The sequence below is a fragment of the Geotrypetes seraphini genome, chromosome 11, assembly GCF_902459505.1.
Source record: "Geotrypetes seraphini chromosome 11, aGeoSer1.1, whole genome shotgun sequence".
NCBI classification, from domain to species: domain Eukaryota; kingdom Metazoa; phylum Chordata; class Amphibia; order Gymnophiona; family Dermophiidae; genus Geotrypetes; species Geotrypetes seraphini.
Genome location: NC_047094.1, coordinates 101,062,160 through 101,134,248, shown reverse-complemented (window position 1 = coordinate 101,134,248; position 72,089 = coordinate 101,062,160). Strand labels below are relative to the sequence as shown.

General features: G+C 41.3%; 1 long non-coding RNA gene across 1 annotated transcript; it reads right to left on the bottom strand.

The window, feature by feature from the left end:
• Positions 1-26,116: 26,116 nt before the first annotated feature.
• LOC117345528 lies at positions 26,117-53,888 on the bottom strand. Its single transcript, XR_004536453.1, has 3 exons — positions 52,392-53,888; positions 28,602-28,744; positions 26,117-27,485 (listed from the first exon to the last, which is right to left on the bottom strand). It is a non-coding gene; the product is annotated as an uncharacterized LOC117345528 (long non-coding RNA).
• Between the last annotated feature and the right edge of the window lie 18,201 nt (positions 53,889-72,089).

The following is a 72,089-nucleotide window of genomic DNA, read 5'->3' as shown; positions in this document are numbered from 1 at the left end:
TCTCCAAAACTGAACACAATACTCCAAGTGGGGTCTCACCAATGACCTGTACAGGGGCATCAACACCTTCTTCCTTCTACTGACTACGCCTCTCTTTATACAGCCCAGAATCCTTCTGGCAGCAGCCACTGCCTTGTCACACTGTTTTTTCGCCTTTAGATCTTCGGACACTATCACCCCAAGGTCCCTCTCCCCGTCCGTGCATATCAGCTTCTCTCCTCCCAGCATATACGGTTCCTTCCTATTATTAATCTCCAAATGCATTACTCTGCATTTCTTTGCATTGAATTTTAGTTGCCAGGCATTAGACCATTCCTCTAACTTTTGCAGATCCTTTTTCATATTTTCCACTCCCTCTTCGGTGTCTACTCTGTTACAAATCTTGGTATCATCTGCAAAAAGGCACACTTTTCCTTCTAACCCTTCAGCAATGTCACTTACATACATATTGAACAGGATTGGCCCCAGCACCGAACCCTGAGGGACTCCACTAGTCACCTTTCCTTCCTTCGAGCGACTTCCATTAACCACCACCCTCTGGCGTCTGTCCGACAGCCAACTTGAAACTTAAACTTGAGAAAGAGAAAAGGTCTGTTATGTATTTAGGGGCTAAGCCATAGAGTACCTTGAAACAAAAACAACCAAACTTGAATTTCACACGTACCTCCATCGGTAGCCAGTGCAAAAGTCGATAGGAAGGTGTCACATGATCAAACTTCTTCAGTCCACAAAGTAGTCTAACCGCTGTATTTTGAACTAGTTGCAATCGCCGCATGTATTTCTGGGGGAGTGCCAAGTAGGCGATGTTACAATAATCGAGTTGACTCAGAATAAGGGATTGCACTAGAATTTGAAATGATGAGGCATCGAAGTAAGCTCTGATGGACCGAAGTTTCCAGAGGGTGTGAAAGATTTTTCTGATCAAGGAGTCTACCTGGTCTTTCATGGTCAGGTTTTGGTCAAGTGTTACACCCAATATCTTCATAGTGGGTTGAATTGGATAACTAAGGTTGTTGATGCACATTGGTACTATAGTGTCGAGTGGGTATGGTGCTGCTATGAAAAATTTTGTTTTCTCTGAGTTTAGTTTTAGTCTGAATTCGGTCATCCATTGCTCCATCCAATTTAATATTTCTGTTGCTTTGGGGGCAATTTCTGAGACAGAGTTGGTGAATGGGATGATTATCGTGAAGTCGTCAGCGTAGCTAAATAGTTTTATCCCCAACTGGGATAGTTGTGCACCCAATGAGGACATGTAAACATTGAAGAACAAAGGAGATAGCCTGACTCAGGAGTCTGAAAAGGTTGAATTAAACTGTAGTTGAACTTATCAGGAAAAATTCACCGAAAAATCATTGTACCATGTGACCAAGTTGGGCTCAGTGACCTAACCCAGTGCACACAAACTTTGGCTGAGCGGTTTGCGAAGTTTTTTTGGTAGCTTGGTAATGCTTTAATAATAAAAGAGTTCCAAACTTTGGGTGCAATTTTCTTGGGTACAATTATTTCACCAGCATAAACAAGTGTCAAATAAATCCTCAGGTTTGTATCACCTTGTGCTTAAGTCCAGCATTCACAAACCAAACCAAACCATTGCTGTCCAAGCCAAAAAAATATGCCTGAATATAAAAGCCTTATTCCAACAAAATTAAAGCTTTTCTTCTGCCAGGCAAAACTCCCTTGGAGTTAAGCCCCAAGGGTGGGATCCTCTCCAAATAATTTTCCCTCTATGGATCAGCTTGGAAAGATCCCCTCCCCAGATCCCAACAAAATGGCTGCCTGTGGCTTGTCTTTAAAGTTCAAAATAAAAACTTCAATTTCTCAATAATCTTGGGCCAACTTCCTTTCATGCAACCACTATTTATCAATGGCCTTCAGCTTACACTTCTCCCTCCGCATTCACGGTTTTGATTATTCACGGTTTCTAGCTTGCTGGCTCCTCCCCAAAATTACATCAGCTTGCGTAGAGAAATCACTGATTCCAAGGATTTATAGAAAAAAATCGCTGATTCCCAGCACTTTCTTCACCGTGTTTTGCCTCTCCTTCAGGATCAGGCCAAGTTTCCCACCATGTTATTCGTGTTTTCACCATATTCACGATGGTTTTTAATAGAAAACAGCGAATAACATAAGAAAAAGTTATTCACGGTTTTTCTGTATTTGCAGTTCTGTTAATCCCCTATCACAGCAAATACGGAGGGAGAAGTGTACTTCCATGCCTTCTAGGCTAGGCAAATCAGTTCCCTCTGTTTCCATGTCAGAGGAACTTTCACTATTAGCCATTTCAAAATCTGGCTCAAAAGAAGCATTAGCATTATCCCCTTCCTCACAAACTTCTAGAGAGGAGAAGAGCGTGGGAGCACTGCTCCGTCTCTCCCCGATCCAACAGGAGACCTCTGCCTTTGAAAAATCAGCGATTCCTGAGGCACACAGCCATTTCTCAGCCCCATACCGATACCTGCGGGCCACTGGGAATACGGGGGCATCCAGAGAGGCGAAGAGCATGGGAGCACTGCTCCGTCTCTCCCCGATCCAACAGGGAAAACTTTTCCAATTGTTAAGTATTATCGTGAATTCATTCAACTGTAAAGTATAATTACTAGCTCTCAAAATAAACAAACAAAAATATATATATATTACTAGCTCTCAAAAAAAAATATAAAAAAATATATAATAGGCAAAAGCAAACAAAAAATTGTGTTAAATACTTGTTGAATCTTATAATTTGTTAAATGGTTGCTGTTTCTTAATATTTGATAACTGTTGTTGATTCTTAAATAATCTGTTAAATACCTATTGTATCTAACAGTCTATGCCAATTTGAGCACTGAATCAATAGCTGGATTATCTTCACTCCCCTTCCACTAGATCAATTTCAGAATTTTTCCAATTTAGAAACACTCTACTAGTTTATTCTAATATCGTTTGTGCCTATACCTAGTACGTCATTATCTAGCCGCTCCTCTATCTTTAACCTACTCTCACACGCCCCAAATAGGCCCGTATAGCCCACAGGTCCCTCAACTCTCATCATGAAGCCGTCTTCTTGGCTCCTTCTTCTCTTACTCTGCTCTTCTCTCAAACTCTCCCCCTGCTTGACACCCCTTCCCCCAACCTCCTCGACCCTGCAAATGCCCGCAGTACCTGCCCTGGCCTCAGAATTCCCACGCTGATACGCTCCAAACATCACACATCCTATAAAAACCCTCGTAAAGTCAACCACGCCTCTCTAAAACCTGTCCCCGCTTCCACTCTCTCCGACCCTGCCTCTGATTCTCTCACCCCAGTCCCGACACTTTATTGCAATGCCAGATCCGCTTGTAAAAGATTCAGATCTTGAAAGACCTACTCGAGGCTTGTCTTATGAATATTCCTAGCGGCTGCTTTGGGAGTTAAATTAGCAGGTTTAGGAAAACTTTTAATGTTTTAACTTTACCTTCCTTTTTTTGGCAAGGCTTCCTCACTAGGAACAGGGGCAGCCCTGTGACAACCAATGAATCAGTATAAATTTCAGCTAATCAGTACAAAGTATTTCTCTTCCACTGTTGATTTGCTTGCTGTATAGCAACTACAAACAAGACAATTGACCCTAGTTCCTCCACAAAAGGAAATCCAACCAAAACAAGAGACTTTGTGGAGAGTTGATGTTCAAGATGAAGGCTTTATTAAAACAACTTGGTAATCCACCCGAAAATGTCTAGGACCTAATACACTAGGAACACTGGACCCAACACAGTCCATGTTTCGACACTACTGTCTTCCTCAGGGGTCTCTCTATAGGTCTTATGAGAAAACTCGTGGATAAGATACAAATAAGCTCTGCACTGATGAGATGTGATCAGAGCTTTCTCATAGGACCTACAGGGACCCCTGAGGAAGACAGTAGTGTCGAAACGCGTTATGTCCAATAGTCCCAGTGTATTAGGTCCTAGATATTTTCATGTGGCTTACCGAGTTGTTTTAATAAAGCCTTCATCTTGAACATCAACTTTCTGTATAGTAACTACGACATAGCACCTGCTTCATGTGCATGGGGCCGGTTTGAAAAAGAAAAAAAACCCACAGATTTGAAGTGGCAGGGCAGGAGTGACTGGGGATTTTTCCTGCCCCCTATGAATTTCTGGTGGCCCATGGATAGAAAGGGAAGTGAGGGGGAAACCCTGGAATAGCTTCAAATTTTACATTTTGTTGGATATGGATTTTTTTTTCTGGCAGGGAGTTCATCACAGATTTTTATTTTTTATTTTGGCACTGTTTATTCAGATAAATAAAAGTTCAAATGATATAAAACAAAATGAATAATAATAAAAAAAAAACCAAAAAACATGCACCTATTCTAAAAAGCAAAACAAATTTCCTCCCAGACCTTCTCCTCAAACCTTTTCTACCAGGACCCCTTCATTTTGCCTACAATCATAGGGGTCTCCTTGTAGTAGGAGTGATCCGCCATCTTCCTTTTCCCACTGCCACTTTATTTCAAAATAGCGCCCGCTGACCTGGCCCAGAAATTGAAAAATTCAGCCATATATTGTAGTTTTCTAAAGGATTTGGAAGTCCAAATACTACCATCTCAGTTTTATTTGGCTGTTAGGAGTGAGAAAACAGTACATACTGAGTTTGGCTGAAGCTCTTCTAATGTAAATTGTATGCAGCTTTTGAATGTGACAGAAACATGCGCTTTTGCCTACTTTCTCCCGTGTATTTAGTAATTTGCTGCATGAGATGTGACATCGCTAAGGCAGAAGTGAATCTGCAAGAGTTATACTTATCTTTCCTTATGTTAAGTGCAATAAATGTCTCACACATTTGCAGACCCAGCAAACCTGAATATGGTTTACATTTTCAGCACTCTCTAAATAAAGGTTGCAAAGTGTATTTTATATGTTAAAAACAAGTAATCAGATCAAACAGCTCTGGCAGCACCTACAGTGCTGGGGACTGATTGGATTAGATTTCCATTTAGTACTTTGGCTTTCCTATATGTGCTGCAGGATAGGTGGAGGGGCATTTTCGAACGTCCAAGTCGGAATTGGGGTGTTGTGCTCATATTAAACAATTACCATAAATAGATTGTAACCTACCCTCTCTAACTGCATTCCATATGTATTTTTCATACAGTTCTTCACAGTCAGTTTAATTTCCACCCTATAAATTCACATAGAATTTTTCTTTTTTCAACCATCTTTATTTTCTCTTCTTTATTAATTTCCAGGTACTTTAGTTAGATTGTGAGCCTTCGGGACAGTAAGGGAATTTTTTAAGTACCTTCTTACTTCTCATTTATAATCTTAATGTATATTTTCTTCAAACCGCTTAGAACCTAACGGATGTAGCGGTATATAAGAAATAAATTACATTACATTACTTTACATATTAATAATAATAATAATTTTATTCTTATATACCGCCATACCGAAAAAGTTCTAGGCGGTTCACAACAAGGTGAGTTAATACATGGGATATAGATAAAATACAAATTAGAATAATGGACTTAAAAACAGATGAAGACAGAAAGCATTTACAATATAATGCAGAAAATACCGGCATGGCAGGGAAAGAAGTAATACATAGAACAGATAAAATACATCAAGTTGAATATAAGGAACTTGATTGAAAAAATGAAGCAGAATGCATTAAGATACCAGAGTTGAGTCTTTAACAACTTTCTTTTTTTCTTTTGTTTAATCTTTATTCATTTTTAAACTTGTAATAAGTGTGATAACATATCCATACAAATAACCATAAATATATCACTTAATAATCAACAATGATACATATAATATTCTCTTATCTCCCCCCCTCCCCACCCTTATCTATCATATAATCAATACTTATACGACATGTAACAATAAAACTACTCTCCCTCCCACTCCATAATTGAACTTGTAAATTTAAGGGAAACAAGATTTTTCTAATCATTACAACTTTCTAAAATCAAGATATTGTCCAAACCAAAGTCCATCTCAGAGCCATTTTTGAATAGGAAACTTGTCAGGTTTTCTCTGTTTGAGAAAACGTGAGAATGTCCAAGGGACCGGCTATTTTACAAACAGAAATGTTCAAATAATGAATGCCAAAATCCCAGGGATAAAGATGCATTTTAGCAGAAATGGCCACACAGACGTCCTTGCAGTTAGGAGATGCAGCCGTGTGGTCAGTACAGTCGACTGTAAACCAGGACACCCAGGTTCATATCCCCCGTACATCTCTTTTAAAGTCTATGCTAGTGGTTCCCAATCCTATCCTGGAGGACCACCAGGCCAGTTGGGTTTTCAGGATAGCCTTAATGAATATGCAAGGGAGAGATTTGCAAAATAATGGAAGTGACAGGCATGCAAATCTGCTCCATGCACATTCATTAAGGCTATCCTGAAAACCCGACTGGCCTGGTGGTCCTCCAGGACAGGATTTGGAACCACTGGTCTAAGCCCTCCAGGAACAAGGAAATACCTACTGTGCACCACCTCAATAGCCTTCAGGCTTGCAGATGTCATAAATATTGTGACAGGGAAGCCCCTGTCCCAGCCAAAAGAACTACGAAACCCAGCATACACCCTGCCTTGGGCCCGAGAAAACCTGGCATGGAGCCGGCACAGCCAGGAAGGGAAGAGAAAAACCCGGTCATATCCCAGTCTAAGAACCCGAGGGGGAGGGTCCTTGAACCGAGTTCTTCCCCCTATTACTCCTTTCCTCCTTCTCTGAAACCTAAACCCAACTCAGGAGGGGGTGGGGTTAACACTCGAGGTATGCAGGTCAGAAAGCCTCAAATACCAACAAGGGGAAATCAGTGGGGGAGCTCAGCCACACACACAATCAGCCATCCACCAGCAGGGAGTGCAGCTTCCAAGGAGTTCCTGTTGCTCAGCCCCATTTGCTATCCAGGAGACAACCCAGTAGGTGGGGGATTGAAGGCCCTGGTCGTGACCTTGCCTGGCTGTACAAACCCGGAAGGGTGCACCAAGAGAGGGGCGGTGGAAGGGACCGGTTGGCAAGGAGCTAACACCCAGGCAAGATGGGGGTTGGGAGAAGCAGCCCGAGGACACAGGGTAGAGAACCAGCCAGGGTTATGGATCCATGGACTGGGAAATGAACAGCCTTCCTGGGGAGAGTGAGCCCGGGGAAGACATGGACTTAGGGGAGTATGAGATATGAGAGGTCTTGCCCCTTTCCTCAATAATCCAGTCTAGGCTAATTGAAGCCCTGGACACTAGCAGTGTTTGAAGCAGGGTCAGGGCACTTCTGCCCAATTGAAAAGTAATTGTTAAAACTGTTTAGTTGCCTTACCTCTGGAGGACTAGGAGGGGGTAAGAAGCTCCTGAGAGTTAGCCCAGGTTGGGCTTGGCTACGGTCATTAACCCTGGACACATTTTTGTGTGGGAGAATTTGAAAGCCAAACCTTTGCTTTGTTTTTGTTGGGAGGTTTGGGATGTTAACCTGCTTTATTTTATGGCCCGGGAAGCTCCAGGCAGGGCACAAGGACTGAAGCCCTGTTATGCTTAGTGAAGGAAAATGTGAAGAACGTGCTATATGTTCCAACATGTTTTTTTTGTTCATCGGGTTTTTGTTCATCCAGCCATATAAAAGGCGCATTAATAAATCTACTTGTGGTCTGAGCCTGGCTTCCCACCTACTCAGGGACAGGCCAGGTCACAATATTTAGGTATATTTATTTGTTATAAGGATGTACCATCTTTTTGAAGGAGTTCACTTAAGGCATACATAGCATGTTACATTACAAGGTCAAATATATATTACATTACATTAGGGATTTCTATTCCGCCATTACCTTGCAGTTCAAGGCGGATTCTAAAAGAATTATCCAAGATGTATTACAACAAGAACTTACAAAAAAAAAAAAAAAATTGGTCATTTTCAAAAAGAGTAAGAAATGGGTAAGGTTATTTGTTTGGGGTAGTTGGCTTTAGTGAGAGGTGGAGTTTGAGACTTGCGGTATTATTTCTTTTTTCAGAGTTTTCTTGAAGAGTATGGTCTTTATTTCTTTTCTAAAAGTCTTGTAGTCGAGGGATGCCGTCAGTAGATTGGCGATTTGGTTGTCTAATTTGGCTGCTTGAGTGGCCAGGAGGCCATCATATAGTTTTTTCCGTTTGACTTCCTTAATTGGGGGGTATGAGAATGGGGTGTGAGTTTTCCTATGTCTGGTTGCGGTGTTGTGGATGAGGCGGTTATTCAAGTAGTTTGGACTGTCTCCGTATAAAGTCTTAAATAGTAGGAAGTAGAATTTAAATTGTATTCTTGCTGGGATCGGAAGCCAGTGCGATTGGAGATATGCTTCTGTAATGTGATCATGTTTCTTTAATGAGTAGATGAGTCTTAGTGCTGTGTTTTGGATAGTTTATAGTTGTTTTGTTATGGTTGTAGGGCATGGGAGGTAGAGGATATTACAGTAGTCAAGTAGGCCTAGTATTAAGGACTGAACTATGAGCTGGAATTGAGTTTTCTCGAAGAATTTCCGAACTTGTCTTAAGTTTCTCATGACTAAGAATGACTTATGTAGAAAAATGTTTAAAATAAGAGGCTGCACGGCAACAGCCCCAAAGTCCTTTAAATCTCTATGGGCTTCGGGGCCGTTAGTGCAGCACAGCCACTAGCGCAGCTTTGTAAAAGAGGCCATTAATTTATTTAAAAAAGTAATAATAACAATGATTAATGTAACAACTGATCTTAAATATATGTAGAGGGTCCTCCGTCTTAACAACTCTGCCCAGGAACCCCTGTTTAGGCAAGTTGTTGTTTCTCATTTACCCAAACGGATAACAAGTTGTAAAACATCCCAGGACCCATAAGTTTATAAGTGCAAAATGACTGCAAAATCATATAGCGAGTTTTCCGTAGACTCAAACAGCATCTAATCAATATATATTCAAAGAGTTTAATTCAAAAATACAAAAATTCAGACAGCAAAACGCAATAAAGTAGAAAATCCAGTATACTTAGCGTGAATGATCGAGCGTGCTTTTACAATATTCGCTCAACAGAGCTCCATTTTGGAGGGGACAACTCCTTCATCAGGAGCAGGTGCGCTGACCGAACCAACTATCTGAACATCATCAAGGTCAACATGATACGCAATAAAACATTTTAATAGAAAGCATAGGGCAGTGGGCTTCATGAACTTTTAAGTTGGGGGTCGCTGTGGATCCAAGCAAGCTGAAGGAGAGCCGCCAAAAGTCTTCCTATGCAGGGGCCATGACGCTGCTGACCAGCACATATCGATGATACGTAGTCCACCTTCAAATGTTTCATGGGGTGTTTTTCCAAATGCATTGTTGTTCCAGGGTTCTTTTTCCCACAATCCACTTCCCCTTTTCTTTCACAGGTTTGGGTACAGAGGCAGAATAACAACAAAAAAAAGACAATGGGGAGGGGGCCGCCCCAGAGTTCTCGAAGGACCACCTTTGGCTCCTGGCCTTGCATTGAAGAACACTGGCAAAGGCTATAAGCAGAGGAGGAGAATATAGACAGACGAGATAGAGTAGAAAATGGAAGAGGTTGGAAAAGAAGAACCTAATTTGAAGAAAGTGCTTGAAAATTTCTCATCTAGGGTAGGAGTGGATACACATGTCCTGCTATGGTATGTGCAGTGGTGTAGCAAGGGTGAGTGGCGCCCCGCCCCTTCCCCACCTTCACATGCTCCTTTCCCGCCCCCTACTGCAGCACACGGGGCGATGCCACTCTTGACCTAATCTTCAACGGACTAGGGGGGCCAGCAAAGGAGGTGGCGGTATTACCCCCACTAGGTAACAGCGATCACAACATGATCCAGTGCAAGCTTGAAATTGGATCAACAAAGGGGAAAAGAACCACAACGACGGCACTCAACTTCAAAAAAGGAAATTATGATGCCATGAGAAAAATGGTGGGAAAGAAGCTCAAAGGCAACATAGGGAAAACGGAATCCGTAGAAAAAGCCTGGACCTTACTCAAGGAGACTGTGCACGAAGCACAAAGCATATGCATCCCCAAGTTCAGAAAAGGGTGCAAAAAAAATAGAACAAAAAACCCAGTGTGGATAACAAGTGCAGTGAAGAAGGCGATAAGCGACAAGAAAGCATCGTTCAGAAAATGGAAAAAGGACCAAACAGAGGAGAACCAAAAAGGGCACAAAGAACGCCAGAAAGAATGTCACCGAGTGGTTAGAAAAGCAAAAAGAGAATACGAAGAGAGACTAGCAAAGGAAGCAACAAACTTCAAGTCGTTCTTCAGATACGTCAAGGGGAAGAAACCGGCGAGAGAAGAAGTGGGACCATTGGACGATGGAGACCGAAAGGGAGTTGTAAAAGAAGAGAAAGAGATAGCTGACAGGTTAAATGAGTTCTTCACGTCAGTCTTCACGATGGAGAATATAACCAACATTCCGGAACCCAAGGAGATCGTAATAGGAGACCAAGACGATAAGCTGGTCAACTTAGAGGTAAGCCAAGAGGATGTACTCAAGCAGATTGACAGACTAAAGAGCGACAAATCGCCGGGTCCGGATGGCATTCACCCAAGGGTACTCAAGGAACTAAAAGACGTAATAGCGGAGCCACTTCGACAAATATGCAACCTATCATTAAAAACCGGAGAGATCCCGGAGGATTGGAAAATAGCAAATGTCACGCCCATCTTCAAGAAGGGCGCAAGGGGGGACCCGGGAAACTACAGGCCGGTGAGCCTGACTTCAGTTCCGGGAAAGATGATGGAGGCACTGATTAAAGACGGCATCTGTGAGCACATCGAAAAAAATGGGCAGCTAAAACCAAGTCAACATGGCTTCTGTAAGGGTAGGTCATGCCTCACAAACTTATTGTACTTCTTTGAGGGAGTGAACAGCCAGGTGGATAAAGGGGAATCTATAGACATCATTTACCTTGACTTCCAAAAAGCCTTCGACAAGGTGCCACACGAGAGACTGCTTAAAAAGATATGGAACCACGGGGTACAAGGGGAGGTCCACCGATGGATCAAAAACTGGCTGGCAAACAGGAAACAGAGGGTTGGCGTAAAGGGTCACTACTCAGACTGGAAAGGGGTCACGAGCGGAGTTCCGCAGGGGTCGGTGCTGGGACCGCTCTTGTTCAATATCTACATAAATGACCTAGAGGCGGGAACAAAGTGTGAAGTCATTAAATTTGCAGATGACACCAAACTATACAGCAGGGCTCAAACCAAGGAAGACTGCGAGGAGCTCCAAAAAGATCTAACGCAGCTGGAAAAGTGGGCCGAAAAATGGCAGATGAGCTTCAACGTGGGAAAATGCAAGGTCATGCACGTGGGGAAAAAGAACCAGATGTTCACATACAAAATGGGGGGAACACCACTAGGGGTTAGTAACCTGGAGAGAGACCTGGGAGTGATGGTAGATGCAACACTGAAGGCATCGGCGCAATGCGCCACAGCCTCTAGGAAAGCAAACAGAATGCTGGGTATCATTAAGAGGGGTATTAAGACCAGGACGAAGGAAGTTATCATGCCGCTGTATCGTGCAATGGTACGGCCGCATCTGGAGTACTGTGTCCAGTACTGGTCGCCGTACCTCAAGAAGGACATGGCGGTACTTGAGGGAGTACAAAGAAGAGCAACCAAACTGATAAAGGGAATGGAAAATCTCCCATATACCGACAGATTGAAGCAGTTGGGACTTTTCTCCCTGGAGAAGCGAAGACTTAGAGGAGACATGATAGAAACCTTCAAGATCCTGAAGGGCATAGAAAAAGTAGACAGAGACAGATTTTTCAAATTAAGGGGCACCACAAGTACAAGGGGGCATTGGGGGAAATTGAAAGGGGACAGGTTTAGAACAAACGCTAGGAAGTACTTTTTCACTCAGAGGGTGGTAGATACATGGAACGGGCTTCCAGAGGCTGTTGTGGACAAGAAAACACTAAATGGATTCATAGAAGGTTTGGATAGATTCCTAGAAGAAAAAGGGATTGGGGGGTACAGATAGGTATAGACCATTGCTCAGGCAATGGACCTGATGGGCCGCCGCGGGAGCGGACCGCTGAGCAGGATGGACCTATGGTCTGCCTCAGCGGAGGCAACTTCTTATGTTCTTATGTTCTCTTCCCCCATACATTCGGTAACATTCCTGGTGCGAGCAGCAACCCCCAAGCTGCAGTCGCACCAGCAGCGGCTCTTCCTCTGATGTCACTTCCTAGGTGCGGGTCCAGGAAGTGACATCAGAGGAAGAGCTGACGCTGCTGTGGCAGCAGGTTGGGGGTTGATGCTCACGCCAGGAACATTACAGAGGTATGGGAGAAGGGAAGCGGTGCACATACGCGGCAGTGGAGGGGTGGCAGAGAGGAGGATGGGTGCCTGTGCCCTCACCAAGATGGTGCCTGGGGCAGACCACCCCCGCTCCCCCCTTACACCACTGATGGTACCCCCATGCCCTCCTCTACGCCTGCATCAACCCATCCCCTGTGCCCTCCTCTCCACCCCCATCCCTCACACCATACTCATGCCCTCCCTTCCCACCTCTGTACCTCTTTAAACCTTCACCAGCAGGAGCAGCTTCTCCAAAGTTCTGCTCTCACTGGCTTTGGCTTTCCCTCTGATGTCACTTCCTGGCCCCACAACCCAGAAGTGATTTCAGAGGGAGCTAGGCCTGTGCGTGCAGCAGTCTAGAGTAGTTGCTTATGCTGGTAAAGATTTTAAAGAGACACGGGGGAGCAAGGAAAGAAGGGAGGGCGCAAGCATGGCATGGGGGCAGAGAGGTGCCGGCACCCTCACCAAGACGGCGCCCAGGGCGGTCCTCTCTCCCCTCTTACTACATCACTGCTTTTAGGCATTTTCAACGCAGTGCTAAGCACACAGCATTGGGGCACCTAACTCTTGATGCCAATTTTTAAAATTTCCCCTGCACTATCCTGAAGTTTGGGGTTAGCGGTGGAGAAGAAGGGCTCAGATAACTAAGGGAAAAGCTAAGGGAATGATCGGCCACAAATATTTTGCATACTATACCAAAATTTACACTCACAAAAGTCGTAGTCGGTAATAAATATAGAAAAAGAGGTTTTACCATCTTCAGTGCAAAGGCCAGAGTGGAAAATTAGTCAGGATCCATGAGAGCATGACATTTCTCTGTTCCTAGGGGAACCCGATAGCCAACTTAGAAGCTTACGAACTCTGTGGTTTCCTCAGCGGTAATGTAATGACAAGAGATGTCTTACCAGGCCAGGCAGTCAGCCAGGCCAGTTTAACTCATGACACTGATTCACTACAACAATATTAAAGTGCCTGTGACTCAACAAATTATTGCACTGTGTTTGTACATTTTGGCCCGAATTCACAACCAAGTCACCATATGTTAGACACCGGCAGGTTAGATCGCGTCTACTGGTGCCTAAAGTACGTGGTTTAATTTGGTTTAAGTGGCACGATAAGTGGTCACAAAGAACAAAGAGAGAAGATAACAAGCCTCAAAGTTTTTGAATGTGTAATATTTATGTATTGAGTACATTACACAGTCTATTTGCCATTGGGTTCATCTTAAGGATCCTTTTACAAAGGCATGCTAAGGGGCTCATAATCGAAAGAGCAAAAAGTCCAAAAACCGGCCTAAGTCGGCACTTGGACGAACATTTCTCAAAAACGTCCAAGCGCCGATAATAAAACCGGGTTTTGGACGTATTTCTAAACGACCTAGGCCTTCATAGTGCCGCTCAACGTCCAAAGCTAAACGAGGCATTTCGGGAGGTGTGTCAAGGGCGGGAGTTGGGCGGAACGGCCACCAGGATGATCTTGGGGCTCAAGGGTATCTCGTACGAAGAGAGACTGAACAAATTGCAGCTCTACACTCTCGAGGAACGTAGGGAGAGGGGAGACATGATCGAAACATTTAAGTACCTCACGGGATGTGTCGAAGTGGAAAATTATATTTTCTTTCTCAAGGGACCCTCGGCCACAAGAGGGCACCCGCTCAAACTCAGGAGCAGAAAATTTCATGGCGACACCAGAAAGTATTTCTTCACAGAGAGAGTGGTTGATCATTGGAACAAGCTTCCAGTGCAGGTGATCGAGGCAGACAGCGTGCCAGACTTTAAGAATAAATGGGATACCCATGTGGGATCCCTACGAGGGTCAAGATAAGGAAATTGGGTCATTAGGGCATAGACAGGGGGTGGGTAAGCAGAGTGGGCAGACTTGATGGGTTGTAGCCCTTTTCTGCCGTCATCTTCTATGTTTCTATGACGTGGGCCGGCTTAGACTTAGTCATTCAGCATGAAAGTTTAACAACAGAGCCTAGATGGAACTTGGACGTTGTGACTTACACCATGTAAAGCATGGTCTAAGTCACAAAAACCCACCTACACTCACCAGATAAGCACTGCAAACACATAACACAGACCCCCAAACACTACCCCAGTGATCACCAACCCCCCTACCTCCATAAAAATTGTATTCACAACTTTAAATTTCAGCCTCCAGACCATCATCACCTGGCTACCTGGCATAGGAAAGCATAGTCATCCAGCCCAGAGGCAGCTTAAGTCGTCTTGGGGGTGGGTTAGGGACCCATGGAGAGGAGGACCCATGCCCATAAGCCCCTGTAATCACTGCATTGATACTTAAACATGTGCACTGCCCTATACACCCCCAAAACCCTTTTTTACCGGCATATAAGTGGCTCCTGCAGCCAGAAGTGCTATTGGGGTGGTAGATAAGTGGGTCTAAGGGATTCTGGAGATGGTTTGGGGGGTTCACCATCACCTATAAGGGAGCTGTAGTGAGGAGAAGCCATGGCACCCTTTTTGTGAAGTTCACAGCAGTGCCCTGTAAGGTACCCCACTATTTAGGTGGCATGTCTGGATATGCAGTCCATCACTTTGCAGACTCCTCCCTCGTCCAACAGGGCTTGGTCTAGGCGTTTTGGACTTGGACGGAAAGTTGGATGGAAATGTGGTATAAAGATGGACAATTTAGCGGCTTGGCGATCAGATCGGCAGGACATATAATTAGACGGTTTTCAAAAGTAAAAAAAAGTTGGACGTATCTTTCGAAAATGTGTCTTAGGCTCTTTTTAACTTTGGACGGCTTGCGAGATGGACGTAAACGGACTTAGACGTCCCTTTTGATTATGCCCCTCTAAGCGTTTTAGCGCGTGCTAACCATGCACTAAACACTAATGCGTGCATGTTGGTCTATGGACAGGTTAGCGGTTAGCACGCGCATATATTTAGCGTGCACTAAAACATTTAACGCACCTTTGTAAAACAGGGGGTTATTCTCTTATAGCTTAAAAGTATTAATTGGTCCTATTTATATTTGTGGTCTTAATTATTTATCGTTTTACATATCAATGGTATATAATTATATTCATATCTCTAGTTTATTATAGATGTTTATCACACAATTCAATCTCATTTTATATTAGTTTTATCTATGTGTTAGCGTTCATGTACTAACTTTATTCTTTCTATATTCATATATTTGCATGTAGTATTCAACTCATCTTGTTCATTTTATATTTTGCTTTTAAAAGTATTAATTTATTTCAAATTTGTTTTTAATGTCATGTCATTTATTATACTTTTTAGTATCTTGTAGTCCCCTGAGGAAGGTGACGCAGTCACCGAAACTTGGATCCTAGTCAGGACCATATTCGCATTGTATTTGGACTTTGGACTAATTTTCAATAAAGCATATGTAACTGGAGGTTGGTTTTGACATCTTCTGTGCCTCTTCTTTTGTTGTTCTGTTCTACAATAATTGGTCACGCCATTAAAACCCAATTAAACCCTCATACAAAAAAATAAAAAATAAAAAAAAGCCGCCACTACGCGGCCTCCAGGACCAGTACCTAGGTCCCTGGTGGTAACTGTCAGATATGGAGCCCCATGAGTAGAAGGGGTTGATAAAGCTCCCGTATTAAAGAAAAAAAAAATCACCTCTCATCTATATCATAATCTAGGGGAATAAAAGGTGAATTAAACCATAACTGGAATAAATTCACACGGGGAAAGAAGCATTACTCAGACAGAAACCTCACTAACCTCGCTGTCATTTTTGCTGGTACCTTAAAACTGATGCCAGGCCGAGCAAAAGACGTGCGATTGCATTGCATTTTAAAATTTATCCTGGTTTGATGGCAACTTTTACGATCTCATTTAGAAACATGGAAGGAACCAGTGGAACTGGTCAGTAAAACAGAAGTTAGTAAATGTCCAAAATCCCATTGAAATCTGAATGCCACAATATCTTCAGCCACGATTATTTTATTCTAAGCTTTGTAACCTCATTACTATTCATTAAATGTCTGTGGGATCAGGTTTCGCTATGTAGCTTCATTTAATATCTTACTGAAACACTGTGTGCCCTTCATTAAATGAAGTTGTTTTTTTTTCTGTAGGAGAGATTAACGGGGGAAAAAATTCTTTCTGGATAATGCCTTATGTTCTGACAAAGTCAGGGCCATTCCCAGGGAAAGTTACAAGAATACTCAACCTTTATCCAGTATAAGATAAGCTATCATGTAAGATAATCTACTTTCTCTGAATGCATTAGATGTGGGCACTGAATGGTTTTTCTTTTACATTTATTTTCTCTCAGACTTTTTTTTTCATAATCTCTTTTGAGGTTTATTTTTATTTATGTTGCATTTCTTTGGAGTGAAACGACAAAATGAATGGGAAAAACACAAAAGCAAAATACACACATGAAAGTCATTTTATAAAGTCATTTTGTGCATATGCGGTCTCTTATAAAATACCAGCTGATGTACATGTATGTACAATGTACTTTGCTGGAAGATATCCAAGTAGGAGGAGAGTGGGTATATATGCGTGGATTATTAAATCTAGTAATCCACACATGCATTGCAAAACTTGCACTTCTGTTCTGCAGGCAGTTGCACATGTCCATATCTGCAATGCAGGCATGAATTATATCACTTCCACTAGTATTTTATAACGATTTATGGAGGGGCATTTTCAAAAGGATATAAAAGTCAGAATACGGACATCCACGTTAGAATATCCCAAATGAATGCCCAAGCTGAAGAGCCCTTTCAACATTTACCTTTCCTCAAAGGGAAATCATCTCATCCCCTTTATCATTTTCTTCGCCCTTCTTTATGCCTTTTCTAATTCCGCTATATCCATTTTAAGATGTGGTAGCCAGAATTGCACACAGTATTCAAGGTAGAAATGCACCATGCAGCGATACAAGGGCATTAAAACATTCTTATCTTTGTTTACCATTCCTTTCCTGATAATTCCTAACATTCTATTTGCTTTCTTAGCCACTGACACACTGATCTGAAGGTTTCAACATATCCTCAACAATGGCACGTAGGTCCTTTAGGAGACAGCCACGACGGCACACAAAGAGTGACCGTGCTCTAGCTGCAATGAACAGTCCATTCCCATTCTATATCCATTCCCCAACCACAATCCACTCCACGATAGGCTATGCTGTTAGGCCCAGTTATGCAAATGGTGCCGTAATCAGCCAGCGCCTACAAAAATGGCACCAGTCAATCAAAATATGGCGTTGTATGCAGAATCATGGCTATCATGAAAGATAGGTGCCGGAAATGTAGGCCAGAGTTTTAAAGGCCTACAATTCTGGCACCTACGCTTGACTAAGAATCACGCCTAATGGCACCTAAAGACATTTCTGGCATTTCCGTCTACGAAAGATACGTTCACTCGCTAAGTTTCTAAATCAAGCATCTCTCAACGTCCTTAATCACTCACTCCCTAGTCATCTCCTGTCTGGACTACGGCAACCCTCTTTACAATGGAATGACAAAAAAAGAAGTCAGATAGTTAATTCAGAATACAGCCATCAAAATAATCTATAATGCAAAAAAACTCGATCATGTAACACCTTTACTGATTAAATCTCATTGGTTCCCAATCTCGCATCATGTCACTTATAAAATAAAATTGTTGACATTTAAAACTAGACAAACCGGGCAGCCAGAATTTATTAATAGACTCCTTATACCCCACTCCACCCAACGTACACTCCGTTCAACTTACCAGAATTTACTTGTAATCCCATCATTAAGGGTTATTAATACTATGAGAAATTGCATTTATTCTGTCACCACCAATGTTCCCTCTAAGGATTGATGAGGTGTGTGCAAAAAAAAATATGCATGAGCGACAAGTTACGCACTCCACAAATTTATGAGCAGGTGCGGAGGACGAGTGCCCGTGAGATTGTGGGAGGGTTAAATACTCAAAACTTAGAAGAATAACAATTTACTTAAAGTTTTTGCTTTGCCAGCTTTCTGGTATCTTTACATTAGACGTGGCAGCGGCTCCTCTCACGATCCCCACCTGCGTCGGAAGTGCGTCGGGGATCGTACTATGCAGTCCTCAGTTTCCCACTGCAGTATTTTAGTGAGCGACACGAGAAAAATTATGAGTGACGCCAATGAAAATAGTGAGCGATCGCTCATGCGCTCAGCTTAGAGGGAACATTGGTCACCACACCCACATTATGGAACTCAGCACCAGCTTATATTTCAGGTCTAAGTCACAAGAAAGTATCCAAAGTGACCAGATAACCACTGGAGGGACAAAGTACAGATCCCTACACACTCCCCCAGTGATCACTGACCCCCCCCCCCCCCCAACTGCTATAAAAATTGCAATAACAACTTTACATATCTGCCTCCAGAACATCAGCACTTGGAAGCCTGGCATAGGAAAGCCTAGTAGAGGTGGCATAAGTGGTCTGGGGGTGGACTAATGAACCATGGAGAGGAGGACCCAGGCCTATAAGCCACTCTAACTATTGCATGCATGATGAAATATGTGCACCCCCCAAAAACCCTTATGTACTGCCATATAAGTGCCACCTGCAGCCATAAGGGCTATTGGGATGGTAGACAGGTGGGTCTAGTCGGTTCTGGAGGGTGTTTGTGGGGTTCACCATGACCTATAAGGTTGTTGTGGTGAGATGTGTATGTGGCACCCTTTTTGTAAAGTTCACAACAGTGCCCTGTAAGGTACCCCACTACTCTGGTGCAATGTTTGGGTGTCCAATCCATCACTTTGCTGACCCTGCCCACGTCCAAAAGGTCTTTTTCTAGGCGTTTATGACTTGGATGAATTTTTGGATGAAAATGGGGTATAAAGATGGACGATGTAGCGGTCTGGATGATCAGATGGCTGGACGTACTGTTTGACAATTTTCTTTAAAAAAAAAAAAATGTTGGACATATTTTTTGAAAATGGACCTTTTCCCATGACCAACTTTGGGCGACTTGCGACTTAGGCCCAAAACGGACTTTGACATATCTTTTGATTATGCCCCTCCATGCTTTTTGAAGATGCTTTTGCAGTGCAACCGTCCTTTTAAGAATGTTCTTTTTTAACCAAATATAATTTTCTTCTGACCAGCCTTTCTGCTCAGGAAAAAACTCCAGTGCCCACCCTACATTTAGTTTTTTCCATTTTTGTTCTTTCCTTTCAAAAATATTGCAGTTCTTCCCCTTCCTTTTTGTGCCAGTATATTCGTCTGTTTTAAAGTTTAGTTTTGTGTTGCTGTTGTTGCTGGTTTTGTTTTTCAAAACTTTGATGTTATTTTAATATTTGATGTCATTTTATTATTCTGTCTGATGGGCGTGAGTGGACTGCTGGGCATGATGGCCCTCTGGTCTGACCCAGCAGAGGCACTGCTTATGTTCTTATGTTCTTAATTGTCTTTACCCTACTCAACTGTACATAAGAACATAAGCAATGCCTCTGCTGGGTCAGACCTGAGGTCTATCGTGCCCAGCAGTCCGCTCACGCGGCGGCCCAACAGGTCCAGGACCTGCATAGTAATCCTCTATCTATACCCTTCTATCCCCTTTTCCAACAGGAAATTGTCCAATCCTTTCTTAAACCCCAGTACCGTACTCTGCCCTATTACATCCTCTGGAAGCGCATTCCAGGTGTCCACCACCCACTGAGTAAAGAAAAACTTCCTAGCATTTGTTTTGAATCTATCCCCTTCCAATTTTTCCGAATGCCCTCTTGTTCTAATATGTTTTGAAAATTTGAAGAATCTATCTCTCTCTACTTTCTCTATGCCCTTCATGATCTTGTAGGTCTCTATCATGTCTCCGTTTCTCCAGGGAGAAGAGCTCCAGCTTCTCCAATCTTTCAGTGTATGAAAGGTTTTCCATGCCCTTAATCATTCGTGTCGCTCTCCTCTGGACCCTCTCAAGTATTGCCATATCCTTCTTAAGGTACGGTGACCAATACTGAACACAGTACTCCAGGTGCGGGCGCACCATTGCCCGATACAACGGCAGGATGACTTCTTTTGTTCTGGTCGTAATACCATTTTTAATAATACCCAACATTCTGTTTGCCTTCTTCGCGGCTGCTGCGCATTGCGCCGTTGACTTCATTGTTGTATCCACCAGTACACCCAAATCTCTTTCAAGGTTACTTCCCTCTAATACTAATCCCCCCATTTGGTAGCTGAACATCGGGTTCTTTCTCCCTATATGCATGACCTTGCATTTCCCTACATTGAATTTCATCTGCCATTTATTCGCCCAATCCTCCAGTTTGCTTAGGTCCCTTTGTAGGTCCTCACACTTTTCCGTAGTTCTAACCCTTCTACAGAGTTTAGTGTCATCCGCAAATTTTATAACTTCACATTTCGTCCCCGTTTCCAGGTCATTAATAAATACATTGAACAGCAGCGGTCCAAGTACAGACCCCTGCGGAACTCCGCTCGTGACTTTCCTCCAGCCCGAGTAGTGACCCTTCACTCCAACCCTCTGTCTCCTGCCTGCCAACCAGTGTTTGACCCATCTGTGTACGTCCCCTTCCACCCCGTGGTTCCACAGCTTCCTAAGTAACCGCTCATGGGGTACCTTGTCAAAGGCCTTTTGGAAGTCAAGGTAAATGATGTCTACAGGTTCCTCTTTGTCCAACTGGCTGTTTACCCCCTCAAAGAAGTGCAGTAAGTTTGTTTGGCACGATCTTCCCTTGCAGAAGCCATGTTGGCTCGCTTTCATCAGCCCATTTTTTTCAATGTGCTCACAGATGCTGTCCTTTATCAGTGCTTCTACCATCTTGCCTGGAACCGATGTCAAACTTACCGGCCTATAGTTTCCCGGGTCTCCTCTTGACCCCTTTTTAAAGATAGGTGTAACATTTGCTATCTTCCAGTCCTCCGGAATCTCTCCAGTTTTCAAGGATAGGTTGGAGTATTCCCGCTATCTCATTTCTTAGTTCTTTTAGTACCCTAGGGTGGATTCCGTCCGGGCCTGGTGATTTGTCGCTTTTCAATCTATCTATCTGTTGGAGGACATCCTCATGGCTCACCTCTATTGCTGACAGTTTTTCTTCTTGATCACCATGGAAGATCACGTCGGATTCCGGTACACTGGATGTGTCCTCGCTTGTGTAGACTGACGAGAAGAATTTGTTTAACCTGTCAGCTACCTCTTTTTGCTCCTTTATCACTCCCTTTTTATCTCCATCATCCAACAGTCCTACTTCCTCCCTCGCCGGTTTCTTCCCCTTAACATATCTGAAGAATGATTTGAAGTTTTTTGCCTCCCTGGCCAGTCTCTCTTCGTATTCTCTTTTCGCTCTCCTAACCACTTGATGACATTCTCTTTGGCATTTCCTGTGTTCATTCCAGTTTTCCCCAGTTTGGTCCTTTTTCCATTTCCGGAATGATTTTTTCTTGTCTCCTATCGCTTTCTTCACCTCATTGTTTATCCATGCGGGGTCTTTTGTTCGGTTATTTTTTGCACCCTTTTTTAAATCTGGGGATGTACATATGTTGTGCTTCTTGCACTGTGCCCTTGAATAGAGACCAGGCTTGCTCTACAGTTTCTGTTTTCCTTAAGCTGTTTCTAAGTTTTTTTTCTTACCATTGCTCTCATAGCATTATAGTTCCCTTTCTTGAAGTTGAACATTGTCACTGTGGTTCTTTTCCCTTTTGTTGTACTTACTCCTAATTTGTACTGGATCATGTTGTGATCACTGTTTCCTAGTGGCCCTACTACTTCCACTTCTTTTGCAGGTCCCCCTATTCCGTTGAGGATTAGGTCAAGAGTGGCATATCCTCTTGTTGGTTCCTTGACAAGCTGATCCATAAAGCAGTCCCTCACAGCCTCTAAGAATTTTGTTTCCCTCGCACAGTTTGAATTTCCAATACTCCAGTTTATCCCGGGGTAGTTAAAATCTCCCATTACTGTCACATTACTGTTGTTGCCTTCCCGCCTCAATTCTGCTGCCAGATCTTTGTCGTTTGCTTCCGTTTGTCCAGGTGGACGATAGTATAGACCCAATCTTATGTCAAGGCTACCTTTTCCTGGTAATTTGATCCATAATGACTCCAGTCCTTCCGCCTTTGGTTCTATATCCACTCCGGACGAGGGAATGGTATCTTTTATGTATAGTGCTATTCCTCCACCCTTCTTGTTGGTCCTGTCTCTTCTATAGAGTTTGTACCCTGGCAGCACTACGTCCCATTGGTTATCCTCGTTCCACCATGTTTCCGTGATTCCAATGATGTCTAAGTTTTCTTTTATGGCTATGGCTTCTAATTCTCCCATTTTGGACTTTAGGCTCCTTGCATTAGCGTACAAGCAATTTAAGTCCTGGTCTTTTCTTTTCTCTGCTGGTTTTACATGTGTTTTGCTCCCCATACCATCCCCTATTTGGGCTGCCAGTCCCTCATTTCTGTTCCCTTCTTCCTCATTTTTTGGTGTATCTTTTCTGTTCCTTTATTCCTTATTTTTTGGTGTATCTTTTTCGTCTGCAACCTGATTTCCTGATCTCTCATGTTCCTCTAATTTTATCTGTTTGTCCTTTTTGTTGGTCAACAGCTTCTGTTGTTCGTCTCTTGCCTGTTCCCAGCATTTTTCCCGCTCAGTATCTTCTTTGGATACTCTTGTCCGAACCGTCGACATCAGGTCAACTATCGGCTTTCCCCTTCTTCTCAGTTTAAAGCCTGCTCAATTCCTCTCTTGATGTTGTATTATGAATGTTAGCCACTTTGCAACTTTGAAAAGGCGGGATAATAAAATTTAAATAAACTTGAAACTTGAAACCCTGCCTACAATGTCCTTAGGCGCTGTTAGACGCCATGCGTAATTACAATAGTGGTGCTGTTTTTGTAGGTGCCCAGAAGTGATTTAATTGACTTTTAACGATGTAGTCAATTACCATGCCAATTAACACCAATTAAATTAGGCAGCAATAGAGCACCTATCGCCACCTACGTATGGCACCATTTGTAGAATAGGGCCCTTAGCACACGAATTAGAACATACTATCTGTCATGCCAGTGCAGTAACATATACTACAGCCATGCACTAAGTTACCATGCTTATGTACTCTTCACTTAGCGAATTTTAATAAAGGTTCCCCCCACCAATAACACTTTATTTGATCTATATAATAATGAGCTGTTTTGCACACATTTGCATGCTTGGAATCTCATGACTATTGTTGCATGCTAGACTCCTATGTTAGCCAGTAGGCGGTGCTAGCAGCAGCTTTCTTAGGACTGGGTGTTTTCCCCTGGAAATGGGGCAACCCTCCAGATAGGTACAGTCTAGGTGCCCATCTAGTGCAACTGATGGTGCTGTGCAGTGTAAAACATGTCCTCCAGGAAAACACAGCATTCAATAGCAGTTTTGCAACTTTTATTCTGACCTTTAACTGGGCTCAGTTCAAGATAGCCAATTTTCCATAAAATCAAAAAAAAAGAAAACCCCACTTTCTTTCTGTTTGTCCATAAAGTATAAATCCCTTTTATTGCACCTGGGCTTTCAGGCTCAAATAGGAAAGTTCTCTTCACCAGAGCAATGTACTAGGGCTCCTTTAATCCATAAGATCACCAAAACTCTCCACAAATGAAAGGGGAAAAAATACAACAAAAAAGGAAAAACTCCACTGCTTTAGGCACTGATTAGACTTGTGGCCTACCTGCACTGCAGGTGGAGCTGAGACCCACAGAGCTCCAAGTTGGAGAAACCTTGGAACCTGTTAATTCTTTGTGCCTGGATAGCAAAACCCTCTGAATAATAAATCCCACCCTGGCAATCAAAAATGTAGGTTCCTTTCCCCTTTTCTGTTTTTTAATAAGCAGGTTCTCCAAGTTGTGGTAGATTCCAGCACAACAAGCAGGTGGTAGGAAAGCCAATTCTTGGCAAATGAAAGCAAAGCTGCACTCTAAAACAATCTAAAACATTGAAACACAATTACAATGCTCTTCACTGACTTCACAGTAAAACCCAGTCCAGCTGTACCTGGAGTTTACTTCCTTGCTGGCAAAAATCACTGCTTGGCAAAAATCATCAGCAAACACCAAAAAGAAAAAAAACAAACAATGCCCAGGCTGGCAAACACAGTCCATTCTTTCTCTCCTAAGGTTCTCAGCTGTACTGAGTAAAAGTTTCAAACACAGTCTCTCAGAGTGAAAAGAAAAATATAACCCTCTCTTTCTCTAGTTAGAGGATTTTTCCTTTCCAGTAGAGAAATTAAATCCACCAAAAACAAACCATTAAGGTTCATTTCTCCACACCATTATGAACCCACCTCCATGCATTCTTGAGGCTTCAATAGTTCCACTGGCAATTCAGGTGTGTCCATCTCCTCAAATTCTTCTGGATCCTCAGTGGTTTGAAGCAGAAACTGCTCTCCCTCTTTAGTCAACTCCACCTCCTTGCCTTGTCATGGCTTAGGTGAACTGCTCCACTCTTCAAGTTCTTGCCTACCTTCCTGGTTCAGGACTCTCTCCTTATGACTCTCAGTACCATGCCCACTCCTCCTGGGAAGGGGGTATGGGGCTTACCTCTCTAGACTGCAGAGTGTGGCTTTTCCTATACTCCCTGCACTGAGGCTGTCTTAGAGGGACAAGCTGCTTTTTGAAAACTGGAAACATGCCAGACTTTGTAACAGGTTTATTCTGGTAAGGGTTTTCCTGACTGTTACCACTGGACAAGTCCCTGGCCTGTTCATTCTCACTCTCTGAGAAGTAGGCAGCTATCTCAGGGTTTCTAGTGTTAATCTGGTCAGCTCTTCTGATCATGGAACATAAGTTTTTTTCTTACTCTCCCTGGAACAAAACCAGGGCTGGCATTGGGCTTGTCACACTATGTATACCATAGTACCTAATATTAACAAGTGTAACCATAATATAACCCATGTTAAAGGAGCAAATAGCACAAAAATAGAGGGAGCCAAACTGCACCATCATTACATACACACATACACAAAAAACCCAAACAAACCTAATGGAGATGATAGGGATCAAGTCCAAATGTAGCTTTATTAACACAAATGGCTTCTTATTGACTCGATACGGGCAAATAACTCATCACAATACACTTTATTTATTTAAAAATCTTATATTCTGATTAAATCTCCTAAAGAGATTCCAAAAGTGTACATACAAATTAAAACACATAATAAAATCAGATATCGAACACACACTCATTCCAATACACTGCCAAAATATAAATTGTCATTGTAGTGACTAACCCGCAAGTGACTCATAATACTGTGCTTTAATCATTATCCTCGGATTGCCTGATATTTAGCAGTTTTTAACCACCTGAGAATGGCTACGAGCCAGCTAAATACCGCTAAGGCAGCTAACAGCTGATATTCAGTGGGAAATAGCTGGTTATCTCCTACTGAATATCCCAGTCAGCCTAAAAAGGAGCTCTATCTTTGGTTGCTACACCTTAGCAGGCTAGCCGATGAATATCAGGTTGTTTATTTATTTAAAAGATTTCTCAACCGCCTATTCCTAATCTAATCTAATCTAATGCTTGGCTATATATACCAAGTCTTCATTCTAAGAAAGCTTGACTCGGTTTACAATAGTTAACTTAAACAAATAAGCACCATAAATTGGAAATTCCTGAAAGCTCTTTACCTCCTCTTACAAGAGTGTATTATCTTCCCACCAAATCCCCATTCAAAGAAGAAGAAAAAATTGAGGAATCCCGGGATAGACCATTGGACATTTCCGCAATTCTGGAACAATCAGATAGAGAATTGGCTGTTTCAGCCACTCTCTTGTTGTCTGTGGCCTTGGCTCCAGACAAGGATTGGATATTAAAACTTTTCTTTAAAAATAGATCCAAGGACTTCCTGGGACATCATATTCAGATCTTTCCTGATGTCTCTAGAGAGACTCAAAAGAGAAGAAAAGAATTTCTACTTCTGAAACCTGGAGTGACTCAAATAGGGGGTATTTTCTTTTTGAGATATCCATGTAAATGTGTAGTTAGATACTTATCCTTGAAGTACATTTTCACAGAGCCATCTCATCTGATAAGTTTTCTCTCAATGAAACGTCTTGAGAAGGGAATGACTGCGCCTAAGGAAGATTAGCTCTCTGTACTGCAGTAGACATGGCTTTCCTGATAACTTTATTTGACTTATTTTGTTCTACTCTTTAAATCTTGGATCCAATTATTGAGGACTAGTGTGCGATCAAATTAGATTATCTTCACTTTATGTATTTTTATTTTTAAATTTAATTGTTTATTACTGTACATTTCATATTTCAATTTTGGACTCAGTTTATTATGTTTTGACCGCACTTTGCTGTACAAGATGTATATGCTTGGTAATATTATAAAATTCTATAAATAAATAATAAAATAAAAAAATAAGCACCATAAGAAGAAAGATTTCAAAGAAAATTAATTTCCAAAGTGCTTAGTGAATAAAGTGGTTTTCAAGAGTTTATGGAAGAATGGAAGAGAACCTGAGCTTTTTAAAAGGAGCGGAAGATTATTCCAAAGTTGGGGAAACTTAAAAATCAAAGATTGACCAAAAATCTTAACTCCTTTAATCCCTTTTCTGGAAGGAAGAGATAATTTAAATTGTTGGTCTCCTCTTGCAAAAGAGAATCTATAAAGAAACTAGAGGAGTGAAGATACCATAAAGAATTTTAAAAATAACACAAGCACATTTAAACTGAACTCTAAAGTAAAGAGGGAGCCAATGAAGACTTTGAGGCAAAGGTGTCAAGTGATCAAACTTACGATTCCCAAAAATCAATTTAGCAGCAGTATTCTGGACCAGTTGTAATCTATAAAAGCAAGTTTTTGTAATACTGAGGTAGGTAACATTACAATAATTGAGGTGCGATAATATGATTGACTGAACTAAACGGATTTACAAATAATAACATGTATAAAATAAGACAAACAGAAATTGTACAAACATCAAAGATTACAGATCATTCAATGAGGACAATTAATTCACAGCACTCTATAATATATTAACCAAAAGATCGGAATAAATCAGAATCATCATTCATTGGAATGTTTCTATAAAAATTGTAGTCTTGATCATTTTCTTAAACTTCTGAATATCAGAAAGAGCTCTTTGCGGTCCAGTTAATTTGTTCCAGAGAGTTACTCCTATGATGGAAATAGCAGAAGAACTCATATTCTCATAGTGCACTTTTGAGAAGTCCATCGACAATCGTATCGCACCCTCAGACCGCAGAGTTCTAAGCGGTTGATAGATTGCCGTAGCCTGTGATAAATACAAAGGAATTCCATGGTAAATTACTTTGAACACCAGTACTAATGTCTTGAAAATAATACGTAAGCGTACAGGTAGCCAGTGGAGTTTCCTCAACCAAGGTGTTATGTGTTCAAACTTTCTAACACCACAAATCAACCTTGCAGCAGCATTTTGAATCATTTGTAATGCTTTACACTGTACTGTTGTAATCCCTAAATAAAGGGCATTGCAATAATCCAGTTTTGATAAGACTATTGTCTGTACCACTCTACGGAAATCATATGTCGACATCATCATTTTTAAAAGTCTTAACAATCGCAGCTGGAAAAAAGCAGATTTAACTACAGACAAAACTTGATCCTTCATACTAAGCCCTTTAAATCTTTATGGGCTTCGGGCCCGTTACTGTGTGGCTTTGTAGAAGAGGGGGTAAGTGTAGAATCCAGCCAGTCTCCTAAAATTTTCAACTTTCGTTGTATCAATAAGATCTGATCATAAACCTTAATCTCTCTAGGCCATTGCGGTTCATCCTTTCTCCCAATCAACATAACTTCCGATTTTGCAAGATTCAAAACCAATTTATGCTTCACCATCCACTCATTCACGCTTTTCATACATCCAGTCAATCTTTCATTCAGCTCACCTAAGCTGTCTAAGGGCTCCTTTTACTAAGGTGCGCTAGCGTTTTTAGCGTACGCACAAAATTACAGCATGCTACACCACACGGTACACTTCTAGAATAACACCAACTCAATGCTGGCGTTAAGGTCTAGCTCGCATGTGATATTCCACGCGTTAAGACCCTAACGCGCCTTAGTAAAAGGAGCCCTAAGTCTTCAACAACTATATTTAACCTGGAAATTCAATGCTGGAGGTCAGATATGGCCCCAGCATTGAACATCTGAGCTCACCATCAACCGTGGGAGTTAGCCAGGCTACTTCCCATATCCTGAATATTAATCCTTTACTGTTCTTCTAAGTTGTTTAACAACCTAGCATCTGCCCTGAATTTCAAAAGAGCTCATCTTCATTGTCGATATTAGCTGTGAACTTCAAAAAGACATCCATATTGTGGTTTAACTCTTGTACTTGGACACAATCTCCTCCTTTCAAACTGATTCTCACCTTGGCATCCACTGCTGAAATTACTGGCACTATAATTCATGCTGATACGTGTATTTGGCTGGCACCAATTTTTACATTCAATTTTTAAGGCCTCCCCAAATAAATTGTTTCAGCTTCCAAGGTGTTGGTGTTCATTTTCTGCTCTGAAAGACATACAGCATTATCTTTTAAGGAAAACGATTCTTTAAGCCTAGAAAAAGGCATTGGAAGTCATAGAGTGATTTAAGTTTTAGGCACAAGTACGATGAAAAGGAAAGGTGACAAAAACCCTGAACATCAATTTGCTTGAATGATTGTTTTTCTGTAATTTTTTTTTTCTTTTCTAGAAGCTATAGGATATTGAATCTTAAGCAAAGCTTTCATTTTCATTAAGTTGTGCAAATAGCCCCTCCCCCCCAATACACACACAAATACACACATTTATGAAGCTGCATTAGCATTTTTCATCACCAGCCATGGCGGCAAAAGAAATTCTATGAGCATTGGAGCTTTTACCACAGCGGCTGGCAATAAAAACAAAAAAAGGCGAACGCAGCTTCATAAAAGGGGGGAAGTGACTTAAAACAGAGGGTCGTGTTTGACAGCATTTCTGGAGAATTTTGCTTCATGCACAAAAATAGACCTTTCTAGAATCGCATGTCTGAGGAGACCAATATACTGCTTTGTATTTTTGATAATCTTATCTGTTATATATTGAGCATTGTTAGTTGACAGATATTGATGGTTCTCTTTTATTGGTAATTTGTAAATTGGACTTTTGTAATGCCCTTTTTAGGGGATAGCAAATCAAGTTTCAAGTTTAATAAAATTTTGACTAAAACGCAATATCATAAATTCAATGCGATGTACAAAATTTAAAAGAGGGAGCAACAAACAGAGTAAGACTGTAACATAGGCAAATATTCTATGTGGATTACATATTATTCAGGTACTCAAGCATTTTTCCCTATTCTGTTACAAAACTGTCTTTGGGCTATCTCCGAGCTACCTCACCCCTCATTTCATCCTGAACTGCAACAAAAAGAACTCCCGCAGAATCAATCTTTTCGCCTTCCCCTCCCTAAAACTTTGTCACCTCAAAAGGTTCTTCGACAAAACCTTCGCCTTCCAGGCAGCCAAACAGAACACTTGGCTAGCCCAAATTCTGCTCAAGGCCCCCACCTACCTTGATTTCCGAAAAACACTCAAAACTCATTTATTCCACGCTCAATATCCCTAATCCCATCTCTTCCATTTCTCTCTCCCCTCCCTCAAACGACTTAACTCTCCCAGTCCCCTCCCCCCTCTTTTTGATCTCCCCCATCTCACTAACTCCAATGACCTACTCATTCCCCCCCCTCGCATGCCCATCTTCATCTCCTCATTGCTTGTAATTATGATCAACTGTAACCATGATCAATTGTAATTTCTTGTTAATTTTGTTCCAATACCTTCTTTACTTGTAAAGATAGTTTATTGTAATTTCTTATTAAGTTTTGTTTAATTGATGTGAACCGCCTAGAACTCCCTGGGTATGGCGGTATACAAAAATAAAGTTATTATTATTATTATCTGTCCCGGTGGTCTCATACTCTATCTAATGTACCTGGGGCACTGGGGGATTAAAGGGGCAAATTCTATAAGAAGCGCCCAAAAGTTAGGCGCCTATAAAGGCACTGTTCAGTGCGATTCAAGTACAATTGGGTGCTGTTTAGTGAATCACGATGAGCACCTATTTTGGAGGCGCCCATTAAATAGGCCAGCTCTAGGCACAACTAAAAGTTAGGCGCCCATGCGAGCGCTTAAGCACGCTTAACAGCCGTGATTCTGTAACAAGGCGCCTAACATATGGCCATGCCCAACATGCCTAGCGCTTATTCTTTTGAAGGCCGCCTAAATTTTTAGAGGCGCCTTGTTACAGAATCGCGCTTTCTTGATAGGTGCCTAGGTTTCAATCAGTGCTGATTAAAAAGCTTAATTGAGCTTTGTTATTCAATTTAGATAGGCGCCTATCTAGTTGGGCGCCTCAGAAATAGGTGCCTAACTTTAGGCGCCAGTTACAGAATTTGGGCCTAAGTGACTTGGCATATATTATATACGGGCAATGTGAGAGAAAATATCAAATCAATACCAAAAAATACTCTCCTCACTTATAAATTCTTCTTCCAAATCTTACCCCCTCTTTTACTAAGGTGCGCTATGCTTTTTAGCGTACGGTAAATATTATCACGTGGTAATCACGCACTAAACGCTAACATGTGCATGTTATCCTATGGACATATGAGCGGTTAGCGCACACATTGATATAACGCGTGCTAAAACACTTAGCGCTCCTTTGTAAAAGAGGGCCTTAGAATAATGAGAATATAAGTGTGATACGGTGGTCACTACTTTTGTTAGAACGACGTCGTCACTATGCTCTGACAAATTGGAGGAAAAAACCTCAGATCCCAGTTTGCAGCCAGTTATTTTGACTCGGCTCGCAAACGTAAACGGGACAATCCTCATCGGTTCAAAAACCTCCAACCTCTCATTTAATATTTTTAATTCTCTTTAATCTCAATTCTAGACGGTTTATGGTTTGTTAGGTAATATTTTTAAGAGTACTTAGCTTTTCATGCTAAGCGAAGGCTGCCCGCGTTTTGCTTTTGCTGCATCAGGGCATCGGAAATAAAATAGAAATAAAAACCACCAAATATCCTATACAGCCTGCTCTCAAACTCCTTGGAGTAACAGTAGATAGATGTTGCACTCTTCAGGTGCAAATCAACAAAATCACACAAAAAGCATTTTTACCATGCGCAACCTTCGCAAAATTAGAAAATTCTTCGGCAAAGAACAATACAGACTCATAGTTCAATCCCTAGTCCTAAGTCTACTGGACTATTGCAATATCCTCTATCTTCCTTGTCCCACCTACTTAATAAAACAACTACAGACCGTCCAGAACACTGCCCTCAGACTGATCTATTCCCTTGGAAAATTTGACCACATCACCAACGCCTTCCTAGATTTACACTGGCTTCCAATACAAGCCCGCATCCAATTCAAGCTATATTGCATATTATTCAAAACATTAAACGGAACGGCACCCTCCCACCTAAACAACTGCCTAAATAGGAACCTCTCTTCCAGACAGAGGAGAACCCAGTCCCCTTTCTCCTACCCCCTTTATAAAGGAACTAAGCGCAAAAAGATGTATTACAACCTACTAGCAACACATGCAGCTAAATTGGACCCCTCCATCACCAACCTACTGACAGCTTCAACTGACCTCAAAGCTTTTCGAAAAGAAATCAAAACCATACTATTCAAGAAATTCATCCTAATTTCCTAACCCCCACTCTTCTCCCCTCTCTCCCCCTCTTAGGATCCTCCCTTCAAAATGAAAACGTCCAGCTATCGTTTTGATGTATTAGGCCCAACGTCTGTAATTGTATTCCTCTTCCTGGAAATGTCCAGTTATCTTTTTGATGTAATCCGCTTAGAACTGCAAGGTACAGGCGGAATAGAAGTCATTAATGTAATGTAATGTAATCGGACAAAAAAACCCAAACAAATGTTTAGTCAGCAGCTACTTCTCTCTGCTCTCTTAAAAATATTACCTAACAAACCATAAACTGTCTAGAATTGAGATTAAAGAGAACTAAAAATATTAAATGGGAGGTTTATTCTAAGAATTGGAAGAAGAATTTATAAGCAAAGAAAGTATTTTTTGGTACAAATTAAGTGACTTGCCCAGGGTCACAAGGAGCAGTGTGAGATTTGACCTACAACCCCAGGGTGCTGGAGCTCTAACCACTGCACCACACACTCCCCATAAATGATGACAGGAACAAAAGGAAGGTGAGAAGAACTACAATGCATAAAGAACAGGAGAATATAAAAGGGAATAATAGTAGGTTAAAACACGTGTAATTTGGTGGCCTTGTTCAGAACATGCCTACAAGAATGATAATGGAGGCTTCACGTTTTGATCATGTGATGCTTTGTTGAAGCAGTTGCATTAGCTGCTTATCATGTATCGACTTGAATACTGTATAAAATCTTGTCTATAATTCATCGGGTGATTTATGATAAGGCTTCATGGTATTTGACACAGACTCAGAGGAGGTATATACCTGGTAGGTGTTTGCAGCCTGCTAATGCAATGAGCTTATTATCTAATGAGAAACACGAGGCAGTGTGATATGTGGCCACTCAGACATCAGCAATATCTGTTGCGAGTCCACGTCTCTGGAGTGCGTTACCAGGGGTGCTTAGGTTGTTTAGCAATATGAGACTGTTTAAGAAAATGCTGAAGGCGTTAGATAGATTGTGAGCCCACCGGGACAGATAGGGAAAATGCTTGAGTACCTGATTGTAAAAACCGCTTAGATAACCTTGATAGGCGGTATATAAAATCCTAATAAACTTGAAACTTGAAGACACATTTGTCTGTTGAGGCATATTTTGCACTTTGATGGACTGGAGTTAGGAGGATTTAATTATGATGCCATGAAAATTGAAGTGCGCATGCGCGCTAAGGGAATTATTACAGCAGATGTTGTCTCGTGATCCACTTAGGAAATTAACACAAAAACCAGGAGAAAAACCTCCACAAACAAGTTGAAAAGCCAACAAACAACAGCAGAGGTCCAGAATAGTTTGGTGTGGGCAGTACGATTTAGGCCCTCTTTTACTAAGGTGCGCTGATTAGCCTGCGCCAAATGCTAACGCGTGCATGTTAGTCTATGGACGCGTTAGCATTTAGCATGCACCTTAGTAAAAGTTAGTGCACCTTAGTAAAAGAGGGGATTAGTGTTTCCATGATCGTGCTGTAATTCATCAATATCTATATTACGCAAACAATCAAGTTTTGTTTTACTAAGGCTCCTGAGGCAGGTCCCAGAGGCCGAAACATGTGCGTGTTGAGCCATCGCACAACACCTTGTGATTTGACAAATAAAATTACACACCAACATTGCTCTGGACCTCTGCTGTTGTTTTTTGGCTTTTCTACTTAGGGCTCCTTTTGCAAAGCCGCGCTAGCGGTTTTATTGCACGCACCGGATTAGCGCGCTAACTGGAAATCTACTGCCTGCTCAAAAGGAGGCGGCAGTGGCTAGCGCACGTGACAATTTAGCGCGCGCTATTCCGAGTGTTAAGGCCCTAGTGCGGCTTTGTATAAGGAGCCCTTAGGAAATTAGACAGAATATTTTCTTAAATAAATAAAATAAGAACCCTGTTGGGTATTTGCAAAATATTAGAATGAATGTAATGGAATCTAACATGCATACAGTTACATGGATCTTTACTCAGACTCAGCAAAGTCATTCCTAATAATAATTTATTTTTATATAAGAACATAAGAATTGCCGCCGCTGGGTCAGACCAGTGGTCCATTGTGCCCAGCAGTCCACTCACATGGCGGCCCTCTGATCAAAGTTCAGTGCCCTGAGACTACCCCTACCTGAGCATGTTCTGGTTCAGCAGGAACTTGTCTAACTTTGTCTTGAATCCCTGGAGGGTGTTTTCCCCTATAACAACCTCCAGAATAGCATTCCAGCTTTCTACCACTCTCTGGGTGAAGAAGAACTTCCTTACGTTTGTACGGAATCTATCCCCTTTCAACTTTAGAGAGTGTCCTCTCGTTCTCCCTACCTTGGAGAGGGTGACCAGTCTGTCTTTATCTACTGAGTCTATTCCCTTCAGTACCTTGAATGTTTCAATCATGTCCCCTCTCAATCTACTCTGTTCGAGGGAGAAGAGGCCCAGTTTCTCTAACCTTTCGCTGTACGGTAGCTCCTTCAATCCTTAACAATCTTAGTCGCTCTTCTCTGGACCCTTTCGAGTAGTACCGTGTCCTTCATGTATGGCGACCAGTGCTAGATGCAGTACTCCAGGTGAGAGCGCATCATGGCCCGGTACAGCGGCATGATAACCTTCTCCAATCTGTTATCATATACCGCCTAACCAGCAGTTCATAGCGGTTTACACAATAGGTACTCAGCATATATATAATAATAACATCATACATAATAAAATTCTAAATAACTAATACAAGCATTAAAACTAATGAATTAAAAAAACACAATATAAACTAAAATAAGTATAGATAAAAAGATTAAAAGTACATTATAACTACATGATAATATGAAAATCAGTAACGTATATTATATTGTTTAAATAAGTGGGTTTTAAGTTCTTTTCGAAATTGATAGTAAGTATGAAATGGAGAAACAAGAAGAGTCAAACATGAACTCATTAATCCTGTTTGGAATGCTAAGGTCCTATCTAAAAAATTTTTGTAACGACATGCATTTGCTGAAAGAAAATAAAACCAACCAGATCTACGAATATTTTTATTAGAAATAAAAAAACTAAAATGAGAAACAATGTAAGCCAGCGCTAAGCCAAATTAAACTTTAAAACAAATGCATTCCAAATTTAAATAACACTCAACCCTCAAACGGTAGCCAGTGAAGCACATTTAGGGAGAGGTTTTCGTTTGCATGCCTAAATTAGCCCATATCATTTTTGCCTGGCAGACAGCAGGTGTAACCAAAAGTGTACAAACTCCTTGGAGCAATTCCCAAAGTAGAATCATGTGCATACATTTGTTTTGAAAATTTACTGAAGTCCACGCTGAGAAATGTCCGTGCAGTAATGCAATGACCCCAGGGCATAGCTTCCCTACTTTGTCTCTGGAGAAGCAATGATTTGGGAGTCATTTCAGAAGAGAGACAGGATCCAGTCAGTGCCAGCACCCAGAGCATTTGAGGAACAACATCGCCTCCACTTCTTAAACTAGCCCCATGCTTACAAACATAAACCTTGAGACTCATTCTTTGAGTTTCTGAAAGAAGCTAAAAACTTACAGGCCAATATTCAACCTGTGGCAGTTTTTAAGATGCTGATAGCCGTAGTTAAATTTAATAATGAATTTTCAGAAAAATAGAAAAGCCCAAGTGGCGTTCCGCAGGGCTCCCCACTCTCCCCCTTACTGTTTAATATATATCTATCTTCTCTGGGTTCAAAGTTGACTTATTTGGGGTTAAAACTATTCATCCATGGTAGAGGAGATATTTAGGATTATTGAAGAATGGATGTTAAAATTCAAATTAAAACTAAACCCAGAAAAACCAAATTTTTTTGTTGCATCTAAAGGTCAAAATTCCATCGAATCTTCTTTAATGATAAATAATGTTAACCTACTATTAAGGGCTCCTTTTACTAAGGTGCGCTAGCATTTTTAGCACGCGCTAAAGATTAGCATGCGCTAACCACGTGCTAAATGAAAAATACTAATGCAAGCTCTGTGGAGGCATTAGCATTTAGCGCGCGCTAAGCCCGCTAGCGCACCTTAGTAAAAGGAGCCCTAAGATTTTAGGTATTATCCTAGACCTAGACCATAATTTGACTATGAAAATTCATGTAAATGCTTTGGTCCAGAAGGTCTTCTATACCTTATGGAAGCTGCGTAGCATTAGATCCTATTTTGATGTTGCATCCTTCAGATTGCTTGTCCAGTCACTGGTGCTGAGTCAGCTAGACTATTGCAATATTGTGCTCTTGGGGGGCTTCCAAAATAATTTTTCAAGGTTAAGAATAGTCCAGAATGCTGCAATTCGCTTGATTTTTAGCTTAAGGAAGTACGATCAGGTTGGCCCCTTTTACCGAGAATTGCATTGGTTGCCTGTTGAGGCCCGGGTTAAATTCAAGTTTGGGTGTTTTTGTTATAAAGTTCTCTTCGGTATGACTTCCACTTATCTTCTTGATTCATTCTCCATTGTTGGATCCAAACATCAGCGAAGTACTCATGGCTTGTTCGGTTTTCCATCGACTAAAAAATTTCACCACCATTTGCTTGCCTACCAAGCAGCTCTCTGGGATAGGGAACTACTTTGGTCGGAGTCTTACAATGATTTTAGAAAGCAATTGAAAACTTTTCTGTTTAGTATCTAACGAATCTAATCCTTTTATATGCTATTTGAAATCTACGTAAACCGCATTGAACTTCTTGGTTATGCAGTATAGAAATGAATTATTAGATTAGATAAACCTGGGTATTCAATGCTGGATCATGCATCATCACTGAATATCCAGGGTGAGTCACTGACCTAGATTTATATGAGTACTGGCCAATATTCAGTGCCACACACAAGAAAGGGAGAAACACAAATTCCATAGTACAAAAGACGTGGAAAACAGTAGAACAAAGAATATTTGGTACCCAGATGAGTGCAGTGAAATATATGAAAAATCCAGGTATAAAGGTATAAAGTCATTTATTAAAATGATAAAAAAACAACAACTGTACTTTGTTTGAGAGGATGTGCAGTGAGGGGATTGTGTGGTGCAGTGGTTCGAGCTACAACCCCCAGCACCCTGGGGTTGTGAGTTCAAATCCCACACTGCTCCTTGTGACCCTGGGCAAGTCACCTAACCCCCCAATGCCTCAGGTACATTAGATAGAGTATGAGCCTGCCAGGACAGACAGGGAAAAATGCTTGAGTACCTGAATAATTTGTAATCCTCATAGAATTGTAGGATATGCAGAATAAAAATAATTATATTAAAATAAAATAAAGCAAGGACCCAACACAGACTGCGTTTCAGCAATACTAGCCTTCCTGAGGCGCCCATAAGGCTTGAAGACACATCTACGCATTATACACAGAGCAGTTATACAGCCAACAATGTAGGTCACTCCCTATATCATTATATTTGTACATGCATTTGAGAATAACATCACAATTATAACAATATCCAAACTGTAACTCATATTGAACTTAGAACACAACTGATAGAAATTCTCCCAAGTATGGTAGGCTACAAATTGCTCTTTTTGCCAGTGAGATATATTTGAATAAATTGCATTTGGCCCAACCATGCTCGGAGTGCTCCTTTTGACAGCTCAGGAAAGTGTTTCTTATCAACGCCTCCCATGGTAATTGCTTGTTTATAGTCAGTCTCTAAGAATCAGTTCACAAAATGCCTATAATTAAAGACCCCTATTTCCTTCAAGATAGATTTTTTTATTTTTTTTTTAAAGTGATGTCATCCACTGAGACTGGGCCTTGTTACAACAAGGACTTTTCCCATCGATGCAAAATGGAGATAAGTCCTTTGTTGTGCAAAGCTGAGTGACTGTTGCACATGGCTGCATTTGTATAAAAGTCTTACCTCACATAGCTGGTTTCCTGCTTGAGAAAGGAGATAAATTAGGTAGCAGTAAAGCAGTAAAGTTTCATGGCTTGATTGGATATTCCGCTCCAGTCCTAAATGGCCACTAACCAGTCAGATTTACAGGATATCCCTAAAGAGCATGCACGAGAAAGATTTGCATGCCTAATGCCTCCATTGTATGCAAATTTTCTCGTGCATATTCATTAAGAATATCCTGATAACCTCTGTTCTCTCTGAGTGGGACTTTTCTACCTACAATCCTGTCAGTGGGTGGTGCTGTTTCACTAGCCTATTTTCAATAGTTCTGCAGAATTTAAAACACAGTATTGAAGCACCGCCCTCCACTGGCAGCAATGCAGTGGGAGGACTCCCGCTGAGCTTAGAGGGAACAGTGCAGTGATAATCGGGCCCATCGGCCGTGAGTACCATTGCACTAGAAGGCCAAAAAAGGAGAAGACAAAAGTTGGCATGCACAGTGTGGCAGTATAGTAGCACCAAGCTGTCTCTGCTCTAATCTTCTTTACAATTTTATTAATATTTTGTTAACCGAGTCGAGCCCTCTTGTTGGGATGAATCGGTATAAAAAAAAAAATCAAAGATTAGATTAGATTCAAGAAAAAGAGAACTGATCAACCAACATGAAACTGAGATTTAGCTACACAGCCAAAATCAAGTAGACCATAAGAACATAAGAACAGCCTTACTGGATCAGACCAATGGTCCATCTAGCCCAGTATCCCATCTTTGCGGAGGCCAATCCAAGTCACAAGTATCTGGCAAATACCCAAATAGTAGCAGCGTTCCATGCTACCATCCCATGTCTGTCTCAACAGGTAGACCAAATGGTTCTTACCTACCAACATCTAATTCTGTCAACTCTTTACAAAATGTTACCAGTTATTGTAGGAAGTAAAAATATAGACAGCGCTGGAATCCTATGGGATAGATAAGTCCAGCTGCACACGCTATTATTGTGATTTGCATTTTGTGGAATGTTTTAGATACATTTAACTTAAAATAAATGTGTAATAAATAAAAACGTAGAAATAGTGAGGTTGGGGGGGAGGAACAAGTGATTAAAGTCATGGGATTGGTGAAGTGGGTTCTGAAATAGCTGTGTCCTATAGGAGGCCACATGATTCCCTTCCCATGTAAGGTTTCTGATGTTCCTTTCCTTGGTTAGTTTTAGATTTTGTGTGTAATTTTTAAAAACCCACTCAACTTATGGGATACTGAGAAGCAGTTGTGAATATTGAATTCCTGCAACCATTTTGGTAGAAATCAGAAAATTAAGATGTTCGTGTAAGAACAATTGGAGTGTTCTCACTCAATTTGAAGAAGAGAAGTGCATAATTACTACCCTGATGCTTTTCTTTTTGGTGACCAGTTATTGTAGACACATGATTGTTTTATGGTGAACAAATACATGAGAGTTTTGGCTCCGGGCTTTAAATGGCTTCTGTTCCCTAATCATGTAGCTTAGACCCTTGTTCCACGTTTATGAGGTCATTGCATCTGAAACTTCCATCACTTGTTAGAGAGACTGCCATCCAGCCACCTCACAGGAAGCAATGTCTGCAACTACTTTTTTACAAATTTCATTAGATAGTGATATTTTAAACTTCTGCCTGGTCTCTAACATACCCTATTAGAGGAAGCTGATTGAAAAAAAAAAAAAAAAAGCTGCTTGCTTCCCTGATGTTTTTCCTGTAATTTGTCCATTTAATGTTCACACTTCCCCTCCCCTTATAATAATTTATTTTTAACCTTTCATTTTTAACATTGTAAACTGGCCAGGTGTCAGTCAATGGTCGGTATATTAAAATTAATAAACTTGAACTTATTTTTAATATTGTATCCTTACCCTTTCTCCCCTCATTTCAATTTTTGTCTTGTTACTTTTAGTTTTGTTTGCCTATTCCCCTGATTTTTAACTAATTTTTTTAACACTGTAAAGATATAAACCGCTTTGGTTTGTAAAAGTAGTATATCAAGACTTAATAAACTTGAAACTTCCTACAGGACAATAGTTTGGCTTCAGTTCTTGTTATGGTGCAGATATCCCTATATACTAGGAGAAAGGGATGAACTTTGCAGTAATTTTTTTTTTAGATCCAATGGCTGCTTTTCTTAGTGTTGATCAACTTCTAAATCAACTGTCTAAAACCGATCGTGGTGCAAACTGCCTCCACGGGTTTCAAACTTTTTGGGAGACTTAGAAATCATTGTGTCACATAGGAAAGGCACAATGGCTGTGCATGCATTTCAAATACCATGTCATTTATATACTTAAAATCCCTCACATTTTGGGGTTTTCTCCTGTGTTGGAAGTAGTGTACGTTCTTTGGAAAGAGTGCACACTATTTCTAGCATTGCCCCTGTAATTAAAAAAATATATATATTTTAAAAATTAACAAAAAAAAGTTCACATAAAGTGACACAGGAAACTAAGCAAAACAAAACTTCTGGGGCTGAACATGTCTAAAGGACACTCCTCTTTGTGATCAATATATGTTGACATGCCACAGTCAAAGCCAGTGCAAGGCCATTAGGTATCTGTTTTAAGGCATATGCTGGTTTAATATCTGAATAGCTTTTGAATTCATTTGTATTTACCACTACAAAACAATCTAGGAAATCTCATGCATTCTTTGCATTTCCGTCCGCCAAGAGTTGTAAATCTAAGAGATTTCATCAGTGTCTTTTGTCCTTTCAAGCAGCATCTTGGGACAAGGAACTGAATCATCTAATTGTATCTTCCAATACCTATCACCAATTTAGACGTGCTTTAAAAACCTATTTATTAAATCCTTTGGAAGTTAGATATTTTCCATTTATTGCATTTATTTTCTAGATTTTGTGAACCGCATAGAACATAACGGTTTTTCAGTATAAAAGTGCATTTTTATGTTATGTATTCCAGGCAAAATGTCAGCTTTGTACCCATTCTATTTATCATTTATTGAATCTTGATATATTGCCAAATCATGAACAGGCCAAGGTGATTACAGAAACATAAACACAGAGAAGAAATGGTTAGAAGATGTAAATTTTAAAAACATCATCATCTTCTAGCCCATCAGGCAGCATTATGGGGTAAAGACCTAGAACAACTGCTTATGTCTATTACTTATGGGGAATTTAGGAAAAACCTAAAAACATATCTGTTCCTGAAGTATTTAGGTAACTGACCTGTACAATCTTAGTCCACAATATCTGATCTCTAGAGCTGTTTATCACTAGCTCTTAACTTTGTTAATTCCACTCAATCTGTAGCATCTTTTAATCATTGTAAACCGCATAGAACTTCACGGTCCTGCGGTATATAAAATCCGATAAGAAATTTCATGAGCAATAGGAAAGCTCCCAGGCAGTCGACCACAGCACACAAGCTCTCTCCCAGGTACCTCACACACCCATGGGTCTATATCCTAAGTTCCCAAAAACATTCACAAACAAAAAGGTTTTCAACAATTATCTGCCATGAAAGTGGGAGTTGATTTTGAAGGGCCAAGCAGGCCAAAAGAATGCACTAGTATGGATGGTCAGCAGATGAACCATGGCTGAACCAGACCTTTAGACTCTCTCTGACCACATTATATTTTGATAATTAAACTCAACAATCGGGATCATCTCAATGCCAGCCCTCCCATCAATCTCTTTTTTTAAAAAAAAACATGCTTGGGCATTATATTCTGAGTAAAACACTAGAAATGAAAATGATAAAAATAGATTCACAAAATTTTACAATTTCAACATGAAAAATAACAGAAAACTACATAATCCACAAAAATCAACAGGGATGATTTTCTCCCCAAATAATAACTCCAATGATCTACCGATTTCCCCCATCCTTTTCAAATCTACCCCACTAAAATTCACAAATTCTGTCAAAATTCTTGGAGTAATACAAAACTAACATTTCATATACAAATAGGCTGTCGCTAAAAAATGTTTTTACAAACCAAGAATGATTAGGTCCATCTCAAATCTATTAGAACCTTCCTCTCTCAATATTCTTCTTCATTCTTTAGTGATCTCTCAGTTAGACTACTGTAACTCGTTATAAAATGGACTCCCTCAAAAAGAACTTCGTAGGTTACAAATTATTCAAAATACTACTGTTAAACTAATATATAAAGGAAAAAAATTTGGTCATGTAACCCCATTCCTAATAAAATCACATTGGCTTTGATAACACATCGGATTACATATAAAATTTTACTGCTAACATTTAAAATAAAATCTCTTCATATATACATTTTCTTGGACAGGCTGATTATTCCTTATAGTTCCACTAGAATGTTAAGATCAAAATCTTTTACATATTTCTTTAGTCAGACACCTCTTTTATGACACTACCTGTAAATGCATTTTTTCGGTAAGTGCGTCTGAACACTGGAATTCCCTACTCGCTCAATTAAGAGAAGAGGAAAATATTGATAAATTTAAAACAAACTTAAAAACCTATGGGGCTCATAATTGAAAGTGGAAAACGTCCAAAAAATGGCCTAAGTCGGCACTTGGATGAACATTGTCAAAATACATCCAAGTGCCAATAATAAAACCAGGTTTTGGACATATTTATAAATGACCTAGGCCTTCACAGTGCTGCTGAATGACCAGAGCTAAACGGGGCATTTCAGGAGGAGTGTCAAGGGCGGGAATTGGGAAGGACGTGGGCCGGCTTAGATTTAGTCGTACTGCATGTATAACTGAACGTTTTACAACACAGCATAGACGAAACTTGGACGTTGTGACTTAGACCATTTAAAACATGTTCTAAGTCACAAAAACCAACCTAAAGTGACCAGATAAGCACTGCAAACACATAGTACAGACCTCCACACGCTACCCCAGTGATCACCGACTCCCCTCCCCGCCCCTATAAAAATCGTAATCACAACTGGCAGCCTGGCATAGGAAAGCCTAGTCGCGCTGCACAGAGGCGTCTTAAGTGGTCTTGGGGGTGGGTTAGGGACCCATGGAGAGGAGGACCCATGCCCATAAGCCACTGTAATGACTGCATTGATGATGAAACATGTGCACTCCCCTAAAAAAAAAAAACCCAAACCTTTTTGTACTGCCCTATAAGTGGCTTCTGCAGCCATAAGGGCTATTTGGGTGGTAGATAGGTGGGTCTAGGAGATTCTGGAGGTGGTTTGGGGGGCTCACCATTATCTATAAGTGAGCTGTAGTTAGATGATTATGTGGCATCCTTTTTGTGAAGTTCACAGCAGTGCCCTGTAAGGTGGCCCACTGTTTAGGTGCCCTGTGTGGGTGTCCTGTCCATCACTTTGCAAACCCCTCCTACGTCCAAAAGGTCTGTTTCTAGGCATTTTGGACTTGGACGAAAAGTTGGATGAAAATGTATAAAGATGGACGATTTAGCGATCTGGACGATCAGACGGCCTAGACGTATAGATATATGATTTTCGAAAACAAATATTTTATGGATGTATTTTTCGAAAATGTATCCTACACTGTTTTTTACTTTGGACGACTTGCAACTTAGACGAAAACAGACTTAGACATTCCTTTCAATTATGCCCCTCCACATGTTTAAAAACGCAAATAACTTATGGCCTCCCGCCCGATCAATTCAATGATTCCCGCAACTTAAAGATAACTAAGGAAAAGCATAGCCTCCCCTTTGTATTACCCTTTCTCCTCTCTCCTATAAATAATTGTAGTTCCCCCCTCCTCTCCCTATGTCTCGATTTGTCTTGTAATTACCCTAGCCAGGGGTCTGCAACCTTTAAGACATAAAGAGCCACTTGGACCCGTTTTCGAAAAGAAAAAAAAACTTGGAGCCGCAAAACCATTATAAAACAAATCTAACACTGCATATATTGTTTCTTATCTTAATGCTATATACAGGATCACTAAATTGAAAATAAAATCATTTTTCCTACCTTTGCTATTTGGTGATTTCATGAGTCTCTGGTTGCACTTTCTTCTTCTGACTGTGCATCCAATCTTTCTTCCTTTCTTTCAGCCTCCTGTATGTTTCCTCTCCTCCAGACCTCATTCTCTCCCCCAACTTTTTCTTTCTGTCTCCGTGCCGTCCCCCAAGCCACTCGGTTTGCTGCCACCGCAATCGGGGAACAGCCCCCAAGCCACCGCCGTCCCAAGCTTTCCCTGCAGAAGTGTTGCGCTGACCAGCATTCCGCTCCCTGACGTAGGAGAGGAAGTTCCGGGCCAACAAGGCATTTCTCCTCATTCCATCCAGCCTGAGCCCCATCTCTCCTTGATCCAGCATTTCCCTTCTGTGTCTGTCAGAATTACCATTCCACCTATTTTCCAGCATCACCCTTCTTTGTGTCCATCTCACCTATATCCCTATCTCACCACTTTTTCAGAATCTTCATTTGTCTCTGTCCTTATCTTTACGCCATGTTCACCATTTGCCCTTTCAATGTCTTTATCTCCCCCCCCCCCCCACTTTTTCAGCATTACTTCTATGTCTCTATTTCACCTCCTCTTCATGTCCCCTCTGTATCTCTATCCTTATTCAGTAGGTCCTGCTTACCCTTTCTCTTCTTTGTGTCACTATCTCCATTTTCAGCTTTCCCCCTTTTCCTTTGTTAATGCACCCTGTAGCCAGAATCTTTCCACCCTCCCTCCACTTCGGCCCAGCCCAGTATGAAATATTTCCTTTTGTTTCCCTCCCCTCTCTCTTTCTCTCTCTCTTCTGCTCCCTCACCCAAGAGTCCTGCATCTGGCCCTCTCCCTTCTACCTGCACCTGGCAACACCCCCCTGCTCCGCGGCTCTCTTCAGCAACTCGTCAGCAGCAGTGATCAAGACAAGCTGCCGACATCGAGGCCTTCCCTCTACGAGTCCCGCCTTTGTGGAAAAAGGAAGTTGAAACAAGCGGGACTCGCAGAGGGTAGGCCCCGACGTCAGAAGCTGCTGCTGAGTTGCCGAAGAGAGCCGCGGAGCAGGGGATGTGGCCGGAAGCAGGTAGAAGGGAGATAGGAAGGCTGTAGATCTCCGGAGCATGACACCGACCCCGGCCAGGATGATTTCTTTTTCAGGCACCTTACAAGTCCAGCGTCGCGGGGGAAATAGCCATGCTGAGCAGTGAGCTCAGCACTACACAGATGAAAGCCTTGCTTGATGATTGGTCCGGCGGGGCGGGGCCGCCGGACCAATCAGCAAGCAAGGCTTTCATCTGTGTATGTGCTGAGCTCACTGCTCAGCATGGCTATTTCCCGCCGCGACGCCGGACTTAAGCTGCATGCCTGCGTGACACACTACCGGAGCCGCAGCAAAGGTGGAAAAGAGCCGCATGCGGCTCTGGAGCCGCAGGTTGCCGACCCCCGCGCCTAGGTATTAATGACATGTTAATGTTATGTTTATAGCTTTAAACTTTATTTTTAATGTTATGTATACTGCTATGACAGTATTAAAGCGGTATATCAAATTTTTAATAACCTTGAGAAATAGAGACATCACATTTTTTAATATTATACTTTCTTTTGTGTATGCATATATGTTATGTGGCTGATATTTCCCAGAGTTCATGTCATTCTTTATATTATCTGGAAGAATTTGAATCATTAAAGGCGTAGAGGACTTCTACTGGGACATTGACTCTGGATTTTGTATTTGACCCTGAGTGGGACTGGATGTTGAAATTATTCTTTTGTAAGAGTGTAAGATGTTTAAGGTCAAAGAATTAGGGTTTATCAAGATGTGGCAAGAGCAACCTAAAAATATCAGAAGCCAAAGTACGTCCTCACCTGGAATATTGCATCCAGCATTGGTCGCCATACTTGAAGAAGGACACAGTACTACTCGAAAGGGTCCAGAGAAGAGCGACTAAAATGGTTAAGGGGCTGGAGGAGTTGCTGTACAGTGAGAGGTTAAATAAACTGGGCCTCTTCTCCCTTGAAAAGAGGAGACTGAGAAGGGACATGATCAAAACATTCAAGATAATGAAGAGAATAGACTTAGTAGATAAAGACAGGATGTTCATCCTCTCCAATGTAGGGAGAACGAGAGGGCACTCACTAAAGTTGAAAGGGGATAGATTCTGTACAAACGTAAGGAAGTTCTTTTTCACCCAGGGAGTGGTAGAAAACTCCCTCCAGGGATTCAAGACAAAGTTGGACAAGTTCCTGCTGAACCAGAACGTACGCAGGTAGGGCTAATCTCAGTTAGGGCGCTGGTCTTTGACCTATGGGCTGCAGCATGAGCAAACTGCTGGGCACGATGGAACACTGGTCTTACCCAACAGCGGCAATTCTTATGTTCATTCCCTTTTGTGGTAGCCTAGAGTTTTGCAACTTGGGGTCGATTTCAGTTAAATTTTCCTTTTAAATGTATTATAAATCTTTGGGGAGGGAGTGTGGATGGTCAAGTACCGTATGTATTCTATGAGCCTCAATATTTAAATACTTTCCTGGTTGTACCTCTCTGGTCTCCATTACTTTCTAGTCCATCTGCCTAGAATGGATTGATGTATATATGATAGCAGAACCATTTCACCATTTTCCCTTTTCTTTAAAAATGTTTTCCTGGAAGTATGGTAGTTCCTCTTCCTCTCCCTATCTTGAGAACTGTATAGTTTATTTCTTCTTCTTTGTACATATTACAGTGGATTTTTATGATGTTGACTGATAATACGATCATCTTCTTTTAAGGTGCTCCTTTGTGATGAGCTTTTGCTGATGATTGTTAATGATTGTCTTGTAATGCGTTTTGCACGTGGTTTGTATTTTTGTATTTTATTATGTATTCAGCGTTGTGATCCCCCTTGTATAAGGGCAGAATATAAATAACAAATTATAAGCCATTAACATAGTAGATGACGGCAGATAAAAAACTGAATAGTCCATGTAATATACCCAACATTCACACTCATTATAAATTCACTAGTCGCTAAGCCCGTTACATTAACGGGTGCTAGAATTTATGTCTGTCTGTATTTTTCTTTCTGTCTCTTTCCTCCCTCCATTTCCCTGTGTAGCGCTGTCTCTGCTTTCTTCCTCAGTCTGCACTCTCAAGCTGTAACATTACTGCTTAGCTTTTTCTCCCTGCAAGCATCTCTGCTCTCTTTCTCATCCCCAGTCTCTTTGCTATTTTTCTCTTCTTGCAGGGGTCTCTGTTCTCCTTTCTCTATATGTTCCTGATTCCTGCAAACTTCTGTTTTCTCTGTATGCTCTTGATCCTGTGTTTCCCTGTAGGTGTCTTTTCCCTTTTTTTTTTTTTATTCCTTCTTCATGTATGGTTGATTTATTAAAAGTTTTTTTATTTTTCCTATTTGTTACATGCCTGTCTCCTTGGCCGCTGTATGTTTCTATTTTTTTGCTTTGTGTGTTTGTTTGTGTTTTTTTGCTGATTGTCTACTTGGTCGCTGTCAGTCTGTCTGTCTCATTGGCTGCTGTATGTCTGTATGCCTTTTTTTCAGTCTAACTCCTTGGCCACTGTATGTCTGGAAGGTTTTTTTTCCTGAATTTATCCTTGGGCATTGTATTTTTTATTTTTTTCTGTTTGTCACCTTGGCTGTTTGTATTTTTTTGCTGTCTCTCTGTCTGTCTACTTGGACGCTGTATGTAAGTATGTCTGTTTCCTTGGCTGCTATATGTCTGTTTGTCATTTTTTTTCCTGTGTCTCTCTTTCCTTGTCCTCTGTGTTTTGTTATTTTTTCAATCTGTCTCTTTAGCCCCCTGTCCTTCTGTGAGTGTCTGTGTCTCTCTCTCTCCTTGTCCTCTGTGTTTTGTTATTTTTTCAATCTGTGTCTTTAGCCCCCTGTCCTTCTGTGACTGTCTGTGTGTCTCTCTCTACTTGTGCACTGTTGTTTGTTTGTTTTTTTCAATCTCTCTTTAGCTCCTGATCCCCTCTCACTGACCCTTGCGCGACTGCATGTAATTCCGGTTAGGTTTCCATGGCAACCCTGCTTGCGGGTCTGTGAGTGTAGGGCCGTTTTGTCGGGTCTGGCGGCGCCGGGTTGGGAAGAGTCCTGGCTCCTTTTTTGGTTTGGGCCCGTGCAGAGGGGCTCAACAGCGCACAACCACCTTTCCTTCCCTCCCTCCATCAGGTGCAGTGCAGCTCAATCAATGTTAAAAGCAGCCGCATTGAAATCGGAGCCCTGCCACTGCCGTAGCACTTTCCCCTCTGCCTTGGTCCCGCCCCTTCTCTGACATATGGGACCGCGGCAGAGGGAACGTGTTACGGTGGCGGCAGGGCTCCAATTTCAAAGCAGCTGCTTTTAACATAGGCGGAGCTGAACTGTACCTGATGGAGGAAGGGAAGGAACGGTGGGGCAAATTTGGTTAACGGCAGGAATTGTTTGGCGGACCAAGCACCGTGAAATCGTGAGGAAGGCCGCCGCAGCCTCGCAGCTAGGTAGGGGGACAACAATGGCGCTTATGCTCAAGCCCCCGCCGCAGCTCCTCTCTCGATCCTGGTGCGGTTTGAGAGAGGATTCGTGGCGGCGGCTTGAGCATAAGCGCGATTGTTGTCCAAGTTGCCGAGTTTGGTGACGTAAACCCGCGCATGTGCACTAAAAAAAACGCGACGGGATCAGGGAACACGTTTTTTTAGTGCGCATGCGCGTCCTACCATTTTATTATATTAGACTAGCTGATGGCACAGCGTTGCACGGGTATTTAATTATAGCAATAACACTGTAAATGGATTCAAATAAAGATACTTTATAGTGGTGAATGAAATTATTTTTTTACAGCTTTATAAAAAGTACAATATTCAAATAATAATGTGAAATATTTGACAAAATGAATACAATACAACTAACACAAAACTTGATTAGAAACAACATTTTTAGTTTCACCTCCAGGAGCAAGAACATATAAATTCTTGGGTGAAGAGACCCCCAGAACATAGCACCCCAGGTAGTGAGGGATCTGCATACCAAGTTTCGTTCAAAGCGGTCAAGCCGTTTTTGAATTACTGAGAGAATGGCAGCTTTTTACTTTTTTTTCCATTGACATGAATGGGTGAAATATGATGTTCTGTTTGTAGCTCCGCCCATGTGTGCAGGTGGGCCGTGAGACCCCCAGAACATATCACACCAGGTAGTGAGGGATCTGCATACCAAGGTTCGTTCAAATCGGTCAAGCCGTTTTTGAATTACTGTGAGAATGGCAGCTTTTTACATTTTTTCCATTGGCATGAATGGTTGAAATCTGATGTTCTGTTTGTAGCTCTGCCCACGTGTGCAGGTGGGCCACGAGACCCCCAGAACATATCACCCCAGGTAGTGAGGGATCAGCATACCACGTTTCGTTCAAATCGGTCAAGCCGTTTTTGAATTACTGTGAGAATGGCAGCTTTTTACTTTTTTTCCATTGACATGAATGGGTGAAATCTGATGTTCTGTTTGTAGCTCCGCCCACGTGTGCAGGTGGGCCGCGAGACCCCCAGAACATATCACCCCAGGTAGTTGGAATTACTGTGAGAATGGCAGCTTTTTACATTTTTTCCATTGACATGAATGGGTGAAATCTGATTTTCTGTTTGTAGCTCCACCCATGTGTGCAGGTGGGCCGCGAGACCCCCAGAACATATCACACCAGGTAGTGAGGGATCTGCATACCAAGGTTTGTTCAAATCGGTCAAGCCGTTTTTGAATTACTGTGAGAATGGCAGCTTTTTACATTTTTTCCATTGACATGAATGGGTGAAATCTGATTTTCTGTTTGTAGCTCCGCCCACGTGTGCAGGTGGGCCGCGAGACCCCCAGAACATATCACACCAGGTAGTGAGGGATCTGCATACCAGGGTTCGTTCAAATCGGTCAAGCCGTTTTTGAATTACTGTGAGAATGGCAGCTTTTTACATTTTTTCCATTGACATGAATGGGTGAAATCTGATTTTCTGTTTGTAGTTCCGCCCACGTGTGCAGGTGGGCCGCGAGACCCCCAGAACATATCACCCCAGGTAGTGAGGGATCTGCATACCAAGTTTCGTTCAAATCGGTCAAGCCATTTTTGCGTGATCGCGGCACATACACACACACATACATACATACATACCTCCGATTTTATATATATATATATAGATGGTTAAACCAAAAATGACTGTGGCATAAATTCTTGATCCTGGTTAGAGAATGACACGGTGGCGGTTTACCCGCGGCCACCGCATTTTAGCCGCGGGTCACCCGCCGAAACGGGGAACGAAAACTAGCAGTCGCTGCGGCGACGGGGACAAGGCCATTCACCGCCCGTGGGGCGGTGAATGGTCTTGTCCCCGCAGTGAGGCATGAAGGATCGCGCGGTCCCCGCAGCACACACCCGCCTGCCCAATCGATCCTAGTGTTTAGCCAGCTCTCTCCCTTCTCCTCACCTTAGTTTGTAGGTTTTCTTTTTCAGCGACCCGCACGCTATCAGAGAGCCGCGCACCCGCTGCTGCTCAGTTTTGATCTTCTGCTCTGACGCAACCGGAAACAGGAAGTTGTAGCAGAGCAGAAGATTGAACACTGAGCAGCCGCGCATGCGCGGCTCTTTGGGAAAGTGTGCATGTCGCCGAAAAACAAAACCTACAAACTAAGGTGAGGAGAAGGGAGAGAGCTGGCTAAACAGTAGGATCCATTGGGCAGGCGGGTGGTAGCTGCGGGGACCGTGCGATCGCTCGTGTTCCCGGCTCAAATTGGAAGGAGGGAGTGAAAGGGAAAAGGATTCTGGGCCAAGGGGATGAAGACGGAAAGAAAAACCCACAGCAGGAAAGAAAGGGAAGGACAGGCAGGTGAGCCAGATGCTAGAAGCAAGGGGGGGAGGGGAAGAAAGAGGGAAAAAAGCTAGATGGGGTTGAAAAGAAGAGACACACTGGTATGGAAGAGGAAGATAGGGGAAATCTGGACACAGGAAGGTAACAGAAAGAGGGGAAATTATGTGCATGGGGCATAGGGACAGTGACATAAAGGGGACATGCCATGGGGATGGTATATGGACACGGGGGGGGGGCAATGGCAGATACATAGGGGAGATATTAGAAATGGGGAAAATAGCACAGAAGCGAGATGGTTTGTGGGGATGGGACAGGGACCGAGCTTGCAGGCTCCAGTGGCTTGCACAAATTACATTGTAACGTGCCATGAAAATAAGAGGGAGGAAGGTAGATAGATAGGCCACGCGAGAGGAGCTGAAGGGTAGTAGAAAGGAACAGATGGTAAAGGAGGGAGGGAAGGGTGGTGGTGGAAAGGAATAGGACAGACATTGAAGGAGGGTGGAGAGGAACAGACCCCAAGGGAAATGTGGAAGACAGAGTGGGAAGAAGACAGATGCCAGACTATGGGGGAGCGGAGGGAAGAAGATGGGTGCTAGACCAATTGGAGGGGGGGGGGGGTGAAGGGAGAGGCACAGTAACAGCAAGTGGAAGACGCAGAGAGAAGACACACAGTGGATGGAAGGAATTGAATGAGAAGATGTGGAAAGCAGAAACCAGACAACAAAGGTAGAAAAAAAAATTATATTTATTTTTTGCTTTAGGATAAAATAGTATATTAGTTGTGTTGATAAAAATTTATAAACAAAGCCCTGCCAGCTGAACATCTCTTTCTCTAGTTCAGTAGCAGGAACTTTGATTTATAAGAAAGGAATAAGCTAAATATTACAGTACTAAGGCTTATATGGATGCAGCGGGGACGGTGCGGGGCGGTGAATGGGATGGCAGTGGCGGTGACGGGGCGGTGAAAGGGATGGCGGTGACGGGGCGGTGAAGGGAACGGCGGTGACGGGGCGGTGCAGAGGATGGTGGGCCGGTGACGGGGCGGTGACGGGGACAGATTTTTTCCCCGTGTCATTCTCTAATCCTGGTCTTTCTTTGTCATCTCTGGGACATGCGAGAGGCTGCTGAAAAGTTCTCAGCCCAGCCAAGAAGAGAATGATGTGGAGCCATGAAACTTACAAGTTATTCCACACTTTTCTTGACACTTTTCATTTCAGTGAGGCAAATGCATCTAGTAAATGGGCACGTATATAGGGAAACCAAGCCATTGTGACATCACTGATGAGGTTGGCTCTTAGGCATTGGTGGAATGAGGCATTATGACATCACAATGTGAGGGGCTGTTGAAAAGTTCTCAGCCTAACCAAGAAGAGAATGATGTGGATCCATGAAACCTACAAATTATTCTACACTTTTCTTAACACCTTTCATTTCATTTCATATCATTGAGACAAAAAGTGTCAAGAAAGGTGTGGAATAACTTGTAGATTTCATGACTCCACATCATTCTCTTATTGACTGGGCTGAGAAATTTTCAGCTGCCTTTCACAGACCATAGAATTTAGCCTGGTACGGTCCTTATATCCAACCAAAACCAAGGAACTAGTCATTATTAATAGACTCCTCATTCCACATGATCATCCCAGAACCCTAAGATCTACCACCCAATAGCTAATCTTCACGTCTTCACTCACCGAGCAACAACTTTCTCAGTAACTGCCCCCATGATCTGGAACTCACTGCAAATTAATATTAGAGAAGAGCAAAATTTGGATAAATTCAAAGGCACATTAAAATGTTTTATTTTCAGACGCCTTTGAACATTGACCTTTCCTTTTCCGATTTTCAGGTACCCAACAGTAAACAAGGTACTCCCTTCGTTCCCTTTGTTTTTTCCTTCAACGTTTTCTTTTCTATAACTTATTGTAGTTCTCCCCTCTTACCTCTCGTTTAATTGTACGTCGAGTCTTTGTCTTGATTGTATAAGTCCATTGGAGTTTTTTTGTTCTCTCCTTTTATTATTGTAAAACGCCTAGAATTTCAGATAGGTGTTTAATCAAATTTTAAATAAAACTTGAAAACTTGAAACTTGTCATCCAAGCCCACTCCAGCTTATCTTGATCTTTTGTGTCATATACAGAACACAGACTGTAGAAGTCTGCTCAGCACTCTCCTCACACTCCAGCTACTTATTTTTTCCTCTATATCTATTTTTCACTTCTTTATTACTCTCCAGGTACTTTAGTTAGATTGTGAGCCTTCGGGACAGTAAGGGAATTTCTAAGTACCTATCTTACTTATAATTTAATGTACCCTAATGTATATTTTCTGTAAACCGCTTAGAACCTAACGGATTAGCGGTATATAAGAAATAAATTACATTACATTACTGGAGTTGGCCTCAAAGCCCTCTCCAACCCATCCTACACTGTCTTGCCATATATGGGACATACACCGTAGAAGTCCGCCTTAGTTCTACACAGCCTGAGTTGCCATTAAGCATTGCTCAACACATCATCACATGCAGTCATTTAAGTTTTGTTTTTTATACCACCAATTTTATAATTAGTGATTGTCTGTGCTCATCCCAATACTTTTTGAATTCTATCACCGATTTTGTCTCCAACACCTCCCATGGCAGGGCATTCCAGGCATCAACCATCCTTTCAATGAAAAATAATTTTCTGATGTCACTTCTAAATCTACCACTCTACAACCTCTTCTTTTTTTTTTCTTTTTATATTTTTTGTGTAGTCAATGCTACATCAAATACCATTTGCAATTAAAAGCATAATTTACTAAGAGTGCTTGAGCAGGCTTCTAATATATCACAGGATGTCAGAGAGAGAAAGAGAGAGTGAGAGTAACTGTATACAATTTACTGCTTGTAGCTGGAAAAAATTGTACCATTTTGGGAATGATTTATCAAGCCTTTTTGTTTTGTTTTTTTGCAGAGAAAATAGGAGGTAAGTTCTTATAAATCAAGCCAAAAATTTCCAAAAAGCACTGACAGTGATAGAGGCCATTCACAGCTCAGAGTGAAATGGTTAAAATATAGGCTTGGTGAAGCAGTGGACAGAAAGTGGCTGAGAAATATTAAATTTGCCACATAAAAAAAGGAAGGTAATCTATGGTGCCTTCAAACGTGTATGCTTTCTGAGAAAGACAGGATGAATTGGTTACCTCTGGTGGAATTGTTTCACTATATAGCTAATTACTCTGAGCCACATGTGTATAAATTTCAGAGGCATTGGGGTGTAGATAGGCAACAACCTCAGATCCCCGGGGCTGTCACAATTTACCCCTGGGGAGTGCTGGGCTGGCAGGAGTTCACATAATGACACTGATGGGTCAATCCCCTGCCAACGCCAGCCACTCGTCTTCATCACCTTCTTAGCGTCACATCCATTAACGATCAGTCCTCATAATGGCACCGTTTTTCACCCTGCCAGGAATCACAAGTAGAAAAATTGATTGACAGCGTTATTTGGTTTGCAGTAATTAAATCAGGGCTGACAAATCTCTGTGCTCATTTTATTTTAGGCATGTTTAAACCATAAGAAAAACAACTGAGGTAAAATGCAGTAGTTTGCTTGTCAGGGGAGAGCAAACTGCAGAACCATGTCATCTAAATACCCAACTGTTGATTGACTAGACAGTAGACAATTAGGAAGGAATTGAATAAAAAGGATGCCAACATTAAAAGCCAAAAATACAAGCAAATGACTAGAATACCAATATATACACATGAGTTTATGCACATATGCACATAAGAATAGCCTTACTGAGTCAGACCAATTGTCCATCTAGTCCAATATCCCATTTTTGCGGAGGCCAATCCAAGTCACAAGTACCTGGCAAAAACCCAAATAGTAGCAACATTCCATGCTACTGTCCCATGTCCGTCTCAACAGCAGACTATGGACTTTTCCTCCAGGAACTGGTCCAAATCTTTTTTAAAACCAGCTCTTACCACACCATATCAGATGTGAGGAAGAAAGACATTAGTGGAAGCTGCTGTGGCTCAATGGGTAAAAGCCCTGTTCCCTTTTTCCAGAGGTCATAGGTTCAAATCCCAACACATATTTTAATTGTGGCATTCTACCTTGCAGGTGCACCTTGATGATCTCACAATGAGGTCAGCATTGCGCAGCTGCACACCTCCATTTGCAATGAAGTAGAGGCCATGCTAAGGTCTGTATCCTTTTTTTTCATGTGTTGTGCTTCAGTTAATGGATCTTTTCCTCTAATTAGCAAATAACATTGCTGTTTGTCCACAAAAATAGAAGGTTTTGCATGCAATATATCTTTTTTGATGTGCCCTGTTTATGTTGTGCCTTATTAAATATATTTTGAGCTTAATAAAGCAAAAAATAAAAACCCAGAGAGCTATTTAACCAACTGAGCCTAAGTTCCATCCATAGAACTCAGGTCTATCTAAAGCCCAAACTATGCTCAAAAGTAGACCTGGTTCTCATTTGTCTACAATGTAGGCATGAGATGGATGCCCTAGGTCGCTCAACGTTATGCAAATGAATCAAAGGACGCCCATATTGAAGCCTCGCCCAGATCACGCCTATTCTGTTAAGCGTGAGTTGTTTTTTATTTTTTATTTATCAGATTTGTAATTATTATACAAGTAATACACTTGTTAAAGAAAAAACAGAAACAATACATTGTACATAGGAAATTATAATTAAAAGATTACAAATAATCTCTTTCTTAGACCATCATTATCGAAGGAGATCCAATTTACCCATGGAGGGGATTCCTTAAAGAAAAATACAAATTAAGAAAGCGGTAAACGATTAATTAAACCCCAATTAATACCCATCCATTTATGCTCATAAATCACTAGAAATCTTTTTAAGGTCTAAAAAGGCAGTTAATTGTGAAGGCACAAAAAAGGTGTACTTAACCCCCAAATATCGAATCAAACATTTACATGGGTACGTCAATAAGAAAGAAGCACCCAATTTTTTTGCTTCATCTCGCATAATAAGGAATTCTTTCCTACGATCTTGTGTAGTTTTTGAAACATCTGGATAAATCCAGATCCTTTCCCCTGCAAATGTCACTAATGAATTACGGAAGTAAAGCTTCATCACAGAATTCAAGTCTTATTCAAATACAAAAGATACTAATAATGTTGCCCTTTCTTTTACTTCAGAAAGGGAATCTTCCAAAATAGCTGATAGTTCACCTTTTTCCTGCAAGACATTTCTTTCCTGCACCAAATTTCCTTCCTCACCCACCTTAGAGGAAAATGTTGGAATGTAATATATTTTATTTAATGGTGGAATTGCCTGCTGGGGGAAACTTGAGTACATCCATTAAATTAAGCGTGAGTTTTCACAATGGGCGTCCATGAAATTGTGTTGGTGCCTACAAAGTGGCATCCAAATTCTTTGGACGTCCATGTGCCAATTATCGCTTGTTGACCCTACAATGGCTCATTAACCACTTAGTTTGGACGCCTAAGTCCCACTCAGCGCTAGGTGGGACATAGGCACACTTTATAGAATCAAGGCCAGGGAGTGTATTTTGTAAGGCCACATACAAGAGGCTGCTGTAAAGTTCTCAGCCCAACAAAGAAGAGAATGAAGTGGAGCCATGAAACCTACAAGTTATTCCACACTTTTCTTGACACTTTTCGTTTCATTTCATATCATTGAATGAAAAGTGTAAAGAAAAATGTTGAATAACCTGTAGGTTTCATGGCTACACATCAGTCTCTTCTTGGTTGGGATGAAAATTTTTCCAGCGGTTCCTCGTAAGCGCCTTTATAGACTTTTTTAAAATAGGCTTTTAAAAAGCAACTTTTTTTTCATTATCATAGATTTCATAGAGTATGACGGCAGAAAAGGGCCGAGGGCCCAACAAGTCTGCCCACTCAAAGAACCCTCCCCCTAAAAGAACCCTCCCCTAAGCATTTCCCCGGAGCGAACCCACATGTTTATCCCATCGACTACCTGGCGTGAAAGATCATTCCAACATTCAACCACTCTTTTGGTGAAGAAGTACTTCCTGATGTGCCATGAAGTTTCCCACCCTTGAGTTTGAGCGGATGCCCTCTTGTTGCCATGGGACCTGTAAGGAAAAAGATATCTTCCTCCACCTCAGCTCGGCCTGTAAGATATTTGGACGTCTCTATCATGTCTCCCCTCTTTCTGCGTTCCTCGAGAGATATCCTGTTATAAAATCAGGCCCAAACTGGTTATTGTGTTCAGAAACATGAATTTTGACAACAAAAGTCCACTTGGATAGATTTTACAGACCTGAAAATACAGTTTGTCTGCAGAATATGTGATGATACTTGACAGGATTAATTTTATACTCTGAATAGATCAAGGTGTTTGACAAAAGCATTTCGTCCTAAGCATTTTCTGTTGACAGAATGTGCTTTATCCACAAGAGTGTTTCAGGGGAGCTGTCAGCAACTTTATGTGATCGACAGACTATGAAATCATGAAAGAGTAGAAACTGCAGAAAAAAAAAATAAACCACATGAGATGTGGAGCTCAGAATTCTATTCTTGCCTGAGTTAGTTTCTAGATAGAAGCAGGTTTTTTAACGCCAATTCTCCATCCATTTATTGGAACAGGCAATGAAGCAATGACTGGAAGATTCCATTTGACCACATCAAAAAGCAGAAAAATGTCCCTACGTCAAACCAATCAGACAGTCAATGAAAGTAGGGGTCAAGAACGACCATATTAGTCCATATTATCATTTACTTCAATGGCTGCCTTTGGAGGCAAGAGTATTATTCAAATTTTCCTGTATTTTTTTTACGCTGCTATCGGGATTTTTCTTCTTTTTGTGTTGCATAGACCATCAAGAGAAACTAGAAACTATTACTTATTTGCTTATCCAAAAATTAATGGATGTAGATATAAGACCTTCTTAAATAGGACCCTAGCATTTCAAGCTGGTAGGCAACTATCTTGGTTAGGTAAATGTAGTCAGCAAGCTATGTTATCCTATTGCAGTTTTCAGAAATTAATTAAGACCACTTTGTTCGATAAGTTACTTAGTGAGTTTTATTATTAAAATTCTATTTTACAAATATTTGTATTTTTTTACTGTATTATTGTATTTCACTGATTGTCCAGCTCTTTTTAGTGTAAACCACCTAGAACTTTTAGTTATGGCGGTATAAAAGAATAAAGTTATTATTGTTATTATCCACCGGGATATTTATTAGAACCTAAAGAGAATGAACTAACTCAACATGGCAAGTGTTTCAGTGCCTAAAAGGAACCTTCATCAGGAGTCCAAATAGGAAGCGATCAATCCTATATCCTAGTATTTAGAGATTGGATAGTTTTCACAAAATGCAATATCCGATTGTGTTAGGCATTCTCCTGCAAACATCACCTCATAATTAATGCCAATTGGCGCTAATCAGAAGTTACTTGCACAACTTGGTAGGTGTATTCTATAAAGTACTGTGCATCAATTCTAGTGTGCAAATCAGAAAAAGAGGTGTGGTCAGGGGAGGAATGTGGGCAGATCATGGGTATTCCTAAAATTTTACGCACACTGTTTTAGAATATGACCAAAGTGCGCATAAGTTAGATGCAGGTATTTAAGCTTGGTTTTTCTTAGCCTAAATTGCTGCACCTAAAAGTTGTGCCACACACTGATGCTTAGAGTAATTCTATAAGGTGGTGCACTAAGCATTCTAGTTGGTGCTAATTTTTTAGCATCACCTATGGTCCCCAATGTGGACATTCTGCTCAATCGTTCTATGAACTCTATGACCACTGGAGCGGCGTAGAACATTCAGCGCACCGGACGGCACTAAAAACCTCTTGCATGGTTTTCTAAAAAGGGGGGTAAGTCTGTTTGTTTGTTACCTTTGAATGAGTACCATTGTACTGTTTCTTCTTTTGGAAAATATATTCCACGAAAAATATTGAAGTAAAAAAAAAAGGGGGGCTACTAACCAGGTGGGCTATTTTAATACAGGCTCTGTTTATGCAACGAGACCCTGTGCTAAAAAAGCACAACTTGTGGTAAAATAACCTGACTTAAGGTTACCTTCCTACCCCCCCTCCCCCTCAGATCTTTGCATATCTGAAATCAGTCCTTCTCCCAGTATCTGTGTTGGTTAGCAAATGTGATGTCTTTTCAACATTGGCCATAAACCTGGTTTTTTGCTAATACGCTGCACTGATTTTTAGAATGGACTTGCCTTTTTCAGATGGAGCTCATCGATACGGCAGGTATTTTCCTCTCTCTGGAAGGCTAGCCATCTCAATTTGTACCTGAGGCAATAGAGAGAGAGGGAATGGGGACTTGTAGACCACCTTTTTGATGCTTTGGTATTTCAAAGTGATGGGCTCCGCAGGATTAAAATGTCATCCTTCTCTTTGAAGGATTGTTTGGTTGCGAGTATGACATGGGTGAGTTGGGAAGGAGATTGGGTTGGGATTCATGGTTTGGGGATGTATATCTTCATTATTTTGTGCTTTGGGTTGTGTTTTTATCCATTATCTACTTTGTTCTGATTTTAGGGTGGTTCCCATTTTGAGGAACTGGACTCCTGAAACCCATTTTGGGTGCCATGCCACAGAACAGGTAAGAAAAGAAATAAATGAAACTTATTTAATAACACCCTACAGTGTTCCTTTCATCTAGCTGCCCCCTATGCCTGGAATAAATTAACTGAGTTTATCCACCAAGCCCCTTACCTTACCTTGTTTAAAAGCAGACTGAAAACTCACCTTTTTTATATAGCTTTAAATCCTTAACCCTACACCTCTGCCCACCCTCCCAGCCAGCTGATTAACTGTTCCCCTTAACTGTATCAATGATATCCTGTTTGTCTGTCTTAGCTGTTTAGATTGTAAGCTCTTTTGAACAGGGACTGTTTTCTTCTTTGTGTACATCTGGAAACGCTATAGAAACAATTAATAGTAGTAGTAATAATTTGTCTCTGGCTACAGCAGCAATAATTAGCAAATTTATTGTCTGGTCTGAATCTCTGGCAATTTAGATTGTATAAATTGGCAATTTAATGAATATGGTTTAAGCCCTAGCGTAACACAAACTTTCTGCGACTGCCTTCAATCAGTGCCTTGAAGAATAAAGGACCTTCTGGACTCTTTATTCTATCCCTTTTATTTGCTTTCCTATGGCTCTTAGAGTTAACCCCTTCCCCACTCCCCTCTCCCTATACACAGATGGAGGTTTTCTTTTTTAAAAAATCTGTTGAGGGTCTGGGACTCCTTTGGAGGACCAGGTATGTCCTGTACGAGGTTCATCTGATGCTCTGATAGCCTGACTGTAGCACTGTACACCCTCAGTACAGAAAAACATCCAAATATATAGAATTTTGTTCAGAAGTTCCCTATAAACTAGTACTTGTCATCGCCATCAACATATTATACGATACAAGAATTCCAACAGTCAACTCATCATTGAACCTTTCAGTATAACAGTTTCTTGAAGTTCTACAAAAGTCTATATTGTCATATTTCATGAAAAATGTTTGTATGAATGGCTTTGGGCAAGGTGTCAATGTAAGTATGCTGTCAAAATGAGAGTGAATATCCTGTGAAAACCCCTTTAATAACTAAGTAGACATTAATCAAATTGTTCTTAGAAGAAGCCATTGGTTTTACCTCCAGGGAGCTCTGCCGATGAGCATTGCTAAGAATATATACCAAGTACAATAGTCCATCATGAGTGTAAACTTCTGGAGGATGCTTGCTTGATTATACTGAATTGGTCTACTCCTTAAGTAATTTTTGTACAGTACTGCACATATCTAAAAATAAATAAATAAATCAAATTTGGAGGCTTTTTCAGAGTGCTTTAAAACATGTCAAAGTATAGACAATAAGGCCCGGATTCTGTAAACTGTGCCTAAATCGGCAGACGCCTAGAAAAATGGTGCCAACCACATGTCAATCACACTTAGGCGCTGTTTACAGAATTGTAACTAGCGGCACCTATGTAAAAACTTAGAATTTTAAAGGCCTACATTTCAAGCGCCTAAGTTTTGGGAGAATTGCACTTAGGGATTAGGCACCACTAATCGCCATGAGATAGGCGCCTTCCTTTTATAGAACTGGGTAGGTGCCTATCGCTCAATTATTTTTTTTTTTTTTTTCAATTATTGACGGTATTAAGGGGATTTTGCCAATTAAGGCCCTCTTTTACTAAGATGCAGTAGAGGTTTCTACCGTGGCCCACAGGGCTAAATGCTCCAGGTTGCAGTAGAAACCGCTACCATGGCTTAGCGAAAGGGGGGTAAGTTAGGCACCTAAAAGGCACCTACCTTTAGGCATCCTTTACAGAATCTGGCCTTAAGAGCCTAATGTTTTTTTTTTTACTTTATTGAATTTTAAATAATGGCAGTGCATTACAGAAATTATAACATGAAAAGCCTGATTCTATAAATAGTGCCTAAGTTAGATGGCAGTAGGCACCCTACTTATGGATGCCTAGTGACACCTAACTAAAATTTGCACACAACTTAATTGGTTTTTAATGGGTTAAATGACCACGCCATTAAAAATCCATTAGAAATCAATTTTTTTAATTACCAATTTAGTTTGTATGCAGATATTTGTGTGGCTCCTAATGGCACCTTTGTGCCCTGCGATACCTAATGACACCTACCTGAAAAATGGGCATGATTAAGGGTAGAGAATAGGCCTAGTTGACCGTGGCATCACTAGGCATTCAAGTTAGGCACTGGTAAATTAAGCCAGGTAAAACCTGACCCGCTATATCGGTGCCTACCTCTAGAATGCCTAGTGACGCTTAAGCATTCCTAGGCACCGCTAAGCGTGAGTCTATAAGCGGCACCTAGAAGTTGATCAACAACCATGTCAACCGGTACCTAGAAGTTAGGGACAATTAAGCACCATTTATAGAATCAGGCCCTAAGACTCATATTTGGGGGACCCTAACTGACAGTGGCATTACAGTACCTTTCAACATTGAGGGTAATTTTAGAACAGGCTGGGAAGGTAGGTAGACACATATCGGGGGCAAGTCTATAACCTGGTGCGTCAACTTAGATGCTACAATGAGGCACACATAGTTCCAGTTTTATAACAGCACTTAAGCACTCCTAAGTCATTATAGAATACTAGTTTAACCTGCATTGATGCACCAAAACTTATGTGTGACCCCGATATCATGCCAATTCAGGTGTAAATGACCTTGCCTAAGTGCACCAAGTGATGTACGAAACTAGACGCTTTTGCAAAGTTGCCTCCTCAAAATGAAATATAAACCACTACTCAATTGAGAAGAAAGGCTTTTATAGCCCTTAAGTCTCAGGTACTAGACTTCAAAGGGACATTTTTCTTGCAGTTTCCATGTAAATGTATTATTAAAATGATGGAGAAAAATTTTGTGTTCTTTAATTCAGAGCATTTAAAAAATTTCCTAGAAGCGAGGCAACCTCCAGTTCCAATAGCAGTGTCTACTCCCTCAGAGAGCAATGTAAATATCGCGGAAGAAAATTAATACTCCATTTAACCCATCAGTTAAATTCATGCTTTTCAAGAAAAATTTTTCCTTTTTCCCTATTTTTCTGTGATCTTGCCTTCTTCAAAAAAAAATTTCTTTAATATGGGGGTTTAGATAGAGACATATTAATGTTAAGTGTTTGGTTTTCCTTGATATTTTTCCTTGTAACCATTTTCTTTAACAAATATAATACAGTACTTGAAATAATGAATAAATTGCAAAAAAGAAAGAAAGAAAGAAATATAAACTAAATTTGCATATGACACTAAACTGTTCAAAGCTGTTAAAATGTGTGAAAAATTACAGGCGGACCTAAGTTCAAAGAAGAGCGACCAAGATGGTAAAAAGGATGGAACTCCTCTCATATGAGGAAAGACTAAAACGGTTAGAACTCTTCAGCTTGGAAAAGAGACGGCTGAGGGGAGATAGGATTAAAGTCTACAAAATTTTGAGTGGAGTAGAACGGGTACAAGTAGATCGATTTTTCACTGCATCGAAAATTACAAAGACTAGGGGCCACTCAATGAAGTTAAAGGGAAATACTTTTAAAACCAATTGAAGGACAATTTTTTTTCCACTCAGAGAATAGTTAAACTCTGGAATGTGTTGCCAGAGGATTTGGTAAGAGCGGATAGCGTAGCTGGTTTTAAGAAAGGTTTGGACAAGTTCCTGGAGGAAAAGTCCATAGTTTGTTCTTGAGAAAGACACAGGGGAAGCCACTGCTTGCCTTGTATCGGTAGCATGGAATATTGCTACACCTTGGCCAGGTACTAGTGACCTGGATTGGCCACCGTGAGAATGGGCTACAGGGTTTAACGGACCATTGATCTGACCCAGAAAGGCTATTCTTATGTTCTTATATACTTTGGTTGTACTACAGAAAGACAGTATATCAAAACCATGACCCCTCCTACCCCCCCCCCCCCTTTACACATGAGGGCTCAATGTTTAGCCTGTGGCAGTAAGTAGTTTGGAAACCACTCAGAAATGCAGGCTAAATTAACCCCAGATATTTAATGCTGGGACATGTCTGGCTTTCAGTATTGAATGTCCAGGTTAATGCATCAACCCAGAAATTAACTGGGCACCAGATAATATTCAGACTGGTGCCCAGTTAACTCAATGAATAAAGTTTGGACAGCTTTTTCTTGTCCTAACTTTATCTGCCCAGTTAGCCGGTTAGTAGATTGAATATTGTTGTTAACCAACTAAGTAGTGGCCCTGCCCAAACTCCATCCCCAGACTAGTTAGTTTGCAAATAGCTGGTTAGAGCCAATATTCATTGGATAAACCCCTTTGAATATTGACCCTGTATTTTATAACATGTCTTGCAACTCGACCCATCCTCTACCCCCAGGAATACCTAAATGTAAGCAATATTTGCACAAGAGAATGACAAGGGGACAAATTTATTCTCGTCCCCGTGAGATCACTCTATCTCTGTCCCCTTTCCTGAAAGCTCTGCCTTTACCGCACAAGCCTCTAACACTTCTGATTTTAAAGTGTTTGAGGCTTTTGCAGATGAAGACAGAGCTTGCAGGAATGGGACAGGGACAGAGCTCACGGAGACGAGTAAGGAATAGAGAGAACATAAGAATTGCCGCTGCTGGGTCAGACCAGTGGTCCATCGTGCCCAGCAGTCCACTCACGCGGCCACCCTTAGGTCAAAGACCAGAGCCCTAACTGAGACTAGCCCTACCTGAATACGTTCTGGTTCAGCAGGAACTTGTCTAACTTTGTCTTGAATCCCTGGAGGGTGTTTTCCCCTATAACAGCCTCCGGAAGAGCATTCCATTTTTCTACCACTCTCTGGGTGAAGAAGAACTTCCTTACGTTTGTACAGAATCTATCCCCTTTTAACTTTAGAGAATGCCCTCTCGTTCTCTCTACCTTGGAGAGGGTGAACAACCTGTCTTTATCTACTAAGTCTATTCCCTTCATTATCTTGAATGTCTCGATCATGTCCCCTCTCAGTCTCCTCTTTTCAAGGTCTCACAGGGACAGGGAAAATTTATCCCTGTGTCATTCTCTAAGCACACTCAGATTATAGAACGCTGGAACTAACGTGGGTAAATGTTACATTCACTTGTGTAAGTGTCAGTCTACAAACCTAGAGCACCACCTGCATAATGCACAACTGGAAGAGGGGGATACACATGGGTGGAGCATAGGCAGATCTAATACTGATGCCTAACTCATGCAATACTATAAGTTATGGACTAAAGTGGATGTTCACAGTTTCACCTGCCTTTTGCATGGTGTAAATAATAGCACCAAATGTTGTCATGTAAATGTAGACATACTTATTATTCTATAAGAGAATTTGGCTACCCAGATGCTATTATAGAACTTGCACTCGGTATTATTTATTGACTTGTACTAATGAAGAATCTAAGTGGTTTAGTACCCTACATTTTGACACCCAAATTTGTGCAATCTTACCTCCTAAGGGTCAGTAGTGCACACTTTTATACTTGTGCACCCTTGATAAAATTTAACAGGGAGCCTATTTTTCCTTCTACAATGCTATTTTACACGGGAAAAAAAATGTATGCAATTATCTCCAAATGAGGAAGACTAGTGGCCTAGAGGTTAGAGCTACAGCCTCAACACCCTGAGGTTGAGGGTTCAAACCCCACACTGCTCCTTGTGACCCGGAGCAAGCCCCTCAATCCTCCACTGCTCTAGGTACATTAGATAGACTGTGAGCCCACCAGGACAGACAGGGAAAATGCTTGAGTACCTGATTGTAAACCACGTAGATAACCTTGATAATAATAATTGATAGACACTCCCAATTACATGGGGACAGAATTTGTCCTTGCCCCCATGGATATCCATAGGAAACCATCCCATTCTCTAGGGTCTTTCTCAACCTCAGTCCTTCTACACCAGCATTCTTCAATGCAAGGCTTAAGGGTTAGTGGCTGTGCCCATTCATACTCTGATTCTTATGTGAGGCCAAGTATAAGAGAATGAAACTATTGTGACATCAGTGATAAGCTTGTTCTTATTGGTGGAATGAGACATTATGACATCACAGTATCTGCTCTGGATACCAGAGACTGTCATTCTCTAGTGTCTCTCTCAATCTCAGTCCTTCTACACCAGCATTCTTCAATGCAAGGCTTGAGGGTCAGTGGCTGTGCCCATTTATACTCTGATTCTTAGGTTAATGAAGTCATTGTGACATCACTGATGAGGTTGACTCTTAGGCACTGATGGAATGAGGCATTATGACATCACAATATTTGCTCTGGATACCAGAGACTGTCATTATTTAGTGTCTCTCTCATCTCAGTCCTTCTACACCAGCATTCTTCAATGCAAGGCTTGAAAGTCAATGGCTGAGCCCATTCATGCTCCGATTCTTCCCTGTCTCCTTAAAGAATGACAAGGGGATGGTTGCCCGTGGATATCCACATGGACGGGGACAAATTCTGTCCCCATGTTATTCTCTAGCTCATACCAAGCAAGTGTAGTTTTAATAACCCAGTTTTATGCTGTCTCACATATGCTTGGACCACTGGTATTGTATATTTCAGTAGCTGTCAATTTATTGAAATTAATTCATGATACATAGGTGAGAAGGAGGCCAGTTACTCTGTTTCCCCTGATGGAATTTAAAGCATGCATTAACAGTGGGATTATAATATACTAGTGTTTAAGCCCGTTACATTAACAGGTGCTAACGGTTTTCTTTATTTGTCTCTCTCTCCTTGGATGCTGTCTGTCTGTCATTCTTTCTGTCTGTGTCTCTCCATGGCCCCCTGTCTGTCTGTCTCCCTGGCCCCATGCCTGCCTGTATTTCTCTGTTGTGCCTTGCCTGCCTGTCTCTCCATGGCCCCCTTCTGTTCCCCCCTCACAGAGCAAAGCATGATTGCTGTCTGCCCCCAGCACACCCCTCCCCCCAAAGCAGCCCCCTTTCCCTCTCCCCCTGGCCCCCTGTTGTGCCATGCCGCCTGCTCCATGGCCCCCTTCTGTTCCCTCCTCCCAGAACAAGGCATGATTGCTGTCTGCCCCCTAGCACACCCCTCCCCCCAAAGCAGTCCCCTTTCCCTCTCCCCCTGCCCCCTGTTGTGCCATACCTGCCCCTTTTGTGCATGCCTCTTTTTACCCTCCCTCCAGCCCGTCTTCCTGGTATCTTCTGGCCCACTGGCACGAACTGCTGCTGCCGCTACTCTTCAAAGCAGCCTGCTGAGGTTCGCCGGCTGGCGGTAGCAAACCTCGCAGGCCGCTCTCCACCTCGGTAGCATGTTCCCGTCTAGGCTCTGTTGTTAAACTGTCGGTTATGCATGCTGTACTACTAAGTCTAATCCAGCCCACGTCCCACCCTCGACACGCCTCCCAAAACGCCCCATTTAGCTTTGGACGTTGAGGGGCACTATGAAGGCCTAGGTCGTTTAGAAATACGTCCAAAACCCGATTTTATTATCGGTACTTGAACGTTTTTGAGAAATGTTCATCCAAGTGCTGACTTAGGCTGGTTTTTGGACGTTTTTCTCTTTCGATTATGAGCCCCTTAGAGTTTTATTATAGAGGATACCCTATTCCTTAATAAATCTTTCTCTATAATGACTTTACATACATGCTTCATCTTCTTAGTACAAAAGGCATGCTTGTTTTATTTGCAGAATTGGCCTAAAGATTGGCAAATTCTTTAAGATCAAACTGGATTATAAAGTTTTATTAGAATTACCCTGTGAATCTAATCTAATCTAATCTAAACCTTAAGTTTATATACCGCATCATCTCCATGAGAATGGAGCTCGACACGGTTTACAAGAACTTAAAATAGTGGGTAGAGAAGAAGAAAAAGGCGGGATATGTTCTCCATTAGACATTATTTTCTCAGCCATGTGATTATGAGCTAATTGGAATCTTTACAAGGCAGCTGGATTTGAGCTATGTTTTTATGAGGTTTTGTATTATTGTATTTTTATCTGTTATCTGTTTTGTACTGGTTCCACTTGAAGAAGCAAAATACAAGAGTCCCACTAACTTTAATTAAATTTGGCCTTGTCTTTGTCAGGCACGTCTTGTCTGTGTTAGGGATGCAGTGGTTGGCTCCAGGTTAAACTACTACATACACCGTACTTGTGATTACCATGAAAAAATGTTATACTATTAGAAGGGATTTTTATTTTGTAAAGTTTATGGGCAAACAATATAATATTTAATATAAACGCTTTGACTTATGTTTGTGCTATATGTAAAATGTGCTATCATATGTTTGTGCTATATGTAAAATGTAGATTTTTATTTTTTTGTTTAATATTATTATGTATGTGTAGAGTGTGGTCCACCTAGATTTAGGCAGAATAATTATAAATTATTCAGCCAATATTCAGCCAGTAGTGGACAGTGGTTGTTTTTGTTTTGTTGGGTTTTGTTGGGGTTTTTTTTGCCTGCTGCCAGCGCAAAAACTGGAAATTCAAAGCTGGACCCTGGGCGGGCTTCAGAATTGAATTTCCAATTTTTTTTAAGTCAACTAACTCATGGCCATTTAAATTAATATTCAGACTTAGCTATCCATAAGTTAGCACATGAAGTGGCCCTTTTACTAGGATGCACTGCACTGTTATTAGTATGGAGTTTCCACGTGAGTCCTTATCACCACTTCTTTATTAGGTGAAAAGGACTGAAGCGCTAACCAGATACTAATCAGTTACCATGCTTAACAGATCAGCACAGGGCATGCCTGTTCTCTGCCTCCAAACATGCCCCCACGCTAAAAAATAAAACCTATATTTTAGCTTGTGGGTAGTGTGCAACTATTCCAAAACTGCAGTGGGATGCCTGAGCGTGTCCCGTGATAATGTTTTTTTAAACCTGAGGTATGCAAGCATTAGTGCTTACAGCAGCTTAGAAAAGGACCCCAAAGATAGAACAGCTATTTATGCATTAAACATGGCTGGTTACATCTGAATATCAAAAGCTCCTATAATGCCTCCATAATGACCCTGACATAGCCAGCTTTAAGTTTATAACAAGAAAATACTGTAGATGTATTATAAATAGATGTTAATTTGTGGAAGGCACTACCTACTTATAACAGCTCTGTGTAAATTTCAGGACAATATATTTAGAACATTGAGGAAGAACTACCGGTAGATCCCTAATTTTACAGAGCAAGTTTATTTACAAGATTATGCAGGCAATAGAGTAATATTGGTTACAATTTAGGGATCTTTAAACAAGGGAAATGTGCCACAAGATAAAATATTGTTAGAGAAACAGAATGATAAATTAAACTGGATTAAACTTTACTTTCTGGTGGAACTCAATCTGCTTATACAAACGATACGAACAGCATACTATGGACAAAAGACGATCTCCCTCCACAACTTCAACTCGTAATATATGGACACCCATTGACAGATATTTACAATCTCTTTAGTTATTTAATGTTTTTGTATTACATGCATTCTTGGTGTTTTATTTTGTATAACATATATGCATATGGTGCCAAACTTCTGTATACTGTTATTGTTACATGATGTTCATTATTTCTGTTTTTCTCATTAATCAATAAACAAATTGAACTAAAAACATGTAACACTATGATAAAGGCTGAAAATGTATTCTTATTGTTGCTTTGGGTTAGAAGGGTGAAGGAAGTCTGTTGTTTGCAGAGGGTAGCTAGAAAAGATGATGTCCTTGCAAATCCAGCCCCAATCCCAAGAGGAGGCGTTTAAGTGAATCTCCCATTTTTATGGACCCCAGGAGCTAGAAGTTAGGTCTAATCACTTCAGGAATTCAGTTCAAACTGACAAGATTATCTTACGGCGCCTTCCGAAAAGAAATTAAGACAGTATTATTTGATAAATTTATCTCGTAACTCAATGTTTTTATCCTTAACAATAATTTTACTGCATTAATTTAAATTTTTATTGTCTTTTTAGTCAATATGCTGTATTCTTATTTTAATATTTTGGACTTCGCTGATTGTCCAGTTTTTCTCTCTTGTGTAAACTGCCTAGAATTCTTTTGATTGTGGCGGTATACAAAAATAAAGTTATATTATGTTATGTTATAAGAGGGCTAGGTGCACTAAAGCCTCTGGACATCTAATGATTGTCGCTAAACTAGTTTGACTGGTTTAGCGATTGATTGTATTTGTCGACCCAAAGCTCTAAACAGACTCACTGCATTGTTTTCCCTGTGGTCCTATATTCTCCGATTCTGGCATGCAAGTGAAGTCATCAGTATTAAAACCAGGCATCAGATTGATGCCCTAAACTTGCATGCCAGAATTGGGTTGGCAGGACCGACCCGGAAAAGCTGACAGGTCTGCCTGTTTTTTTCATTTTTTCTATGGGCACAAATGTTGTATGTTTGTGATTGGTCCTTGAAAACTAACAGCAAGTCTTTTTAGTTCTATTTTTATTTTTTTATGCAGTACTTATCCTAACTTGAGCAACAAAGCGCTGAAGGCTATGCTAACATTTGAATCTTCTTATCTTTGTGAACTTGGATTTTCAGCTCTGACAGAAATTAAATTTTAAAAAAAAGAGAACGACTGTAGATGGTGGATGTTGAAGTGTGTGTTTGCTTGTCAACTATCGAGCCACATGTTGAGTTAATTTGCACTCAAAAACATATTCATCCATCGCATTGATTAGCAATTCTATTCTATCTACTTTAGTTTCACCATTGTTACAACTACCCATACATAGGGCTCCTTTTACGAAGGTGCGCTAGCGTTTATAGCGCGCGCTAACCCCGCGCTACATGGAATATACTAATGCCAGCTCTATGGAGGCGTTAGCCTCTAGCGCACGCAGCATTGTAGTGCGGGCTTAGCGCATGTTAAAACTGCTAGCGCACCTTCATAAATAAATAGCTCTCAAATTAAATTTTTTGTTGGTTTTGCAATTTTATAATTTCAGTTATAATGTGCCAAGAAATACCATATTTTCACGCATATAACGCGCGCGTTATACACGATTTTACAAACCGAGCTTAACCATGCGCGTTATACGCGTGAGCACGTTTTACAACTTTTTTTTTACATAGTTGCCCCCCAACGCCCGATTCATCAACCGGAAAGACCGCTCGCACCCCCACACCGAAGGACCGCTCGCACCCCCACCCGAAGGACCGCTCGCACCCCCACAGCCTCCCCCCCTCCCACATGGAGAAGCTGCCTACCTTGTTTCCGGATGCCAGTGAGCCCAGCTGCTTCCTCTGCCGGCGGTCCTGCCTCTTCTCTGAGCCTTGCGCTGCGCTGCTTCCTCTTCTGGCGGTCCCGCCGTTTCTCTGACGTGGGGGTGCGAGCGGTCCTTCGGGATAGGGGTGCGAGCAGTCCTGCGGGGGGGTGAATCGGACGTCTGGGGGGGCATCAGGCTTTCAGGGTGGGGACAGGACTTCAAGGGGGGACAGGACTTCAAGGGGGAGAGGAGAGTCGGGGCGGGCGAAAGGAGAGTCGGGGCGGGCAGAGGAGAGTCGGGGCGGGCGAAAGGAGAGTCGGGCGGCGACGGGAGAGTCGGGGCGGCATGCGCGGTATACGGGTGTGCGCGGTATATAAAAATTTCACTACATAAATTACAGTTTCCCGTGCGCTATACCCGGGTGCGCGGTATATGAGTGAAAATACGGTACTTTTGCTCCATTTAGTGTGACAAAGCTAAAAAAGTTTAAGAGACACTGGGTTAAACTAATGGTATATGCATGTGTACACATACATATGTAAATGCCAAACCTCTATCTAGCATTATTTTGTAGATATGTGCCTATTTAACATAGCTGCAAAAAGAGCACCCAGGACCTCTAGAATAGGGACATCAGAACTTTATTAGAAAACCCAACACAGGCCGTGTTTCAGCATAAATGGCTGCACAGGTGTCAATGTAGTTGCATCCATACAATACCATAACGCTATCCAAAAGCAAAGTCACGGTGATCCAATAAACAATGTAGATCCAAAATGCACCCAAAAAGTTCTCATTGGAGCGCTTATCAAAGGAGACTCCAGTCCAAACCGTGCCTAAACTAAAAAGCATGTCTTATACAGCACATATTATATAAGTAGGCAGAATCTAGACACAGCAGGGGCGGGACTCAGGCATATGCAACATATAGACTAAGGGCTCCTTTTACTAAGGTGCGCTAGCTTTTTTAGCGCAAGCAGGATATTACCGCGCGCTATGCGGCTAGAACTAACGCCAGCTCAATGCTGGCGTTAAGGTCTAGCGTGCGGAGCAATTCAGCACGCGCTATTCCGCACGTTAATGCCCTAACACAGCTTAGTAAAAGGAACCCTAAGATACCTCTCTTATTTAAATACAAACACATGCCAGCTCTATAAAGGAAAGTATACACCTATGTTCATATATAGCAATGATTCCTATCAGGTACCCTGTATGCACCTAATTATAGGGACACAGTTATAGAATTACCTGCTATCTGCATAACTTTTGACTCTACATTTGTCCTGGCCTCTCCTCAACTTACCTGGACAAATTTTGGCTGCCTATCTTCTTATGCAGAAAAAATGCATCTCTTCACCAGACACATTTTTAAAAGCAAAGCACTTAGTACCCAATGCTGAACACATAAGTGCTCCTGAATTTTAATCAGGACACTTTTCCCCACCAATTTAACAATGAAAGTAAATTGGAATGAGATTGAAAATATAGTTTTTGCCTGTTGACCCATATTTGCACAAACTACTCTCTTATTAAATTCTGACACAATAAAGCAGCTTTTTCCAAAACTAAACTTTATGCAGAATGCATAAAATTTATTTGAATCAAAATAGCTCATGTACTTAAACATTAGAACTTTTCAAGATCTCAGCATTCCCCCCCACCCCCAAAAAAATAAATAATCATATTGCTCCGCATTTCTCTTTGCAGCTGAAACAATATGACAGGGGCTATTCTAGCTAGTCTTTTCCTGTCTTCATTTTCTAACCCAAACAGAAAATAAGACAATAAAACAATGGCGGCCTTGTTCTTCAAAAGGTTTTGCCAAGAACATGGAATGGGAGAAGATGTTTTGAACACTGGGACCTCTGTACATGTGTGATGGCTACACAGACGGGACCCCTCAGAGCTCTCTTTTTGAGGAGATGTTATATTAGGCCCTTTCCAACTTTTTCCCATGTTCTATCACTTGCACCCATTCCTACTACAGACAGA